Source organism: Tasmannia lanceolata, unplaced genomic scaffold (assembly GCF_043159265.1).
Source record: "Tasmannia lanceolata isolate RefF3 unplaced genomic scaffold, GAP_Taslan_0.1 ptg000007l, whole genome shotgun sequence".
NCBI lineage: Eukaryota > Viridiplantae > Streptophyta > Magnoliopsida > Canellales > Winteraceae > Tasmannia > Tasmannia lanceolata.
This window is the reverse complement of record NW_027518684.1, coordinates 2168294-2240382: the sequence shown is the minus strand read 5'-3', so window position 1 is coordinate 2240382 and position 72089 is coordinate 2168294. Positions and strand designations below refer to the sequence as shown.

Sequence of the window (72089 nt, the reverse complement as noted above, 5' to 3'; positions counted from 1 at the left end):
AAACTCAAGGGATATGTCATTTAAGCTCAAGATTAACTAGATACATGGGAATCAAGCATATTGTATCTAGAAGTATACATTCCATGGGATTTGACAATTTTAGCTCAAACATAAACTAGACATCAAGTGAGATATCTAGGGAACCTTTTCCAATAGATATAATAATTTAGTGCAATGTGTCAAAGTCTAATACAAATCAAGTTTTAAGCATATAGACTTTGGATTTTCAAAAAGATAAGCATTTAAGCACAAAATATGGATACATGGCATTCATGAAAGATAGACATTTCTGTATCCAAACAACCATTTTCCATATGATATAGACATTGAAGCACATCCCTACATCTACTAAGTCATAAATAGATCAAGTAGGGAGTTTTGGAACCCAAACCATCTTGGGTCCATGCAAGTTTGTTCTATGAAATAGATCATCTTTTCTAATCCACACATACTTGCAATATTTCACAAACATAAGTCTACACATAGATTTGTGATGACCTAATCTACCACAATAATCACATGAATCATAAGCATAGGTAGATGAGGATCTAGATGAACAATTACAAGAATGCATAGGCACACAAACATGTTTAGCATTCATTTCTTGTAGAAATTTATTTTTCAACTCAAGATTTTTATTTTTCAATCTCATTTCTTCAATTTCTATTTTCAAGTGATTTATTTCATGAGATGGGGATGTTTTCACTGCATCTTCTTTTTCCATCAAGATTTTGAGTTCCTCCATTAATTCAAAATTTCCAAAGGTCTGTTGTTCTAAATATACACAGGTCATAATCATGACTTAGAACCTTTAGCATTAACCACTATAAAATGAAATTAAATGCAATTACGCTTTTTCCAGAAGAAAAGACGGGGTTTCTTATGGGGAGAAGATATTTTCAACCCCCTGCATTACAGGCACGCCTCCCTCTTGACCTAATGCAGGGGGGATTGAAAATATCATCACCCTTAATAAATGCAGTAACTAATGTTGACCTAACAAAAGGCAAATGTAAAGACAAGGAAACTATACTATGACAGAAAAGACAAGTTGAGGTTGTGCAATTATTAAGGGCTCCTGATACTGGCACTACCTTGTTTTAATAATTGCACTAACTTATTTGTCTTTTATCATTTAAACAGCCGCAGAGGTTATTACAGCACCTAAAAAGATCTCAGATTAAATTAAAACAGAAAATACAAGATGCGTTTGTGCAATTATTAAGTGCTACTGATATTGGCACTACCATGTTTTAATAATTGCACTAACTTATTTTGTATTCTATTATTTAAACAGCCGCAAAGGTTATCACAGCTCCCAAAAAGCATTCAGAGCCAACTAAAACAGAGAAGATAATATAAGGTTGTGCAAATACTCAGGCTGCTGATATTGGCACTACCATGTTTTAATAAATGCAGTAACTAATGTTGTCTTTTAATGTTTAAACAGCTGCAAATGTAATATTACAGCTCTGAAAAATCTCCCACGCCAAATAAAACACAAAAGACAAGATAAGGTTGTGCATTAAAATGGGCACTGATATTGGCACTACCATGTTTTAATAAATGCACTAAATTGACCTGTCTTTTATTGTTTAAAGATCTGCAAATGTAATATTACAGCTCCGAAAAAGCTCTCAAGCCAATTAAAACAGAAAAGACAAGATAAGGCTGTGCATTAAAATGGGCTACTGATATTGGCACTGCCGTGTTTTAATAAATGCACTAACCCATCTTGTCTTTTATTGTTTAAACAGCAGCAAATGGTCTTACATTTCTCAAAAAGCTCTCACGAGTGAGCAAGGTTTCAAATTTCGGATTTTGGTGAGGACCGTAACCGAAACGTTCTAAAACCAATATTATTTTTTTATTCCTTTACAAAATTTCAGCCGAAATTACCAAAATTTCAGGTTCAATTTTTGAAATTTCATCGAAATTCTTGATAAAATATTATCGAAGGCTTCTACCGAAGTTCGACTGAAATTTTGGGATTCCGGCTAAAATTTCAGTTTCGGTGAGGACACAAATTACCTTCGAAACCAAAATTTAAAAAATTGCTCACTAGTCAATTAAAGAAGAAAAGGCATCTCACTTTGTGCAAATATCAAAATAAGATTGCGCTAATAGCATTTGCCTTTTCTTGGTAGCACTCCGCTAATGAAATGTGAACTATCATGTGTGATAAGAGAGTAGATCACCTATTTGGATGATCTAATCCATTCATTTATTTGGTCCCTCATAGATAACTCCCCTCGAACGATCATATGTGATCAATCGTCTGATCACACTATCCAATCAAGATATAAATGAATCCTGACCAACGCTCTAGATCTTATTAAGAAAAAAAATTAATGCTCACAATCGACCCTAACTATGATGTGCACATGAACGATCCTATCAAATCAAGACGTTCACACACCAATCAATCAGCGTCAAGAAGAATCCCAATCAACGGTTGAGATTTAATTGAGAACAAAATTTAGAGAAATGTTATCAGCACTACTGTATTTTGATGAGGGCACTCCTCACTTTATTAAAAGTACGGTATGGCCCGCACCATAGAATGATCCAAACCGTCCATTAGATTGGCCACAGCCTAAATAGGTTGTACCCCAAAAATCATTTCCATAGGTTGATCCTAACCCTCTATAGATCGGAGGATTAGGATCAACCTATGGAAATAATTTTTGGGGCACAACCTATTTAGACTGTGGCCCATCTAATGGATGGTTTGGATCATCCTATGGTACGGGCCATACAGTAATTTGAATAAAGTGAAGAGTCCCCTCATCAAAATGAAGTAGTGCCGATAACACATCCGAAAATTTAACGCTCCAAACCTCTCATCGCGTCTATGCAGTTAGTGTGCCAATATCTATCATTGTCTGTATGTACTAACAGGTAATAAAAATATTTCAGATGGTGAGAAATGCCATTATCAAAGTACAGTTATTGTGGATATCAATGCTTATATATGATGGGCTATTTTCAAGTGAGGTTCATATTTCTTTGGCATTTTTACAATTAGCTATTTTCTCAAACATATGAGAAGATAAGGCACAACATATGGCATTCATAGCTTTTGAGTTCAAGCAATATAATCTTTTATCATGTTCACTAATTCTCTTAGATTTGGAGCTTAAGATAAAATCATTTTCAATCACTTTCAATAATTCACTATCTAGACTCTTGAGATAAGACCTCATATGGATCGACCAAGATCCATAGTTGGTTCAATCAAAACAAGGAAGTCTAGAAGCCATTAGGTTACCAATATAGATCTTTTCTCTTGAAGAAATTTGAAAGTTCAAAAATCTATATAAGAGCCTTTAGCTCTGATACCAAGTGAAATCCCACTAGGCAACCCAAGAGGGGGGTGAATTGGGTGTCTTTAAAAAAATTTATCCTCTTTAAAAACTTTTGTAAGATTAGTTTCAAAATCTTAAATGAATATCCTCTCTTAGACCTTTTGCCAAACACTTGTTAGATGGCTTTTAAAATCCTAGTTGATTATTCCCTTTTTAATCTTTCTATGAAAGTACTTTGTGGTTGATTGAAGATTGTAAATCCCACAACAAGGTAAATGAATTAGATGAATGGTTTCTTTTAGGCCTTTTATCAAATACTTGGTGGAAAGCTCATGCAAACTTAATTAACAAGATTAAATGGGCTAATTAGCAAGGTACTAGATAAGCAAGTTAATTACCATTGCTAACTACTCACTCAATTCTAAGTGTATAAATGCAAGCACAAATAAGAGTAAGGGTGAGAGAGATAAATACCACAAAAGAGACGCGAAGATTTATAGTAGTTCGGTCTTAACCCCAATACCTACTCCACTCTTCTCAAGTTTTGTCTCCTTGAGGAATCTACTATCTTCCAAGGAACTTAAATACGGTGTTCCTTTCGTCTTGTACAATCCGAGCGTCCAAGCTCCAAGGGTCTTAAATACGGCGCCCTTTGTTGCCAAGTTTAGAATGAAGAAGAAGATTGAAGCACACTCTTTAGCCTCTTCAAGACTTGATACAATGTAAAGCTCACAAGAGTCTCTCAGAGATAATTACAAAGATAAGCCTAGGTCTAATCCCTTTAGATATTCCCAAATTGAGGCACAAGGGTGTTTTCCACTCTCTAATATGTTTACAACAAGTTTAGGAATGAGAGAGATTAGTTCGCATGCTTAGGGAACCCATATATATAGGGAAAACCCAAAACTAGCCGTTGCAGGGGCATTTCTGTAATTATGGGCAACTTCCCAACGGATCTATTTCAGGGCATTTTTGGCATTTTCCAGATTTCAGACTCGGTTTTGTAAAATTTATATCTCACTCGTTTCTCGTCGAATTTCGACGTTCATATACTCGATTTGAACGGAAATGATGAGCTCTTTCTGTTAAAAATATTTTCAAAAATATTTAAAAATGTTTACGATCAGTTATGGTAGGATTTATGACCTGATCTCAAAATTCAAGTGCTCAATGTGCCGATTTGAATCTTTTGCAATTCTAAGCTATTTATAGCACTAGGGCTTTGGTCCACGGGTCTTTTTCTCATATTCTAATATTGTTTGAGACCTTATTAGTCACTTGATTATGCCTCAACAAGGGATACCTAAGTGGGATTAAATTATACAATCTAACACAAGACTCATTACTCACATCTTCAACTTTAAAGCTCATCTTCAAGTCTTGGTCTCTTGCATGGATCACTCCTTCAAGTTGGTTCAAGCTCCTTGACAAGTTGTTGATCTCCAAGCTTTGGATCTTTCTTTGTTTGTTCAATGCTTTGTGATGACTAATGTTAAGCTTCTCCTTGGTTGATCCTCTAAGGTATAATTGATCCTTTGTATGTTCTAGCTCCTTTGACACATGTTTGGTTCATCTTCAAGCATAGGCCATCAATGGTGTGTGCTAGCATGGATTAACCTGTGAATTTCCTGTCCATAGCATAACACTCAAGGCAAACAATTATTCCATAAAAGACTAATCAATTTGCGTTTGTTAATCATCAAAATAAGGTGATTGAATGAACCCATGGGGAACCCTTGGGCTAACAATAATCTTTCCTACAATCCAAACAGGGCACGAAGAATATGCATATCCATCGTTTAAGCTCCTCCCAACTTTGTGAGCTTTTATTGGATAATTAGAATATTGCTCTGGCTTTGTACTTCTCTGGCTTTTTACTGCTCTGGCTTAGTATGCGTATCTATAAAATCTTTAGGTCCGCCGCTTCTTGCTCTGATGCATACTGGTCTGGCTTAGTATGCGTATCTATAAAATCTTAAGTTACATCGCCAAAGCTGCATTCTTTTCCGGGTTAGAAACAAAAAAGAAGAAGAAAAGTGATCTATTTACCCCTTTCTCTTCCCAGGGCCACCAACCTCCCGAATGTATATATATGGCTACTCTTTTTAGTTTTTACACTACCAGGGTGGCCCAGGGAAGAAAATTGGGTGAATATATATGATATTTTCACTCCCCCTGTAGTGCGCTTTCGCGCCCCCTTATAACGTGCACAGTGGGCAACTTTATGTCAAATAACGTCAATAGGGGTGCCAATGCGTACTGCAGGGGGAGTGAAAATATCATTCCCCTCTTGCTGGAAACATTGTTTCAGTTTCCCAAAAGGTCAGAAAAGATAAGATATAACAAGCAAATTAACACTTACATTAAATCCACAATAACACATATTAAAACTTTTGCTCCTATCTTTTCAAACAACAGTGCTTAGTAACCAGACAACAAAAACAAACACTACTTAATAACTATAAAAGCAAAGACACACAACATAGACTCACAACAACACTCTCCCCGCACGACTCTACCTTAACCCAAGAAAACCGAGAGATTTGTGATGGCTGGGGGCTAAGCCCCCGACTATCGAAGAAGAAGCAGAAGAGCCCAGCTCCATTCCATCCTTCTTAGTCGCCGAAAGTACACCAGACTTGCTGGGGACTTTCATGAGTGACATCTTCGTCGATGCTCCTCCGTCGGTGCCTCCGTTGTGCTCGTCGTCTTTATTGGGTAACATCACTCCCTTCGGGAGCCATACGTGCGCCGCCTCGCAATCTCCCCTTTTGATGTGATTGTTGAAATCATTTTTGTTATTGTAAGAGTTCCCACAATCTTTACAGATTTTCTTAAAATTTTTGTGGCAACTACGGTTATGCCTTCTAATGTCTTCCTCGTCATAAAATCGTTTATTCTTCGGCAAACATCTTTGGCAGATGAAAGTTTCTACTGGTTCATTGTTTTTTGAAATAAGGGGATTCATTTTTTTAAACTTTTGATGTAGTAAGGAACTAAGGATTTAGGGTGATTTTCAAAATATATAATAAGATAATTTTCTAAAAAAAGTAATAATATCATCAAAAGGATTAGATGATCCAAACCCTTCATTTCAAAGGCCTTGCGTTAAATTTGGACGGTTTGGATCATTAACCTTAAGAAGGTCTGTTTTAGTTTTATAGGGCTTTAAGAGGGTTGCCCTTCAAGGAAAATATCATTTGCTTAAATGGGTTCCTCTGCAGGAATATCATGAAGATCATTACATTTGCAAGAAGATTATTTGCTTTAAAAAGGTTCCTATTATTAAAATTAAAATAAAAACTCTCTATTTGAATATTGACTTCGCATGTCTGATAAGAATATGCAAATAAAAGCAAAGATGTTTCAACAAAAAAATTCATTCCAAAGATATTTCAACAAAAAATTCATTCCAAATCACCCTTTCTGATACTGATTCTAGCATTCTGTCATTCTACCCGTTGATTATTTCAACAAAAAATTCATTCCAAAGATATTTCAACAAAAAATTCATTCCAAAGAAACGGGGTCTGAGGATTGCAAGAATTTTCTGGAAAAGTTTGGAAAATAAATACTTAGAATAGTGTTTACTATGCCATTGTTTGATTACTAGCGAATAATCTTTCCTACAATCCAAACAGGGCACGAAGAATATGCATATCCATCATTTAAGCTCCTCCCAACTTTGTGAGCTTTGATTGGATAATTAGAATATTGCTCTGGCTTTGTACTTCTCTGGCTTTTTACTCTCTGGCTTAGTATGCGTATCTATAAAATCTTTAGGTCCGCCGCTTCTTGCTCTGACGCATACTGGTCTGGCTTAGTATGCGTATCTATAAAATCTTAAGTTACATCGCCAAAGCTGCATTCTTTTCCGGGTTAAGAAACAAAGAAGAAGAAGAAGAAAAGTGATCTATTTACCCCTTTCTCTTCCCAGGGCCACCCACCTCCCGTATGTATATATATGGCTACTCTTTTTAGTTTTTACACTACCAGGGTGGCCCAGGGAAGAAAATTGGGTGATCAGAAAAAAAAACAGAGCTTGAAAAAAGTAATCACTTTTCCTCCGAAAAGCATTACTTATCCAACAAGTTCTCTCCCTCGCTCAATATTGTTATTTTAATAATAATTGGAAACCCAGTTATTTATTAACTTTTAAATTTTAAGGACTTTTTGAAATCCGTTTTTTTGTGGGATTCCAAAGCTTACCCCATCCGTATTTTTGGGGTTCAAGGGTATAAGTTATAGGCCTGAATGGAGTGGTGGGACATACACTGTCAATAAATAATTGGGCCACTTTGAGTGTATTTTTAATGGTGGAGCCCACCATAATAAAAGGCCTTATTTAATATGATTTCTCTACTCGAAAAATTGTCTCAAATATTGATTAATTCTTATTCAATTTTAGGTAATTGAAGACTCTGAGAGCCATTCTAATTTTTATAATTGGATTAGAATTTATTAGCAATGGGCTTTGAGAATTTAGTGGGCCCTACTTCTATTGTGATTATATTGCAATATGTTGCTTTTGTTGCTTCTGATTATATTGAAACTCATCCATGTGTGAATGAATTAACTATTGATTGTTATTATTACAAAGTTGTGAACCCATAAGTTAAGGGCAATGATATTACGAGTTGTGGGTCCATTGGAGTGTGGCCCACTAAGTGTTGTAACTGCTAGTGGGCTCATCCAATTGTAAATATATTGAAATACCCACTTAACTTATACACTTGAGTATAGTGGTAGTTTCCAATGTTTAAGGCTTGCAATTAATTATTACTCATAATCTACATCTATATCAAGTTCTCATGTGGCAAAGACCTTAGACATAATATGTATATGAATAGGCATTTAATTATGTGCATACATATTAGCTGTTAATGTGATTTGTATCATTTCATTTTTGTAATTGATCAGATACACTTCATGAGAATTGCACATATAGAAATACATGTAACTGCAATGAGATGCACATATGATAGTGTAGACCCCGATCTGAGAGGACCGGTGCCGAGGGACGCAAGATCCCTCCTTCAATCTTCTAAGATCTCCACAACGTGAAGGAGAGCTCTACCAAGGAACTCTCGAAACGGTTGCCACTCTTCCTGCATAGCATGAGTGGCGATACAAAATGAAAGAGATACATCTTGATCCAAGGATAGATCCCCGAACCAAGATGTACCTAAAATAAACTCAGAGTCGCCATCCATGGATACGCCATGGAACCAAAAAAAATGCTCTGCTTGCAACAGATAACCAGAGATACAGAAGGTCCGTGCCAGATGACGAATGGAGAAGGTCCGAAGAGCACCCCCAATTCGCCCGAGTGCGAACACTTGGTCTCTTATGCCATTTATTTATTAACTTCGAAGAGTTTTGGGTGAAAATCATGTGAAATGGGAACAAAGTATATCCGAGAAAACGTCTATCTAATCATGCATGTCTCGGAGATGAAAATAAGCACACACAAAAGAACTGGAAGAAATGTTACCTAAGAATAGCTAGGTTATGAGTGTCATGCCTAATAGGTGTCTAAGTTCTGATGGGCAAACACATGCATGCTACAGCTAAAGGTATAAGTCTGTATAGGAAAGGAAATCTAAAATTAACAGTTAATCATGAATAGTAAATGAAATAAGGAATAAACAAATGCCAGGCAAATAACAGAATAATGAAATAAAAACCTACGGGCGAGCTCATAGCGCCTATTTACAATTGGGCGAATACATAGCGCCTAATATAAAATCCTAACACATCTCATCTAGAAAGCAGTAAATGACAGATAGCAATTGCAATAATAAAACCTATGGCGTGCACATAGCGCCTATCTACAATGGGGCGAATACATAGCGCCTAATATAAAATCCTAACACATCTCATCTAGAAAGCAGTAAATGACAGATAGCAATTGCAGTAAAAGCAGTAAAGCGATATAACTAAGAAGATAAACCTGCGCAATGAGCAAACGTCAGTAGATGATAGTAAAGGATAATAATCAGTAACCTAATGAAGATTGAGAGTTACAGCTAAGCATGTGAGAACTAACAGCCAAGCAGGTAAGAGCTGCAACTAAGCAAGTAGGTAAAACACATAAGCAGGTAAATGCTATATCTAAGCACGTAAGTAAGCAAGGAAATGAACACGCTATCATGATCCTATGCGAAAATCATCATCAATATGCAAACATAAACCCTCAAGTGCTAATAACAGACCCTAAGACTCTAACGATTTCGCCCGAGTCCTTGGATGGTCTGATATTCATCCAAAGAAGCCTACGTATCCCCGCCTCCACGAGAATCAAGGCAACGTAGTTCTTCGCACCTATTCTAAGCTATGATGCCTAAGACACCTGGACCTCTATCCTAGACTCGACCTAAAAGACCGGACTAGTTTTTAAAGCTTCTTGTGCGATTATTTAAATTCCAGTGGATTGTGGATTTTAGGACACCCTATATGCCATAACTAAATGCAGGTTAGCCCTAAGCTAAGGCAGATAGTTCCTACAACCTATGTATAACTAGGATGTGTTTCCTAAGGATAACAAAAGGTGAACTAACGCATCATATTCTAGTCATCAGTTGGCGATGTGGATCGCCAACTAACCGGACGGAGGCGCTCCTATAACTCTAAGACAAACCCCTAACTCTAAAACAAGGACACAAAAAACAAACAATATATCAAGGAGAAACCCCTAACTCCAGAACTATCTACTTAGGACAAACTCCTAACTCTAGAGGAAGATCTTTTTAAAAACTAGGTTTTAAAGTTGCTTATTCCAAAAAGATTAAAATGTTATTTATAAAAGTTTGGCTGGACTTGGGATAAAAATCCCGAGCTGCACTACGTACCTCGTGAAAGAGGATCAAGCCAACGTAGTTCGAAACGAACTCTCCTAAACTACTACCAAACTCAACACACAGGATTTTTTTAAGGCTTTTCAAATTTCCAAATGTTTTTTATACTTTTAAAGTTTTCAAATGTTTTTTATGTTTTAAATTTTTAATGTTTTTGGATTTTAAAATATTCCAATGCTTTTGGATCTTTAGATGTTTTCACCCTTCAAGGGAACACGCAAGCATAACCACAAACTAGGGCAAAGCCCTAAATCTAAAGGGGAAACCCCGAACAAACAACAAGTGTCTCAAAGAGACGAACCACGACACGCAAAGAAGTGTCCCAAGAACAGAGAAAACGAATCTAAGATCTCAAACGAGCAAAGCTCTAATAAGACTGAGTTAGTCCCTAATCAAAGTGAAGTAATGACAACTCTAAAGGAGAAACTCCTAACTAATAAAACTAAAGAGGGGTGCAAAGGAGTCAATGACTCTCTAATAACGCTACCAAGAATGGGATAAAAATAGTCAAAGACTCGTTAGAAGAAAGTGTTATTCTAACATGAGGCTGGATAAGCCTCCTAAAATGAAAACTCCCTATATGAGAAAAAGGCTTGTCTCCAAACAGGAACTCTATCAATGAGGCAAGGCATGCCTCCTATGGATATCTTTCTAATGCGGCTGAGGTAAACTCCCTAAGGGGTAGGCTGTAAATCCCTCAACCTGCGAAAGCTCTAATACAGGGAGGGAAGGGGTTGGCTCAAGAAACATTCCGTCATAGCCTCAACCCGAAGGGGTATTCCGAAAACTAACGATAATATCAAATGCTAACGGCCACCCTGAACTCTAATGAAGATCTCGACAACCAGAGGAATCTCTCAGACCCTGAAATAGAACCGGAATCCAAAGGAAAGGACTTTTGTTAACCAAGCTCATGCAATTCCTAAGAGCTAATCCAGTTATTATCATTATGAGACATATGCACTAATAAGAAAATGAGCAAGTTGGGTATAATCACCATAATGGATCCACCTAAACTAAACTCTTCGTATGCTTCCCTTCCATTATACACCCAAAAGAAAATTCTTCCCTATAAGGTGCTGGGTACATTCCATCTACATCAAATGTTATCACTCAAATAATCCAAATAAAACCAAGCTTGGAAATAAGACTTTGCATTGTTAGATTGGTAAAAATAAAGAAGATTTGAGATCCAAGACAAGAATCAAATGAAATCAGGAAAAAGGTAATTAGCAACTCATATGAAGAATGTAGGGGTCTGAAAGTGAAAGCAAAAGATGATTGTATATAAATGGAAATGATAAAAGAAGTTTTGAAAATCTTGACATGAGAGTTAAGACCACTTAAAAATTGGAAGCATCAACATACCATAATGATATCACCACAATTGTACTCCTTCCAATGCAATAACCCACTCTGTATTTCATCCGTTAACACAACCATAAGAGATTATCATCATATCCTTTAAGCAGGCTCTAATAAACCAACTTAGAGAATAAAGACAGGTTACTTTGTGCTAAAATTTGGTAGTGCTAACCTCACAAACCTAAGGGCATTGATATGAGCACTATCATGTTTTGACAATCACACTAAACTTGTCCTGGCCAATACTATTAACAGCCATCAAGAGTCATTATAAATTCTCAAACCACCCACATGGAAAATACAAGCTCTCATAAAATTGGAAAATGACAAAAGAAGAAACCTACTCAGGTGCTAGTATTGAGGTCTAGCTATTCGGATCATAGATACAATCCACTCTTCCAAATTCCAACATTACACAGAACGTGAACATAGCAACCTCAAACTACTAGTCATTAATAAGAAATTGCACAAGCCAAACTTCTCAAATCATCTTGATTACTATGCTAACCATGAATTAAGGGAGAGGATAGGGTTGCCTGAAGCTACCAAGAGATTACTGTTGGATCTCTCTTCTCTGTGATTTTTTCTCAGAATTTTCAAACGAAAATGGAAATTGGGGTTTACAATGGAGAAGCTGGGGTGAAAATGGGTTAGGGTTGACAAGATGATGGCTGAGATGGGTGGAGATAGGGATGGTGGCTGAGAAGGGGAAGAAGAAAATCTGCAGAGGTGGTGGTTTGTGGTGGTGCTGGGGGTGAGAAAATGGGTTTTGGGGGAAATGGCAAAGGAGTAATGGTGGAAATGAAGGGGTTAAAGGGGTACGGTGGCTGAGTTGGTAGTGGTGGTGGTGGTAATCGGATTTACTGGAGGTCGAGCAGGGTGGGAAGAGAAGGGTTTGTGAAGAGGTGGTCTGCCGGAAATGGGGTCGGTGATGGAAATGGGTTAGAGGTGGCTGGCCGGAGGAGGAGCGACCGAACGTGGTGATGATGGTCGGATTGGTGGAGGTAGCTTGGTGGTGGTGGCTATGGAAGATAGTGGCGGTATTGAAGGAGAATGGTGGAGGTGGTGGCCGGTCCTCCTGTTCCTTCCTCTCTCTCCCTTTTCTCCCTTGCGGCTGCAGAAATCTCCTCCTTCTTCAAACCCTAGTCGATGGGTTTTAAAGAAAAAGGGAATGATAAATTCGTACCCCAAATTACTTACTGGACCACCCCTATTGCGATGAAGCACTCCCTTTTCTGGATAAACAAAGAAAATACCATTCAACCATTAGGTTACCTTTTTCTGCCTTAGCTGATTGGTGAGATGATATGAACACTCCTTTGCTTGGATATTTCATTCTCCTGCTGCATTTCTTTATGTTATGCTCAACTTGAACCAAGACATGGGTTGGGGTGCGACTTGGGTCGATTCATAGGTTCGGGTTTCGAAAATTTATTTAATTTTAGGAAATTAGTGTCCGGTCAAAATGGGAAACTACTTTTCTCCAAAAACTCTATTTCTGAGAAACTACTTTTCTCTTCCCAAAATTATCTCTGAGAAACTACTTTTCTCTTTCAAAATCTTAATAGCATTGAGAAACTACTTTTCTCTTCCAAAATCTTTATATCATGAGAAACTACTTTTCTCTAAAAACTATCTCTGAGAAACTACTCTTCTCTCTAACAACTCCATCCCTGATAAACTACTTTTCTCTTTCAAAATCTTCATAACATTGAGAAACTACTTTTCTCCAAAAACTCCTTCCAATCCAAGGGGAAACTACTTTTCGCCCAATCTTCCAATTAATGGGGAAACTACTTTTCGCCCAATCTTACAATCAATGGGGAAACTACTTTTTGCCCAATCTTACAATTAAAGGGGAAACTACTTTTTGCCCAATCTTCCAATCAACAGGGAAACTACTTTTCACCCAATCTTACAATTAAAGGGGAAACTACTTTTCGCCCAATCTCCCAATTCAAATGGAAAACTACTTTTTGCCCAATCTTCCAATCACGAGGAAACTACTTTTCGCCCAATCTTCCAATTCAAAGGGGAAACTACTTCTCGCCCAATCTTTAAATCAACGGGAAAACTACTTTTCTCCCAATCTTACAATTAAAGGGGAAACTACTTTTCGCCCAATCTCCCAATTCAAAGGGGAAACTACTTTTCGCCCAATCTTTCAATCACGGGGAAACTACTTTTCGCCCAATCTTCCAATTCAAAGGGAAAACTACTTCTTGCCCAATCTTTAAATCAAAGGGGAAACTACTTTTCACCCAAACTTTCAATTAAAAGGAAAAACTACTTTTCGCCCAAACTTTAAATCAAAGGGGAAACTACTTTTCGCCCAAACTTCCAATTCAAAGGGGAAACTATTTCTCGCCCAATCCGAAATCACGGTGAAACTACTTTTCACCAGGCGATAGCTATACAGACCATTGCTGAAAATCCATCTGTTTAGCTATCCGGATAACTCTGACTCATCTCTTTCAAGGTAGCGAATCACCTAAGATTTATATGGTCCTACCAAACAGTTCCATATAAATCCACGCAGCTATACCTGACTCCTGACTCGTTAGGTAGCGGAACATTGCGAAGCGATGATTAAGCAAGTCACTACTTGACATTTCACTGCTAATCATCTCGGTATTCAAATATTTGAGGAAACTACTTCTCTCCCAAACATTCAATACCAAGGCAAAACTACTTTTCACCAAGCAACAATTAAACAGGCCACTACTTGGCACCTCATCAACTAGCAATCAAAGGAATTTTTTTTCTTCTTAAAAAAAATGCCCCTTGTTTGGGTTTAACAAAGAAAAAGATTTTTTTTAGGCCCAAAGGGCTTGCAAACATGATTGATGAGTTTATCAATCTTATATCGAGTTCATTGATAGCATAGCTATCTCCTGTCGAGAATAAATGGGAGTGCATGATCATTGCTGAAGACCAAACTCGAAAAACTTGATGGAATTTTTGGGTATTGACTCTTTTAAAGAGAGGAAAAGCATTCTGCTAAGATTTGAAGATTGTAAAAGTGAATTCTAGACTCCGCTGGGGACTAGATTATCTGAAACATTGACTCTTTCAAAGAATGAGTTCAATTTAGAAATTTGGAAGTTTAGCTCATGAGATGTGCTCAAGCTTCTCTCCACTCTATCTGCTGAGAAAATCGATCTCAATTATCAACATGCTTGATATCTTTTATGACGCAAGTCATAAAGGATGCCCCTAGTATGATTACTTCCATGACAGGATTCATAGGAGAGCAAAACCAAGATTATGAAGAAAGTTTAAGCTTGCATGGGTTCTTTCTTTTGTTTATGAGTAAAAGGATATCCACAATAGATGAGTCTGTAAATTCCCTCTTTCCCGCTCACTACTTGAGGCTTGATGTCTCTGGCAAGTTTGAATAAATATGTATTTTGCCCTTCTTTGATTCCTAACCAGGATCCACTTTGAATTCTCTTCACATTTCAAAAGATCTACTCTCGCTCTTCCAGTGCCAAACGCTTTGGACATTGAGAGAAAAAAGGATAAAAATAAGAAAAAGACTTCCAAAGACTCAATCAAAGAAGACTCAAATTACTCAAGGGATTTGACTCACTTTTGATTCACCCTTAGATAAATGTGTTATTTTATTATGGTGCCACTCTTAGAGTACTCTATAAAACCAAGTCAAAAGGCTCTAATTTCCTCCATCGGGATTTTCGTCATGGTTATTACCCCCTTCGAATAGGTCAGTCTTAATGCCCCTAGTTTAAAAGGATATCAAAGTAAGTCTTGTCGACACTACTCGGATTCCAGGATCCTGCCCTGTGTAGAGGTTGCTTCTCTGTCTCCTTGATTTCTCTTTTCAAAAGAAGTCACAACTTTTACTTTCTAAGTTTTCAGTCTAAAAGACTACTTATCTCAACTTTTACTTTCCAAGTTTTCAGTCTAAAAGACCACTTGTCTCAACTTTTGCTTGTTTCACCAGAAGGACTTTCTAGGTGAGCTTGGGTTCAAAAGGGTAGGATGTTCTGGTTCAAACGATTTGGACCGAATCTGGTCTAGCCAGACTACCTACGTACCCCAAAAATGGAGGATCAGATCCACGTAGTTCGCTTAGGGGTTTTTCAAAGACTGATTTAGCATTTAGCTTCAAAATTTTGAACGAAATTTTATCCCAAGGTTTGACCGAACCTGAATAAATCAGGTTGCCTACGTACCCCTGAAGAGGTGGCTATTAGGTCCGACGTAGTTCGGGTGCATAAATGCCCCGGGTTTATAATGTGTTTGAAAAGAAATTGTTTAATTTTGCTTTTGGCCCAAAGTGTTTATAGAATGATTCTTAAACGTTGGGATTTTGGCCATAAAAGTTCAGACGTCCAAGGATGGCCTCCTGATGTATTTGATGAACAAGCTCTTTTGCTTAAGGTTCAAAGACTTAGAATTTTTTTTCTAGGAGTCTGACGGCATGTCAGGCAAAACTTCAACCACTGCGCTCCACTCCCATCTCGAAGATCTTGAATTTATGCTCAAGATTCCACAACTCCTTGTCTCTTTTTTTTCACTCCTCCATTTCTTTTAAATGGTATCTTTCTTTTGGACATTGAGAATGTCCTCATTCATGGAATATTCCATCTCGTAATCATAATGAAATTACACAGCCCAAATCTTCTTCTTTTTTTGACATTTTTTTAGGGCTTAAATTTATGATACAACTTCCTTGCCTGAAAGTTTCTCTCAATATCCCATCAGCTCCACAGGATGTCTGATGCTCATCTCTTTAAAATTTTACTCTTCAACTGGATGTCAAAGCAGATGAAGTCTCGCTTTGCTCAACGACAAGGCCTTCCCCTGGTTTATCCTTACAGGATCAAGCAAGACTACCTCAAACCCCTTTAAACAGGTTTATCAATTCTTTGCGCTCCTCGGGAGATAAAGTTTTGTCACTCCATCTTCCTCGAGTTTCGAATTTCGATACCACTATCAATGGCTTCGATTTCTTCTTCAAGTGGCTATGCTCGACGCTCTTTCTCTCGTTTGACCATCTTTCAGATCTCGAGGTGAATTTCGTCTGCATTCTCATCCGAGAAGGGGGTCTTTAGTTGTTTAAACATTAGATCTAAGAGTGAATCATAAAACATTGAAGATACAAAACCAAATGCTTTATTGAATTGAAAACTTTGAAGTACATAGATGACTCACAGACACTCCTCTATGGGCTCTTTATCAGTTGTGATAGAAAACAAAACAATGACTCTATATAAGAAAGACTGACAGACATAACACTGCTTTTTTTTTTTACAATGGCACTACAAGACTCACCAACTTTCAACCTAGGAATTGGTATAAACTTGACAAAAAACAAATCTAGAAACAAGATACTTGACATATGACTCTTGAAACATAACAGTTGAACAGAGGCGAGGATTTGGCACTGAAGTTCACAAGTAGCATGCCTTCCTCCATGTTAATGCTGGCTAAGAAGTTCGACCCTGGTTCAGAAACCTTGGAAAGGGTGGTTCTCTGAAGTCCTGTTGACTTGGCCCAAATTGTCTTTGAAAACCTGCTGGTGACAGCACTTTCTCTGCCTCAACATTCTCAAGATATTCAAACTCATACATTTTTTCTTTTCCCTTCAACTTATGCCCTGGCTCTGAAGTGACATAAGTGACGGGATCTCTGGGAGGTTGAATGGTTCTTTCAAGCGCCTGGTTCGCAAAAGCATAGATTTCAGTAAGAGCAGAAAAGTCTTTCTCTATCCGGTTCTGGATTGCATGTTTCAAAGCTAAACAATTCTCTGTCAGGTGACCCGGCCCTCTATGATACTCACAGTATTGATCCATCCTCCAATTGATGGGGAATGGTTCAAGCACAGGTTTAATATCTGGAAGTCTCAAACAACCTTCACTGACCCATTTCTTCATGATGACTATAAGAGAACATGGCATTTGGGTGAATTCTCTTTCCCGTTTCATACCCATCTTTTCTTCCTCTACCACTGGCTTCTTTAAAGGTTGGTGAGAAGGTCCAACATTCTTAACCTCCCTAGGAGCCTCCCTCGGAGCAATGAAAGGCTTCTTAAGAGGTTGTCGAGAAGGTCTAACACTTCTAACTTCCTTTGGAGCAATGCAAGGCTTTTTTTCTATTATGCAAATCAACATATCTATCAAGGATTAAACTCTGAACAGAGGCCTCTTCTGTCATAGTGTCTGTGGAACCCGATCCGAGAGAGGCGGGGGGACGTGCCCCCACGCGAGTCTCAAGATCATCCACGTGAAGGAGAGCTCCGCCCAAGGAACTCTCGAAAGAGTGCCCCTCACAGCATGAGCGGCGATGTAAAGTGAGATACCTCTCGATTCGGGGACTGGCCCGGATTCGAGACGCACCTTAGACAAAGAAAGAATCGCCATCCAAGGAAGTAGGCCCTGGATCTCATGTTGTGCTCTGTCGCAACAGATAACCAGAGATACAAAAGGTCAGTGCCTGATGACGAATGGGGAAGGGGTTAGGCGCCCCCAATTCGCCCAAGTGCAAGCACCTGGTCTCTTATGCCATTTATTATTAACTTTGAAGAGTTTTGGGCAAAAATCATGCGAAATGGGAACGAATATCCCCGAGATAACGTCTAGCTAATCATGCATGTCTCGGAGATGAATAAGAAGCATACACAAAAAAAAGAAACGAAAGACATGCCACCTAAGAATAGCTAGGTTATGAGTGTCATGCCTAATTGTTGTCTATGTTCTGGTGGACAAACACATGCATGCTACAGCTAAAGGTATAGGATTGGTACAGGAAAGTAAGAAAACACAGCAAAACATACAATATGACAAACCCTAGACTCTAATGCGATACTTGACTCGGACCAAGATGGCCATCCATCCTAGCTACACTACGTATCCCGGCCTCGGGAAGAATCAGAGCCAACGTAGTTCGGCGACCTATGCTAAACTACAATGCCTAACCTTCTAGGACCGCTATCCTAGACTCGATCAACTAGACCTGACTAGTTTTTAAAGCTTCTTGAGCCATTATTTAAGTTCGAGTGAATGGTAATTTTTAGGACTCCCTATATGCCCTAACTAATGCAAGTGGACCCTACACCCTATGTGTGACTAGGTTGTGTGTCCTAAGGAAAACCATGGGCTCTCTAAGCGCGTCCTAGTCTAGCCATCGGCTCGACTAAGTGTCTAGCCGACCACGACTCGAGGCCTCCTAACTCTGAGGACACTCACACGACAAGACACAGCAAATCCACAAAATCAGGACAGACTCTTAACTCTAAGACACCCCAAACGCCTTGGACAGACTCCTAACTCTATGGGAAGACCTTTTGAAAATGGTTTGCAAGGTTATTTTGAAGAATTTTTGTACTTTGGGAAGATTTGAAAGGTTTTGAAGCTTATGGAAGTTTTTGAAATTGTGGAAGTTGTGAAATTGTGAAAGTTGTGAAATTGTGGAAGTTGTGAAATTGTAAAGGTTGTGAAATTGTGAAAGTTGTGAAATTGTGAAAGTTGTGAAATTGTGACTGAACTCAGGATGCTAGTTGCACGCCTGAGCTGCCTACGTACCCCTCAGCTAGGGATCAAGCCATCCGTAGTTTGGAACTTGACTACTCCTAATGACTCGAGATTTTGAGATTTTTGATTTTTATATGTTTTTGAATTTTTAAGTGTTTTTGAAATGCTTTTTTTTTGGAATTTTTGACACGAGAGGACAGAACCCTATCATCATAAGGGTATGACAGACTCCTGATATCCCGCAAAGATTGGACAGCATCCTATGCTTTGCGGGGGGAATGAACAGAATAACAACTCTGCAAGGGTTGGACAGCATCCTATACCTTGCAAGAGCGGATAAAATCACGTGACTTGATGAGAGGATGGACAGAATCCTAACCCCTATGATGATAGGACAGACTCCTGAAAGACTGAAGGACTGACTCCTATGCTGAAGACTGACTCTGAAAGATGGAAGGACGGAATCCTAAATTTTATGAAGGGATAGGACAGAATCCTAAACTCTACAGGGGTAGGACAGACTCCTAAACCCTAGGATGGTAGGACTGACTCCTAAACTCTCTAGGACTGACTCTAAAGAGGAAGAAATCCCTTAACCTGCGAAAACTCTAAGGCAGGAAGGAAAGGGGTTGGCTCAAGATACGTTCCGTCATAGCCGAAATTTAAGAAGACGGAGCTTTTGAAGAATGATGAAAGGATCATGCACTGATGCTAGTCCTAAAATCTAGCGAAGATTCCAAAAGTAGGAGAAAATCCTAAGAAAAGAAACCAGAGTATCGGCCCGAAACCTAAAGAAGGAAGAAGGGAATAAGATGAGGAAGCGCTCCAAGCGGCTTCATTATAGTCCCCTTTTGTCTTCAAAATGTCGAAGCCACAAACTGAGCCTCCGAAAAAATGAATTTAGGAACCCGAGACCCACTCTTATACTATGCAGACATGCGTAGTAAGAAGTCCTAAAGAAGAGACATAGAAATAACGAGGTTACATGCCAACTAAGCTGAAGATGAAATCTATCATTATTACACACATCATTCAAAGACACCAGATATACACATTGAGAGAATCGATTGAAATCAAAATCAAATCAAATGGACAAATCCTAGTTCAATACCCTCTAAATGAACTCCTCAAGGTGCAAGTGAAATCTATAAGGCATGGTACTATCCCTAAGAAGAGAGGTACTGACATTCATAAAACCAAGCTCTGATAATGAGGCAAGCTGAAGGAGACGAGTTGAGTTTGTATGGCCATTCAGATTCATAAAGCCAACATCACAAGCCTAAAGACATCGGTACAGACACTACCCTTTGTTTTGGTATTCATACTAACCTCATCACCCTCTTCCCTCCATTGTTAACAGGCATCAAGGATCACTAAAAGGAGAGATACAAGACATCAATTCAAATGAGAGAAACAATGCGCTTGTATGCTCTTACACGACATGGATGCACTGACATTTGTTCCAAGAATATGAAGGAGAACTCTCCTAACTATTTGCAAATGAGATCAAATTTATGAGATGGTGTCATATCCATGTCATCAGGGCATACACACTAGAATTCTAGAAGAACAATTCCAAGTAGAACCACAAATAAGAAGTGAAATTCATTGCAAATCCTTTCAACCTAAACCTCATGATATACTTAAAACCTCACATTGACAACTACAAGGTCTTTGGACCTCCTGCGATGTGCTAACCCAAACATAGCAGACTTACATCATTTGATGTCCTGAATATAATGAACTCACACCATCTGTGCTCTCCTTTCAAAGTATGCCCAAAAGAAAATCTTCCCTGCAGAATACTTAGCATCTCCCATTCATGCCAAGTATTAACGCTTAAATGACTCAAAGGAAACTACATTTAGGAGTTTACCCCTTGCCTGCATCCAATGAAGACCTTTGAATATGAACTTGGTCAATATTTTCGAAGCAAGAAGCAATCATGCCAGTTGAACCATGGTTTGGTCCTGGACACACAATTTCTAAAAGAGACAACATGGAATTTGCATTCAATAATCCTAAAATACACAGATCAATTATGCGACTAAAAGGATCAGAGGAATTGCAAATTGATTTGGCCGAAACTGACGAAACGATTTTTCTTTTCTTTTAAACTCATAGAACCAAACAAAGCATGTTATAGGCTACATTAGGCTACATAAAAACATCACTAATAGCGGGCTGAATTATCAAAACGAAAATAGCCTCTATAACTATTACTGCAATTTCTAACACAAGGCATTGTTGAACATCTTTGCGATCATAGAACATCAAAGCATGAACCAAAGCCAAAGATGAGAACAGAAATCAACAACCATACGACTGTTCAGGGATTAAAATCACTCCAACAAAATTAAATTGAAATCCAATCGCTCATCAGACCCCATTCAAACAAAGACAATCGTATGAGCCTTAATTCATCATTAGAAAGAAATGTAGATGCTACCTGAGTGTGTTGCTCAAGATGGGGTCGATTTTCCCTTTTTTTCCACGGGTTTGGAAACCCCAGCCGAACCTTCTCTTCTTCTTTCTATGTATATTCTCTCTCTCTCTCTCTCTCTCTCTCTCTCTCTCTCTCTCTCTCTCTCTCTCTCTGATTTTTGCAAATGGAGGGGGATTTGGGTCTTATAAATGGGTTTTGGGTAAAACCGAAATGGGTTTGGGCAGAGATGATGGTTGAGATGGGAAGAAAACCGAGGAGAAGAAACTGGTGATGATGGTTTGGCCGGAGGTGGTGGTACAGGCGGCAGCTTGGGAGTGGCAGATGATGATGGGTGGTTTTAATGGAGATGGGTTTTAAAAAAAAATGGTAGAGGGTGGTTGGTGGCGGTGGAGAGTGGCTGTGGAGGAGGATTTTCGAAGTGGGTTTTGGGGGAAAATGGTAGAGATGACGGCTGAGGTGGCGGTTGGGGGAAGGGGATAGTGGTGGTTAAAATGGGTTATGGTGGAGGGAAATGAGAAGAAGGTGAGAATGGTTTTTTTCTTTTTTAAAAATGGGTTTGGGTGGTTTTGATGGAAAACGAAAAATGGGTTTTGAGGGGAGGTGGCAGAGATGGAGATGAAGGTGGTGTGGATGGAGGCTTGCCGACGGCGAGGGAGGTGTTTTGGCCGGAGAAAATGGTGGAATGGAGGCGATGGTCAGCGGCGGCTCCTCCCTCTCTCTGTTTTTTTTTTCTTTCGAAAATGAATGAGCTCTCTTTTTTTTTCTTTTTTTTCTTTTTGAAACCCTAGCCCGACGGCTTATTTAAAGAGAAATGGCGAATTTGTCCCCACTCTTCTTTACCTGGACAGCCCCCCCTTAATGCGTTTTTGGTTATTTATTTGGTGAACAAGGGGGCTGATTGGAAAACAAGGGTAGAAATTTTCTTCTCTTCAAACGATCCTGACCCTTTGATTTGATCCAAGGGTCCCTAAGGATTGCTTACACCCTAAGTATTATCAAAATTCCAAAATTGCCCTTCTAGAGATGACAAATCACCATTTTACCAACAAAAATATCTTGTCTTTTTTGAAAAAAGGAGGGTGATATCCACACAACCATGCTTTGATAATCCACCCTATCACAACCCAACTTTAATTACTGCACCCACTTCACCCGTCTTATTCTACATTTCTCGCCCGATTGCCACGAAATTTTGCAGGGGTATCCCCGAGAATACTAACAACCTCCTGGGGAATTTGTACCTAGGAATATGCACAATAAGATGCTCCAAGATTCAAACCTTCTTCTCATTTGGGCCCAGTCCCTCAGGAATTTGCGGAGATTAATTTCGGAACATCTTGGGACTCGAAATTTGGAAATTTTATTGGATATTCAATTTCGGGGACTTTAGGGCCTTGTCAAAATGGGGTGTCTACAGTATCCATATCAACAAGCTGCTTTGGAACAGAGTCACATTTAATGGACAAGTGCTGCATCTGAATTTTCATCTCCCTCACCTCCTCAGTTAGCATAGCCATCTGACCAAAGAGCTTGACCATCCAGTTTTCCATTCTGACAAGTGTAGTCCTCTCAACAAATTCTTCTACAGATCGAGTGTTTGATGGAACAAGTGGCGTCTCAGAAATGTGGTGAATGAGAGATGCAGGATCCAAGATTGGTCCTTCAGTAGAAATGACATTTATTGAAGCTAGTGGCGGGACAGCATGAGCATCGAAAGGCTTTTGAGGAACACCAGGCTCTTCAATAGTGAGCTCGTCTTCATCGATCATATCTTGCACTTTATGCTTCAGAGTATAACATTTATCAGTCGTATGACCCGAACCACGATCATATGCACAAAATAAATCCTTTCTCCAATTCTTAGGCAGAGGATTAGGTAGGACTCTTTGTTCAGACAATTCGATCTTGTTGTCCTTGATCAATCTCCTGAGAATGTAGGATAACGAGCAAGGAAGCGGAGTAAATTTTCTGGTTTTCTTTTCTGCTGATTCTTCCCCTTCCACTACTGGTTTGACTGGAGTCCTAACAGAATTGACATTATGTACCTCCTTTGGCTCGACCATAGGTCTTTTCCCTTCTTTGATTTCGGATAAAGTCTTGGACCTCAGGCCTTTTACCAAAGCATCTTCAGTTTGAGTTCCCGTCTTTATCAGGTGATCAAAACTTGGGTAGTGCTGAGGTGCCATGAAATGAAAATATTCAGAGGATACGCTCTTTACTACCAGTTTGATTTGATCTGCCTCTGAGAGTGCTTGACTCAATTGCGCTAACTTTCTCTTCCATCGCCGGATAAAAGAGGCAAATGTCTCCTGCGGACCTTGTTTCAACTGCTTCAAATCCCTCTTCGTAACCTCTATTCCGTCCTCCATCGAAAATTGTTCGACCTGTTTGTTTGCTATGGCCTCCATAGTCCTGACTTCTTCGGGTTTCAGGCACAAGAACCACTGTTTTGCGATTCCCACAAGGGACACTGGGAATAGTTGTGCCATCTGCTCGGGGTTAAGTCCATGTTGTTGGGAAAGCTTTATGAACCATCCTACATGACTCCGATGACACCCAGTCCCATCATATTTATCATAGTCAGGGGTTTTGAATTTGGGTGGCAGAATAGCCTCAGGAGGTATCATAATCCTGATGTGTGGCAGACACCCAGTCCCATCGTCTTGGGTTTAATCCTGATGTGTATGAATTTGAGAATTTTTTTTGCTATCCTGCATGATAAAAAAAATATAGTCAAAAGCACCACCCTGTGTTACATGCATTCTTATAAATGGGCGAAGTATTCACGTCGGACATGTCTTCGATTTTAACACCATGAAACACCTATACATCTCCTTTATCTATTTTTTTCTCAATACTATTCCCCAAACTTAATCTACAGTTAACGCATGTTTTGAGTTTTACCCATCCTAATAGCCATCAATCGTACTGGATACCCGTGTTGGATTTCGACACTTGTGCCTGTACTAACGCAACATAGGTACCGCCGTATGATCAAATGATTCTTTATTTGTCTTCATACATGTCGCAAATACTTCACTGTGGACTAACAAGTCCCTATAAATCCCCATTTATGTCAAATTATTATCGAACTTCTAGAGTCTCATCGTCTTTACTCTGTTGGCTCTTATCGTCCAACAGTTGCTTCAAATAAGCCTGATGCAAAAGCACATGCCTTGAAGGTTGCCATAGATCCGAGGATTAGGGTTATCCTATAGAGATGATTCACAATGCATAACCTATTTATTTTGCGGCACAACAAATGAACGGTTTGGATCATCCTATGAAGAGGGCCCCACAGTCCCTCTTTTTTTTTAAAAACACTGTATGCCGGCAGCATATCAAATAATTAAAATCTCAATACAAAAGGACTAATCTGATCAATATATATATAATAATCCACACTAATCACCAGTTCAAACTAAAATGTTCTAACAGTAGCCTGAAGAAAACTAATAGATAACAACTTTAAATGAACAAGGAAATGGCCATAATGCCCCCAAGAGCAGCCATAAGCAAAGAGGAACTTCCAACTGTCAATTTAACGGTGGAATTAGGGGAATTAGGACTGTTAGAGCCACCCCCATGCCCCTTCTGCCCGCCTTGCCCATCCCCGGACTCCGGTGCCGGCGAAGATGCAGGCGATTGAGTTTCCTCGGACTGTCCCATGACCCATATGATCAGTTTTTGGCCCGATTGGCAGTGTCCAGGAACTCCGCTTATGAAGTAAAAGAAGCCAAATCGGTCAAATTTGATAACGGTGTTGCCATCTTCGTAGGCCGTGATTGGGTCCGATATGTTGCACCCCGTGTAATCATCCGACTCAACTACTAGGACTGAGTCGTTCTTGTACTTGAAGTCTATAACAGAAAGAAAAATAACAAAATGAGCAGAAAAGAGAAAGGCAGAAAAGTCAAAACTCATAATCAGATCTTTTCATGGTGTAAGCCCGTTTGGTCCTTTATTGACGGTTTGGATCATCCTATGATGTTGGCCTCATGGTGTATTTTGAAAAATAGAAATGGAGATTTTATATGGTATGTGTGCTAGTGAAGTCCAGTATTTTTCGAAAAGTACTGCAGTGAGGCTACAATGTAAATAAATTCTACACCGTAGATCATTAGATCATTTCCATAGGATGATCCTCACCCTCTAGGAATTGACCTAGAGGGTTAGGGTCCTAAGGAATTGACCTACGGCATACAGCCTATTTATTTTGTGGCCCAACAAATGAACGGATTAGGCCCAATGTAGTTTTTGAAAAATAGTGGACTTCATGCGAACAACATTTAAACTCCTAATAATCAAAGGGTTTGAATCAGAATTCTTCTTCCGTCTGAGATAATGAGAAAGGTAATTAGGAGCATTGGTATGGTGTATCGTGGTTTAAATCCACTTTCAACTCAACTCAACTCAACTGGGATGAGTCAATGTGACAAGACCGATTCAGTTGCGAATTGTTAAATAAAAAACTTGTGTGGATTTTATGTATAATTGGCTATTAGAATGCCTAAATAATACATTCTGCACGTACCATGATCCAAACTGTTACCGATCACAACTCAGTTACTGATTCGACTCGTCGAGTTTCAACCTTGCATTTTCTGACAATTTATAAGATGTGTGGGCGTGAACTCCATTACTTATAAAAAGCACAATGGGCTCCACTTCATATGATGATCATCACCTTCCGATCTATTGAGGTTTCTATAATGTACACTCTCTATAGAGATCTATATAGGTATCTTACTCTCTATAGAGATCTATATAGGTATCTTTAATTTACAGTCTCTCTATGTATCGGAGGATTATGATCATCCTACCAAGATTATTCAAGGGTTACAGCATATTTATGTTGTGGCACAACAAATTAAGGGTTTGGATTATGTAATATTAAGTTTTGAAAAAAGATCTACATAAATTTCATTTGAAACATATGATGAGTTTTCAAGTTTTAGGTGCACTTTTTTTAAAAATACACTATTTCAGCATTATCAGAAGAAGAAAATATTATTTAGGAATAAATCATAAATGACTACTGGACTTCAAGCCCACACACCATGTAAATTAAGAGTTTGGATCATCCTATGAAGTGGACCCAGTATACTTTTCATAAATTAGTACTGGATTTCATGTGCACACACCATAAAAAACCTCGTATTTTCTACTCTCTCTCTCTCTCTCTCTCTCTCTCCCTATGAAGATGACGAATTCAATTTCATGAGAATCTGATTTCAAGCAAATTCATGGTTTAACAATTAAAAACATGAAACGAGAAAGAAAATTCAAGGATTAAAATATGCTTACAGAGAGAATCTCCAACGTGGAATCTGATTTTGGTTGCCCATTCATTATAAGTTTCCGTCTCGTTTCCATCGGGTTTCCTCCAACCTCTCGGCCCGCCGACACGGAACAGGAAAGCCGACTGGAAGAGCGGCGCAAAGGAGATCAACAACAGAGAAGATAAGATCATGATGTTGCAAAAGTGTATCCCTGCTGAATAAGAAGCCATTAATGGTGTCTATAGAGCAAAGCAATGAAGATTTTAATATAAGAAGAAATGTGGGGAGAGAAAATTTTGTAACGGTGTTTGTAAAGTGAAGGAGAATTGGAATTTGGAAAGAAAGGGAGGGTTTGATTTTTAAAGAGAGAGGGAAGGTAGTTAATTTTATGTCTACGTTTGGACGAGGGTGAGAGGGAAGTGGGGTAGTTAATGTCGAAACCAGTTACATTTCCAATTGCCACGTGCCATGATTTTGTGCATTGACTGAGCATAAACGGTTTTGTGACACGTGGTGGTTATAAGTGAGACATGTTCGCTCCCACGTAAAGTAAAATGGAAGGAGAGCGAGGGGATTTGTTTACTGGGGGAGGGTATTTTGGTGATTTTAAAAGTGAGGGTAGTTCGGAAATTATGGTATTTACGTGCTGGTGAGCTTCTTGTCTGGAGGATCTCCCATGAGGACACGCCTGTTTCAGAGAGCTCCATGACAGCCATTTATTTTGTACCAAGCATGAATCTGTTCATTGAGTGGAATTGAATTAGATCCCAATTTCAACGCCTCATTATGTACAGTTATTGGTTTTTGGGCCCACATTTAACAATCAAAACTCGATTAATTGGATTGTAGGATTGCTCTGTTTGTGTATTTTTTGCATATTGAAGATCCAATGTAGGAGCTAATAGGTGGACGGCCCTGATTGCATGCCACACTACAGCACGATTAGGTTGTAGGTCCCATGGCACAGTTGCGCTAATAAGGCCATTGACCAAGTAGTGCACCCTATGAGTGGCTTATAGAAATGAAGTCGTGGAAATGTTGTTTTCCTAACTAGATTATAGCATTATTAAATGGGATTTGCTAGGCAATTTCGCTTAAAGACATTTCGTTGCTTACTTCTGCATGAATGAGAGAATAGGTAAAACCAGCTGCAGTGTATGTGCCTATGCGGCAATCAGGTCGGTTGGATCCTTCCTATGTGAAGTACATCAGCCCCTCTGCAGTCATAGATATACTGCAGCTGGGTATCCCAAGTAACGAATAGGGGCGCATTTATCACTTCCCCACAACAAAATACCTTCTTAAATGTATACAAATATTTTACACATGGCAACAAAAGTTACTTTTGTTAACTCTTCTTCGCTTCTGCGTCTTTTTTCATTGTCGAGAATAGTGGCATTCTCTAACCCCATCGCATTCTGCTCGTATCTCTAAATCCCCAGATTCCCAGTTGCTAAATTCACTGATTTTTCAAAACAAAGCGAAGTCGTTCCAAGAGAATGCGGAACGATGATCTAGGCCTCCCATTTGCAGCATTTAAATGGTGGTTATATATATATATATATATATATATATATATAGAGGAAAGTGTCTCTAGTCTCTCCCCTAGATAAGCTTATCTACTCCTCCCTTTAAAAAAACACAGTGGGCCCATGCTGTTTGGATGATCCAAAGCATTCATTTGATAGGTCCTAACATAGATAGGGTGTGCCCAAAAAATCAGCACCAAAGGGTCATCCTAGAACTTCATTTTGTGGGGGCCTTGTGGTACCCAGAATGGACACATATAAACGTCCACGTTTATATGCGTCCATTTTGGACACGGTGTGCCCCACAAAATGAAGTTCTAGGATGACCCTTTGGTGCTGATTTTTTGGGCACACCCTATCTATATTAGGACCTATCAAATGAATGCTTTGGATCATCCAAACAGCGTGGGCCCACTGTGTTTTTTTAAAGGGAGGAGTAGATAAGCTTATCTAGGGGAGAGACTAGAGACACTTTCCTCATATATATATATATGAGAAAACGGTTCCTACACATATGTGTAGAGAGTTCTCTACACACTAGCTTAAAATACAGTGGGGGCCACATTATAAGCTATATGAGCTTCAAGCTCATATAAGCTATATGAGCTTCAAGCTCACAATCATATATATATATATATATATATATATATATATATATATATATATATATATATATATATATATATATATATATATATATATATGAGAGAGAACATTTCCTACACACTTGTGTAGGTAAGTTACCTACACACTACCTTAAAATATTGTGGGGGCCCACATTATTTGGGTGATCCAAACCATTCATTTGAATGGTCCTCACATAGATAGGGTGTCCACAAAAAATCAGATCCATAGGATCATCCTAACCATTCAAACTATGGAGGCAAAAAATGCACTAATTTGTGAAGGTTTATACACGTCCATTTTACGTCCACAAATCGTAGGGTTGGGATGATCCTATGGATTTGATTTTTTGTGGACAACCTATCTATGTGAGGACCATTCAAATGAATTGTTTGGATCACCCAAACAATGTGGGCCCCCACTGTATTTTAAGGTAGTGTGTAGGTAACTTACCTACACAAGTGTGTAGGAAATGTTCTCTCATATATATATATATATATATATATATGTGAGAAAACGGTTCCTACACATATGTGTAGATAAGTTATCTACACACTAGCTTAAAATACATTGGGGCCACATTATTTGGGTGATCCAAACCATTCATATTTAGAGAGAGAGAGAGAAGAGACGGTTCCTACACATATGTGTAGAGAGTTCTCTACACACTAGCTTAAAATACAGTGGGGGCCCACATTGTTTGAGTGATCCAAGCCATCCATTTTAAAGGCCCTCACATAGATAGGGTGTCAACAAAAAATCAGATCCATAGGATCATCCTAACCATTCGAACTGTAGAGGCAAAAAATGAACTAATTTGTGAAGGTTTAAAGACATCCATTTTACCTCCACCAATCGTAGGGTTGGGTTGATCCTATGGATCTGATTTTTTGTAGACACCCTATCTATGTGAGGGCCTTTAAAATGGATGGCTTGGATCACCCCAAACAATGTGGGCCCCCACTGCATTTTAAGCTAGTGTGTAGAGAACTCTCTACACATATGTGTAGGAACCGTCTTCTCTCTCTCTCTCTCTCTCTCTCTCTATATATATATATATATATATATATATATATATATGAGGAAACTATGCGCTTAAGCTCCCCAATCACATGGGTCCCACAGCTCCATAGGTGATCCAAACCATTCATTTGCAAGGCCTAGTCATAGATAGGGTGTGTACCAAAAATCAGCTCCATAGGATCATCCTAACCCCTCCATTTGTGGAGGACAAAAATGGGCAGATTTGTGGACAAACACTGTCTGTCCATTTTGTCCTCCACAAATGGAGGGGTTAGGATAATCCTATGGAGCTGATTTTTGGTACACACCCTATATATGATAAGGCCTTTCAAATGAATGCTTTGAATCATCCTAACAAAGTGGGCCCCCATGTGATTGGGCGCTTTAGTGCACCATAACTTTGGTGAGCTTAAGCGCACCAATAGTTTCCTATATATATATATATATATATATATATATATATATATATATGAGGAAAATGATTGTGAGCTTGAAGCTCATATAGCTTATATGAGCTTGAGGGCCCAAACACATGGGTCCCACATTTTTTGTGGTGATCTAAACCATTCATTTGCAAGGCCCCATCATAGATAGGGTGTGTACCAAAAATCAGCTCCATTGGATCATCCTAACCCCTCCAAAAGCGGAGGGCAAAAATGGACAGATTTGTGGCAAACGGTGTCTGTCCATTTTGCCCTCCACTTTTGGATGGGTTAGGATGATCCTATGGAGCTGATTTTTTGTACACACCTTATCTATGTAAGGGCCTTTCAAATGAATGCTTTAGATCATCCTAACAATGTGGTCCACATGTGTTTGGGCCCTCAAGCTCATATAAGCTATATGAGCTTCAAGCTCACAATCATTTTCCTCTATATATATATAGAGGAAACTGTTGGTGCGCTTAAGCTCACCAAACTTTTGGTGAGCTTAAGCGCCCCAATCACATGGGGGCCCACTTTGTTAGGTGATCCAAAGCATTCATTTTAAAGTCCCTTACATGGATAGGGGGTGTAACAAAAATCAGCTCCATAGGATCATCCTAACCCCTCCATTTGTGGAGGACAAAAATGGACAGACACAAATCTGCCCATTTTTGTCCTCCACAAATGAAGGGGTTAGGATGATCCTATGGAGCTGATTTTTGGTACACCCCCTATCTATCATAAGGCCTTTAAAATGAATGCTTTGGATCACCTAACAAAGTGGGCCCCCATGCGATTGGGGAGCTTAAGCGCACCATAGGTTTGGTGCGCTTAAGCTCACCAACAGTTTTCTCATATATATATATATATATATATATATATATATATATATATATATATATATATATGAGAGAACATTTCCTACACACTTGTGTAGGTAAGTTACCTACGCACTACCTTAAAATACAGTGGGGGCCCACATTGTTTGAGTGATCCAAACAATTCATTTGAATGGTCCTCACATAGATAGGGTGTCCACAAAAAATCAGATCCATAGGATCATCCCAACCCTACGATTTGTGGAGGTAAAATGGACGTGTATAAACCTTCACAAATTAGTCCATTTTTTGCCTCCATAGTTTGAATGGTTAGGATGATCCTATGGATCTGATTTTTTGTGGACACCCTATCTATGTGAGGACCATTCAAATGAATTGTTTGGATCACCCAAACAATGTGGGCCCCCACTGTATTTTAAGGTAGTGCGTAGGTAACTTACCTACACAAGTGTGTAAGAAATGTCCTATATATATATATATATATATATATATATATATATATATATATATATATATATATATATAAGATTGGGCGGTCGACCACACCTAAGCTTAGGTGTGGCCGAGGGCCCAACCACATGGGTCCCACATTTTTTGTGCTGATCAAAACCATTCATTTGCAAGGTCCCATCATAGATAGGGTGTGTACAAAAAATCAGGTCCATTGGATCATCCTAACCCCTCCAAAAGTGGAGGGCAAAAATGGGCAGATTTGTGGCAAACGGTGTCTGTCCATTTTGCCCTCCACTTTTAGATGTGTTAGGATGATCCTATGGAGCTGATTTTTTGTACATACCCCATCTATGTAAGGGCCTTTCAAATGAATGCTTTGGATCATCCTAACCCAATCGAAGTTGGAGGGGAAAATGGACCGACACTCTTTTTGCCCATTTTTTCCCTCCACAAATGGCAAGGTTAGGATGATCCTATAGGGTTGATTTTTGGTACACACCCTATCCATGGAAGGGCCTTCTAAATGAATGCTTTAAATCCCTCCAAAAATGTGGCCCCCCATGGTTTGTGCAGTCATGCACAGATAAGCTATATGTGCAGCCGCACACAAACCATTTCCCCTCTCTCTCTCTCTCTCTCTCTCTCTCTCTCTCTATATATATATATATATATATATATATATATATAGGATCAATTACCAATGGGGGACAAAAATTAGGTGGAATTATCAACAGGATCCATGCTTTTCAAAAATTATCAACGAGGGACAAAAGAGGTCTTGTCATTAAAAGCTGGACGAAAATGCCCTTTTCTTAAGCAACACGTTTTGCTTTTCCACTTTACCCTCTTCTCTCTTCTTTCCCTCTTTTTTTTTTTACTTATTCATTTTCAACATTGTTTTTTTTTTTTTACCTTACCAGTCATCTTCTTCATCATTTAGCCACCATTGGAGGTGGGAAAACTTGAAAATTTGAAACGTGAGTTCATTCCCATCTATCTTTTAATATCTAGGTTTTGTTTTTCATTTGTTTTAGGGTTTTGCATTTCTCCCTCCCTTTCAATGGAGGATGAGGAAGATGAATCGTACGATAGAAAGAAAAAAACGTGAAAATGAACAAGTGAAAAAAAACAAAAAGTAAAAAAAGTGTTCATAAGGGACTTGATAAGCCCATTCGGAATTTGGTAACCCCATTTTGATACTAGATAACCCTAACCCCAGAGCCTTGAAAACCCTCTTCCAAAACTCCAGTACCCTTGGGCAATTTTAAGGGACTTGATAAGCCCATTCGTAAATTGGTAACCCCATTTTGATACTAGATAACCCCAATCCCAAATACTTGAAAACCCCCTTCCAAAACTCTAGTACCCTAGGCCAATTTTCAGGGACTTGATAAGCCCATTCGGAAATTGGTAACCCCATTTTGATACTTGATAACCCAAATCCTAGAGACTTGAAAACCCCCTTCCAAAACTCCAGTACCCTTGGCCAATTTTCAAGGACTTGATAAGCCCATTCAGAAATTGGTAACCCCATTTTTATACTAGATAACCCCAATCCCAGAGACTTGAAAACCCCCTTCCAAAACTCTAGTACCCTTGGCTAATTTTTAGGGACTTGATCACCCTATTCGAAAATTGGTAACCCCATTTTTTTTACTAGATAACCCCAATCCTAGAAACTTGAAAACCCTCTTCCAAAACTCCAGTACCCTCTGCCAATTTTCAAGCACTTGATAAGCCCATTCGAAAATTGGTAACCCTACTTTTGAGAGTTACTAACCCCCTTCCAGAGAGTTGATAAACCCCTTCTGCTACAAAACCCCCTGCCTATAGCAACTCTTCTAATGGCATTATAATTCTGCTCATGATAGAAATAACAAAAGAAATGGATGTTGTTTTCATTAAATGTGCTTAATGTATTACATCCCAATTTGTGTATTACAAAAAAAATATTAAGTAAATCAACAAATGTGTAGCCATCCATTCATGTATTACATCAACTTTTTCTTATACAATCACTTGTCTTCCAAAAAAGTGAGTGAAGCCATCCATGCATTATCTCCAGAACTCACCCTAAAAAACAAATCGCTTAAATCCTAACAAGATAAATCAGAAACAGAGGAATGAAAAATAGTGCAAAACCCTAACAAAAATAAAAAAATAAAAACAAAACCTAATACAAAGAGATAGATGGTAAGAACTCAACATTCAAGTTTTCAAGATTTGCCAGCAACAATGGTGGCTGAACAAGGAGGAAGATGACTAGTAGGGTAAAAAATAAAAAATGTGATAGTAGAGAAGTAAAAGAAGAGGGAAGAAGGAGAAAACAAGGTCAAAACGTGTTGTAAATGCCAGAGGGTATTTTCGTCCAGCTTTTACTGACAATACCTCTTTTGTCCCCTGTTGATAATTTTGCTGTTGATAATTTTGAAAAGGATGGGTCCTGTTGATAATTTTGCCTAATGTTTGTCCCCATTGGTAATTGGTCCATATATATATAAACAATGATCTATATTCATCCAAAAATATCTTCCAAAATCAAAGGCTTGGATTTGTCCAACGAGACAGAATTTTGGCTATAAGTTATAAGAATTTATATGCTGTGTGCACATGAAGTCCAGTTATTTTCAAAAAGTATTGTTGGGCCCACTTCATAGAATGATCAAAATCGTTCACTTGTTTGGCCACAATGCAAATAAGTTGTACGTCGTAGATCATTCCCATAAGATGATCGTAACCCTCCGAAATGTAGAGGAGCTGTTCAGGATCATCCAATGAAGATGATCTATGGTGTAGAATCTATTTACATTGTGGCCCAACCAATGAACGATTTGGATCATCTTATAAAGTGGGCCCCATGCCGTTTTGAAAAAAATTAGACTTCATGCTCACGCACGACACAACTTATAGAATCTCGAGAATTTATATGCTGAAAGGCCTTACAAACAAGTAAAGGTGGCACGGCAGAGGTACCACCCTTGATATTTGATCCAACAGCTGCTGTTGGATCAAATGTCAAGGATGGGATGATGGGTACCTATTTATACAACCATTCATCAGATAAATTCTCTAACATCTCATGATTAGGGATCCAGTTTTATGACCAGCGCGAATGACCCAAATCGTTAATTTGTTGGACCACAAAGTACACAGGCTTTAACATTTCTATCGGATGATCCTTAATATCCGAGCTATAGAGGTCCAACTTCTAAAGATCAGATGGTTAGGATCATTCTATAGAAAAGACAACTGAGTTCGTCTCGTTATCAAAATCTGGTAGTTCCAATATCAGTGGTTCAAAATTTTCAAAGGAAATTTGGTCAAAAGGGTCCAAAAAATAGCGGAAATAGTGAAACGGTACCCGCACATTTCAAATTTGTGAAATGGGTCCATTTTACTTTTTCTGACATGATTTTTACCTAAATACCCCTCAGGCGGTTTTGTTTATTTCAAAAATATTACAGGCTTACAACCCTCTGTTACGTAGAAGGGGTTACCAGGTCAAGGAAAATGGGGGTATCACGTATGAAAATAGGGTGACCAAGAGATGAAATGAGGTTATCACACTTGGAAATTTTCGGTTCATGTATGTTGGGCCTGGAATGGGTTACCAAGTCAAGGAAAATGGGGGTATCACATATGAAAATGGGGTGATCAAGAGATGAAATGGGGTTATCACACCTGAAAATTTTTCGATTCGTGTCTATTAAGCCTGGAAGGGGTTACCAGGTCAAGGGAAATGGGAGTATCACATATGAAAATGGGGTGACCAAGAGATGAAATTGGAGTATCACACCTGGAAAAACTTCGGTTCTTATCTGTTGGGCCTGGAAGGGGTTACCAGGTCAAGGAAAATGGGGGTATCACATATGAAAATGGGATGACCAAGAGATGAAATGGGGTTATCACACCTGGATAATTTTCGGTTCATGTCTGTTGGACCTGGAAAGGGTTACCAGGTCAAGGAAAATGGGGGTATCACATATGAAAATGGGGTGACCAAGAGATAGAATGGAGTTATCACACCTGAAAAATTTTCGGTTCATGTATGTTGGGCCTGGAAGGGATTACCAGGTCAAGGAAAATGGGAGTATCACATATGAAAATGGGGTGACCAAGAGATGAAATGAGAGTATCACACCTGAAAAAATTTCGGTTCTTATCTGTTGGGCCTGGAAGGAGTTACCAGATCAAGGAAAATGGGGGTATCACATATGAAAATGGGGTGACCAAGAGATGAAATGGGATTTCACACCTGACAAATTTTCGGTTCATGTCTGTTGGGCCTGGAAGGGGTTACCAGGTCAAGGAAAATGGGGTGACCAAGTGATGAAATGGGAGTATCACATATGAAAATTTAGAAATTACAAGGGATGGAAGGGACCTCTATTATTACTTGACCATATCAAGCCAAGTTATGCCAAACTGTGGGACCCACTGTAATAACTGAGCAATTGATCCGTTACCGTTTCAAAAATAGGGTGACTTCTACTCCAAAAAAATTATAAGTGTATCTGAATACGGGCATTGTTTACAAACTAACAAAAAAATTCATAAGAGTATATGAGTACATAAAAAAATCATATACAACTTCTCCTCAAAAAAACCCACACCCTTACGTAAAGAAGGGAGCTTGACAAGGTAGGCCTGATCTCGTGAGTATTGGTGCAGAAGGTTCAATAGCAGTTTCATCGAGGTTCGGTCCAACGACGGGAGGTTCTTTGTAACTTCTTCTTTGTGACCAAGTTGTCGGCATCGGGTGCACTTGTAATGTAATCCACCTTTCAACTCGCGATATGTTCTTCTCGTATGTGGCCTTCCAGGCGGTCGCTTCGCAAGCAGTGGTAATATTGTAATCAACGGTTCAGGACTTTCATGCGATTGTGTCTGATCTAGTGTTGCGTGTACAACCTCAGCATATGTATCTCGATACCTCTCTGCATCAAAACATTCATCGCAGTAATCATACATATCGAATTCTGTGATGTTAATGGTTGCGATTGCATGTCCGTACGGAGGTCCATATGTTTGGAAGGCTCGACAACTACACGTTTGAGTTATCAAATCGATGGAATCTGTAGTTTCAAGGGACTTTACTGACGAACATCCTCTGGGGAGCGAATAAACGTAAACATATCTTAGCTACCCAAGCTGCTGTAACAAGAGGGTGATCATTGCCCCTTATTTTAGTTGTACACGTATGGTCCGGAACAAACGACTTCACTACCACGAAAGTCATATGATTTACACCCGTTATACGCCATTTACAACCATCTTCCTTGCATCGAACGGAGTACTTTTTGCATGATGACTTTGCCTTCTTAAAGATGAATCTCTGTCGAATGGCATATTCTCGAACAACCTTCTTGAAGTGTCTCATGTCATAAAACATTGCCCCAACTGTTAACTGGTCAAATTTTAATGTATCAGCTTCTATCTCTTGGGCTCAAACAAACATGCCATATACTTCCATTGGCCCCTTACCGTCACTCATAACCGATTGAGTACCACCTCTGATAGGAGTACCCCCTCTGATAGGAAAGCCTCCGTTGATAGGCTGAGCGGTTGGACTAACAACTATGTTTGCATGATCATCATAATCATCATCATCATCATCATCATCGTCATCATCATTATTTCTTTCTTCTTCATAATCTAAACCCCTTACACATAAATCATTTTTAAAAACATTATTGACGTCCACTTCATGATCTCCAATATTTTGTAACTCATCTATACGTCCGGTAACATGGTTAGTATGCAAACCACTTGCCAATGTTTCATTTAAGTCAAATCGAAACCTGTATAGTTCGAAAATATATAATTAGCCTCATTCCATATGATTAATTCATAATTTGAACTATGGAAGTCTTGAAAGATTACCAAAGAACAAAAATACCTTATGCTGCGTTGATCTCCAACATTTTGTAACTCATCTATACCTCTGGTAACATGGTTAGCATGCAAACCACTTGCCAATATTTCATTTAAGTCAAATCGAGACCTGTATAGTTTGAAAATATATAATCAGCCTCAATCCATATGATTAATTCATAATTTGAACTATAGAAGTCTTGAAAGATTACCAAAGAACAAAAATACCTTTTTGCAAGTCCACTTCAAAACGTGGGCGGAGTTTGACATTTTCTCGTTCGCGTGCACGTTCTTGGAACGGAATCGAAGTAGATGGAATGTTATAATTAATAGAGGTTCTACTAATACAAACATTGTTTGGGGGAAGCATTGACGAATTCAATGAATTAATACCATTCTCACTTATGGTTTTCGTTATGTATATCATCACATAATTGAACATGCCTCTGTCAAACGTCCTCAACATTGTTTGAAGGACATCATCATCATCAACGTCGATTAAAGTGATTATATATGGATCAATAACGTATCGACATTTGATCGATAGTAAAACATTCTTTTTTGTTATACCAATTCTTCTTTTGATTGCGCTTTGAAATTCATCAAAATTAATTCGGCGGGAAACCGATAACAACGTCTTCGTCCTCTCAACATAGTCCCAAGAAACCTCATCCTTCAAATGTCCATCATAGTGTAAAAGAAGAGAAATCATTGATTCGGGCATGTTTTTATAATTTTACACCGGGGTTCTAAACTCTCTAACATAAACTTCAAGACTCTAAAATGGGCTATAAAGTTGTGGCTTAATGAAACTTATCTAGGGTGTCCACAATTGGACAGATTGGAATAAAATAGGGTCATGGACTAAAAGGTGGTTTCCAGTACCTAAATGGGGGTTTTCTATGGGATTATCAAAGCCAACAAATAAGGGATTGATAATCCCTTAGACAACCCTAATCACGACAGTTATGAAATACCTAGTAATGGTTCAACTCAATGGTAGAGCTATCAAACATTAATAACACTTATCAACCCTTACAAACCCTAATCACGGCAGTTATGAAATACATAGCAAGGGTTCAACTCAATGGTAGGGCCATCAAACATTAATAACACTTATGAGCCCTTATAAAACCTTAATACACCCTTAAGACACCCTTATACATCATAAAAAAAGACAGAGTTATCAAACACATTAAATGAGATATTAGGGGTTACAAGCACAAACTCTAATAGGACAAAAATAAAACTCACATTTTTCTCTTTTTTTTTTGTTCCAGACGTTCATAGGAGTTGGGGAAAAAGAAGGGTTGGTAGAAAAAGAAAGGAACACTTTTTTATCCCTTTTTTATGGCTTAATGTGTATTTTGAGGGTGGAAGGGTATTTCGGTCAAAAAACTTGTAAGGAAAAGCCAAATGGAACCCTTTGACGAGTTTGAAATTCAAGGTTCCATCTCACTATTTTAGATATTTTGAGGTACCGTTTGACCAAATTTCTAATTTCAAAACAATGGATGTCTTTTTAAGAATATAACAAACTGAGGTGGTCGTTTACAAAAAAGAAAAGAAAAAAAACCCCAAAAAAATGACCACTTTCCTCCTCTTTCATAACAAACAGGCATAGCATATGTTTTTCTTTGGTTTGGGACTCTTTTCTTTTCCTCTGACAATTTGGAGCAGTATACGAATTCAACCCTACCATCTGTTCTAAGGTTAGGGTTCTTGTTCTTGCTTTCAATCCCTAATTCCATTTTCTCCAAATTCCTCTTAAGAAAATAAAATTTCAGCCTCGGATTATTATTTTTTGTTTTATTTTCCGTAGTCTTTGATTTTTCAGTCTCTTACCTGACATTCCTGAAGGTACCTTCGATTCCATGATCGGATTATTGAACGGAGAATCTCCGATTCCCGATGAGAACCGTCTAGGGTTTTGCGAAACCCTTTTTGTTACTTTATTTTGTTTTTTTTCTCTCGTGGTTGTTTCGTACTTTCAATTTTACTTTTCGTTCTCTGGAAACTGTAACCCTAAGTTTCTGAATCGATTAGTTAATTTGTTAATGGTAATCTTTCAATTGGGAATATCGGTATCCAGTGCCACAGGGAATTAGATGGTCATTTAAGAAGAAGATTTAACTTCTTTTTAGATTGGAATTTGGTTTATGGTGGTTTTATTTTATGATGATGGGTTTATTAACTACAAATTGATTGGCCTAACCAGTTCAATCCAGAGGCGTGGTTTAGATGACTCTATATTTTGTTTTTTCTTAATCTGGATTTTACAGTGGTTACCTTTGTTTGTTTGTGTTCCGTACCTAACCAATAAACCAAACCAAAAGCTCCGGAGCTGACGGAACATGTTAGGCTAGTAGGTCCCACCTAGTCCCATACATAGGCAGGCCCCCACTCAGGACCGTTACATTCCACCACACTTCCGCATCCGCCGTCCTCAGCTGTTGATGCAAATCATTGGCTCTGATACCAATTTATGCAAACTTGTGGTTCAAGGATTTTTTATGGACGACTTTGGAGCTGAAGGTGTCTATAGTTCTATTTAAAATCAGCATTATTAATCCCAGATTTGACATTCGGAAAATAGATAAGATCTCTTAGCTAGGGTTTTCGCATGGATGTTTACGTTAAAGAGAATTCATCAATAGGCTTAATTCAATCCAATTAAACATGCAACAATATGATCACACCAAGAAACCAGATATGCATATGAATAAGGGTAGCAATAAAAAATATGTCTACAATATGAAATAATGTAACGGAATCAAATCTAGGCTCATACACCAATCAATGGGTGAAGGCAGCAACCGGTAATCAATATAGGTGACTGAAAACACTATGACTGATCTCACTGGTAGTCAATATAACTAAAATAAGTTTTTTGTTTAAGAATAGCTAGCTAATCATGTCTAAAGATGGCAGTGTAGAGTGATATTGATGGCTGCAATGTTACTTGTGGCAGGCATTTTTCAATGCACCGTGTGGGAAGTGCAGGAAACACATCTAATTCATCTCGTCCTCGGAAGGAAAAGCGGTTAACATATGTTCTGAATGATTCGGATGATACAAAGGTTTTCGTCTGTTTTTCTTTTCCGTTCCACAGTTCTTGAAATGCTAGATAGTGATAATTTTGTACTATCGGATGTAATTGTTGGATCCACATAGTAGATATGTTACTTTGCTTAAGAATGCTATCTCTGTTTGCAGCATTGTGCGGGCATAAATTGCTTAGCGGTGTTAAATTCATCAGCATCTGATGGCTATGATTGTCTCTTTACTGGAAGCCGAGATGGGACGTTGAAGAGGTGGGCATTGGCTGAAGATGAAGCCACTTGCTCGGCAACATTCGAGTCACATGTTGACTGGGTATTCTTCTTGCCTATATTGTTGATTGCACCAAAGCAGTTAGACTGCCTCTTCTTTTGGAGTTTTTGGGAACATCTAATCTGTATTCGGCCAGTGTGGTATAATTCTATGCGTGTTCAAACTTCAAAGATTCTAATGTTTTGAGCTGATCTCATGAGTATCATTCCACAGTTTTTTAGGCGTCGTTTGGATATGCTGATTTTAGAATCTTGGATTTCCTCAAAATCATGGATGGGAGAGGTCAGAGGAGAGAAGGAGACAGTTCGTCGTTTTCTGATTTCTCGCCCTTCTTTCCGTCGAGCGAGAGAGCAGGAGATCGTCCCGTTTCCAGGTTTTAGAAATCTCAGGATGGGGGAGAGATTTTTAAAACCTGGATTTCTTACTTAAAATCCAGGATAATGGATTGTAAAATCCAGAATTTTACACCACATTCAAGCTAAGACCTGGATTCTTAAATCAACATATCTAAACAGCCCCTAAGTGTTTAGTTATTCTTGATTGCTTTGTTGTGCTTAAGGAAGACATTCTGACTTATTATTATTGCCGTGGGCCAACTCTTCAGCACTGTTGCTGTGGTGTTCATCAATCTTTGTCTTTCAGTTGGGTGTATTCTTCATCTTTATTATTGCAGAATCAGCATTTTCCAAATTCTGACTTATTATCGCTCTCTTGTTTGTACATTTTGGTTTCTTTCAATATCATGCATTAGTTGATAAAAGGGTTGATTGTTTAGCTTGTGCTATTTTTCCTAAAGAAACTTGACTTGTTCAGATGTTACTGGTTATTGGCTTACTTACGTTTATTTATTTTAAAAGTGGTATGATATTACACTGTGGTATGAGAATCTGATCAGCTTTGCAAAGTTTGATTTTGTAGTCAGTTTTCTGTATGCGTAATTCTGACATTCAGTGTTAGGTTTTAAGATCTGTTTCTCCTATTCTTACCAAAGATGTAGACTGATTGAAGTTATGTCCCTCTTGATGTGGTTGTGCACACTCCCTTGCGGACCTGAATGTCTCTTTCCTTGGAATCTTGTTTATCTTTATAACTATGGAAAATCTCCATGTTATAATCTCCATGTTTTTCAGCTCTGTTTTGAGTTGTGGTGGGCTTCTGCATTGATTAATTGTGATTAATTATAATAGAGGTGTCTTTGCTGTGCAGGTTAATGATGCTGTCCTTGCCGGCGATACTCTTGTGTCATGTTCTTCAGACACCACTCTCAAGGTTCTGCAACTTCGGAAAAATGGTTTTTTTTCTGTGTTTTTATTATTATCTTATTCTGCTAACTGATTTTATCTGTTGAGTCAGGCATGGAATTGCCTGTCTGATGGGACTTGTACCAGAACTCTACGCCAACACTCTGACTATGTTACTTGTCTTGCTACAGCAGAAAAAAATGTAATTTGTTTCTCAATCTTTCAGAATTTTTTGAATTAATGGATGAAATGTTTCTTTGATTGCAAAAATGCGATTTATAATTCTTAATTTCATGTTACTTTATTTGATAGTGTAGGTAACATGATAATTAATGCTTCTTTAATTCATTCATATTCTTAGAAGCATTGTTTAGATCCTGAATCTCTGATCCTTTTATAGTGTCATGCATTTTAGAGCAATATTGTTGCATCTGGTGGCCTTGGTGGGGAGGTTTTCATATGGGACCTTGAGGCAGCCCTTCTTCCAGTCTCTAAGTCAACTGACAGTACGGAAGATGATAGTTCAAATGGAATAATTGGTTCAGTGCACTCTGGGTTGCCCACTACAAGTTTGCGTACTATTAGCTCAAGCAGTAGCATTTCTCTGCACACAACTCAGTCACATGGATACAGTCCAATTTCTGCCAAAGGCCATAAAGAGTCGGTTTATGCATTGGCAATGAATGATAGTGGAGCTCTACTTGTTTCTGGTGGAACTGAGAAGGTGTATTGTATAGTTTACATTTAGTTTCCTCTTTCGTACTTTGTTAGCTTTCATATTAATACATCATTTGGCTATTTAGTCACGTACAAATTGATGTCCCTCATACTTCTCTTGGACCATCTTTCATCATTTGTGTAATTCTTCTCTGCAGGTGGTGCGTGTCTGGGATCCAAGAACTGGTTCGAAAAATATGAAACTAAGAGGGCATACTGACAACATTAGGGCTCTGCTTCTAGATTCCACTGGCAGGTTGGTAAGATGGAATGTGTGGTTACATATGGATTTGAACTTTTTTAGCATTTTGGCTGAACTGCATATGTTATTTGGGCACCATTTCCGTCCTTCCTCCATGACAAGAAACCTTTTTTTTGCGTCAATATCAACAATATTATTTATTTAGGGACCATTAATTACAAAACTTGTTAATTTATATAGGGAGATGATGGGGGGATCATCGCACTTTATATATTTGTACTTTTGTGGTTGATGTATGGTTGCGCTTTCTTCGGTTAGATTAAATTTAACATGGTGATGGTACCTTGCCTAATGCCATTTCTATGATGTATCGATTTTCAATTGCAGTAAAGCTTTTCCAGTTCTGTCTACATATGAAATAAATAGTCATAAAAGCAAAGCAGGTTACTTTGGCACAAGAATTTAGCTTTGAGGCGCCCAGTCAAGAAACATTCGTGTTAAGTTAGTAGGTCTCCGATGTTAATAAAACTAATATGCAAGTCACATCTTCACTGTTTGGATCTCATCTTTTCTTTGCATCCGCTTGGGGTAAAAAAAGTCATTTACCAAGTTCTCATGAAGCTTGATGCTCCCATTGTGCGTCAAAAAAGGTATTTATTGGTTGTTTGCATGATGATGATGAATAAAAAGGCATCAGCATTGCTGTTGTTCATTCAAAACAAGAAAAGAATAATAAGAAGAATTGAAGTACTTTTATGGGTCCTACATGTTTCCATCATTTCCTTTAGGAATGTTCTCTTTTTGTTGCTTTTAATAGGTATTTTGAGGGGGTTAAGAAGTCAAATGGACAAGAATAGGAGTAAGAATTTGGGGTTTTGAGTTTTTCTAAAACTAGCGTACTTCAAGGTTGGATAAGTCATACAGATTCAAAGTCTATACCGGAGAGAGGATTCAATTATGGCATGGCAAGTGTTGTGTAGAGTCTCCAGTCTCCACTAAAGGACATGTTCCCTGATCTGTTTGCAGTGGCCTCGGATAAGGGGACATTTGTGAAGGATTGTTTCCCATGGAGAGCTGGATCGAGTGGCCAGATTATTGGAGATTCTGGAGGCCTACTACATTAAGAGGTCTGGTAAAGAAATAAAGATAATCGGGTTTGGATCCGGTGCTCTTCCGGGGATTTCAGTGTCGAATCTTTCTACCATCAAATCGTGCCTTGCCAAATGATGAAGTGTCTAAAGGTCCAACTTGAGTCCAATTCTGGTTTGCATGCGTACAAAATTAATTTTACATGGACTACTGCCCTGTTTGATGAAGAGTCTAAAGGTCCAACTTGAATTGAATTTGGGAATGAAATTCCCAAAAAGTATAAAATTTTAAAAGCTATTTCTAAAAAGTTTGTTAATACTTTACCAATATTTTATTATGGCATGTTTATGCTCATTTAAGCAATTCTAAGATCATGATCTTTTATCTAAAATTTCTAGTTTTAGTTGTTCTCATGTCAAAAGAATTGAAATTTCCATAAGAGTTCAAAACAAAAGTTTTTGCACAAACACATTGTGATGTTAAACTTAAAGGGCATTTTTGTAAAAAAAAATGAAAGAGAGAGAAGAAGAAACCTTTAGTCTAATATATGTTATAAACATAAGTAGTCTTCAGAGAATTATTGGAAATATTTTTTCAAAAAGTTTAAATTTTTTGGCTAAATCATGAATCTGTCAAGCTATTTTATTTTTTATAAATTAAGGATTTATAGGTAAAAGTCCCTAAAAGTTATGCTATACCTGTATTATAAATTGGAATAGACATAGCATAATTTCCATTAGGATATTCTTATGCTTAGTTAATTTTGGCTTATAAATAATTCGATCTAAAACATAGTTTCTCAATTTGGCTTGCAGGTTTTGCTTGTCAGGATCTTCTGATTCTATGATACGGTAATATTTCCATCATATTTTTTCCTTTAATCAGAGTAAATACTCTAGTTCTTGTCAGATTTGTGACTCTTATGTTTCATATATTGTAATAGTGTATCTATTTGGTTTTGATTGGGAATTTGCTCTTGGTGACATGTTTTCTAATAGAAGATTCTTTTTGTAACTTTCTAGCCATTACATGAGTAGAAAAGCATATGTTTTCAATTGTATTTATTTTCTAGGTTAAAAATATAGCAGTTTGAGTGATTGGGGAGAATGTTAGATATTTGATCTGATTCTCAAACACTTAGTGTATTTCTTACGTAACTTTATTAAATGTTTCCTACAGAATGCTTCTTTTGTGCTTGGAAATTATTTATTCATGACTGGTTTATTGCTTGACCCAGCCAACCTTGTGATTTGCTTAATCCGTGTCTATGGTTGGGATATTCAGAATATAGCTATGTTGTTTGGGTCATCTTTCATAAAAGTATTTGTGGCTTCATGGAAAGCATGATAGCCTTGATATCCGTAATGGAACATGTGGTTTGAGGGGCCTCTCCTTGGAAAGCTTTTCTTGTCGAGGCCTCGTCTTGTGCCCTTTCTTGAGTACATTATTTTCTTTGAATGATAGCAAGGTTCCACACAGGTTGCATCAGGGCACGCCTAAAGTAGATCACCATGCATTGGAGAAAAAGGCAAGAGTGTCTATCAGAAAAAAAGGATTAAAATTTTGCCTAAAAGTTGATGTCATGATTACATCATCAGTGGACCCCTCTTGATTGGCACACATCCAATTTTTTTCTTGTATTTATTGATGAAAGTTCATATGTTAATTTATATACATACACAGTCACACACAAAAGACACAGCATTTCCACCCCTTGTCTTTGCTTTTTTATTATTTTTCTAAACTTACAAAACCACTGTTCACTATTTCCACAAATTTTCTTCTCTCTCTCTCTCTCTCTCTCAGTAAACTCTGTCCGACCTCCACAATGGCCAATTCTATTCATACAGAGCATATATAATTCCAATATCTCTCTGCAACATCTCCCAGCAATCTTTCTTTGCTTTTTTAAACCAGAAAACCTAGAACGCTAGAACGGTGAATGCCATAAAACCAATCTAGAATAAACTTGATTTCCATGATCCCCGACTCAAATCCACATTTGATCCGAACACTTCACTCCAAATGCACAGCTTAATCTAGTTGGAATTCGGTCGTAAGAGCAATTGGACTCGTCGATCGGAGATCTCTATCTATTATGGCTCTTGATCAAGACGCTTAAAAATCAGATATGGAGATCTCTCCACCTTCTCTCGTCTCTGCATTTTCTCATTCACTCATGCTTATCAATTGAGAAACAGTTATTTAGGCCTTTGTTGATCCCCAAGAAAAGCCCAACCCCTTCCCCATCTCCCCTTCTAGACATGAATTCTAGCAATAAGAAAAATCTAAAGAAGCTGAAACTGATGAGTTTGGGCTTGATCTCAATCTCATCCCTTCCTCTAGAGAGTTTGTGTGTGAAACAATCATTTTGCATTGACAACCAAAGCTAAGCAATTGATTTCTCAATCTGGGTGTCACAATCAGTCAAACGATGTGGTAGGGAATGGGAGCCAATACTGGTAGCAATGAGACCAGACATGGTGGAGACGATCTATTGCAGCTTGGGACATTTTGAGAAGTTAACCTTGGTGCTGGAATTGGGGTGGGGATACCCTATGCCATCCAAAAAAAAAAACCTTGGTGCTGGAAGAGGCGGTTAGGGTTCCAGAGGTAGAACGAAGGGCTGAGCACGCACTCTCAGCCTTCTCCTGGTACATGCAATTGGATGACATGCGCTCAACAGAAGTGTATTTACTTGTGCAACTTTCTTGTAATCATGGCTTTAATAACAAATCCTGGGCATAGAACTAAAAACAAATGTTTGCTGTCTGACTCGTCTGGGCAGAAAGCAGGTAGTTGTCACTAGCTTGAAGAAACTGAAGCTCCAAATACCAGCATTAATTTGAAATGCTGGATTGAGTACATCACAGTGGTTAACCGTTGAGCCTTGGCAAGTACTTGGTTCTAAAATAAACCTAATTGACACCAAGGTTTGAAATTTCGGTCCCTGCTACAATAAAATCATGTGGAAGGACTTAGATTCCTATCATCATATTTCATGGTCAATTCTAAGATAAACCTTTTTTATCGGTAAGCTGGGATCGAACCTGAGACCTCAAGGTTGAGAAACAATCAACCGTTGAGCTACAGGCCTGACCCAATTCTAAGATAAACCTAATTGCTCCAACTAATGAGCAAACCTCTGCAGAAAGATCTTCTTGTCCCTTAGCCACCGGATGCCATTAAGGGAATCACCCTCTATAATAATGCAGTCCAACTGCTAATGAGCTCAGGTCCTTTCTGTTCATTCATTTGCTCTTATTTTTTTTTTTTGGAATCGTTCTGTTCATTCATTTGCTATGAGCAGGTTTTCCAACCACCAGACCAATTTTTCTTAAGGATGGAACTAAACTTATTACGGTTGAAATATGATAAAAAAAAATCAGAGGGTGTTGACGTGGAAGCTCACTTAGTAGCATGGTTTTAAATTTTGGTTGAAATACTGAAATTTCAGATTTTGGCTGGGACCGAAATTGAAAACCAAAACCAAAATTATAAGATTTTCACCGAAACTTCCACCGAAACCGAAATTGCCACAGAAATTTCAATCCTTTCTTATTAGGCATCAACCATCTGTACATAGAAATTATATTAGAATTCTTTGGTCGTGCTTCATATGATGTTGTTGATATAATCATGATTTCTCGCTCATTGTTTTGAAATGTATCCTGTCTTTTCTTTTTTCTTGTAGTTTATGGGATCTTGGTCAGCAGCGATGCGTGCATTCTTATGCTGTGCATACAGATTCTGTCTGGGCACTTGCCAGCACTCCTACATTCAGCCATGTTTATAGTGGCGGAAGGGATCTTTCTGTAAGTAATATATTCTAGTAACTTTTAGTGCAATGTTTCCTTAAGTTTTATATTTTATCACGACGTCTGCTTGTTTTACATCCTGTCATAATTGGTTTTTTGGTTCATGTGTCTTTATGTTTTCCCAGTTATACTTAACAGACTTGGCAACAAGAGAAAGCCTTTTACTTTGCACAAAAGAACACCCCATCTTACAAATGGCCTTGCAAGATGATAACATATGGGTTGCTACAACAGATTCTTCTTTACATAGGTGGCCAGCTGAAGGGCGTAATCCACAGAAGGTTTTTCAAAGAGGGGGTTCGTTCTTGGCCGGCAATTTGTCCTTTACAAGAGCTAGGGCTTGCTTGGAAGGATCTACTCCTGTAAGCGATCCTTCTTCCTATTTAACCCTTACATTATGTATATGTGTTGTATATATGTATATATACATATTCTGATCTGTGTTGTTGTTCTTTGTATGATACCTTATACCTACTGTTTTTTTTTTCAAATTAATATTGACTTACGATTTATTTTTCGTCAGCCAATAACTGTCAGGCCTCTTATTAAAATTTTCTCTCTTTGGCCAATTGCATGATTTCCACCAGTGAGCACGATATTCTAGTTGTTTCCTTTGTTTTTTAAGGAGAATGCTTGGTGCTTGATGGCTGCTTTTGTTCAGGGACTATAGATGATTTGAAGTTTGAACACATGAGTTACATGTGTGGTGAGGCACGATATTCTGGTTATTTACTTTATTTTAGGGGAAATATTACTTGATGGCTTTCTTTGTTCGGGGTCTAATTTTTTCACTAGTTCATCTGCAGTGAAATTCATTTATTTATTTTCCTTTGGCTATCTTCTTCTGTGAACTCAAAAACGTTAATTTTGTACACTTTTTTTCCAATGATATTTCAGTTAAGGCAGTTCACATATATTGTAGCCATATAAAATGATGTTTCACTTTAGCATTTTTTTGGTTAATCTACTATTAATCTTCTTATACAATTATTGCTTGATTTGAGGGAACTAAAGTAGAGAATTGTAATGAATAAGTTGCAAGAACATGTTAAAGGTTTTCTTCTTTACTAGAAACAAGGTAACTACAGTGCTGACTGTCTAAGTCTATATACCTTGAGCCTGGTTTTCTAAAATTTTGGATATCTTTATTGAGTTTCGTTAAGGTGTTAGCAAAAGGATGGTAGGTTTTTCTTTCCTAGGTAGAGTTTGTTGTGCTTCTTACTCGAGCAATGTTGTCTATAGCCATGCATATCACCATCATAGTCAATATACCTAGGTGACCTTAGGCCCTTGAGTGTTGATTTCCTACGAAACGAGAGTTGAGAAAAATGTTTTTTTCTGTCTTCCATTGCTGTAAAGATTGTTGCTTTCATGCAAAAAGTGGTGAGAGGGCAATAAATTTTATTTGTAGGAGAAGATGACTTATGTAATGTAAATTCCTCTTTACACCAAAATGTAGGTGTTAGAGAGAAACAAACTAAATTGAAGCAAAAGTGATTTTTTTTTTGAATGGCAAGCAAAAGTGAATTCTTTCATTCTTCTTGACAAAATGTTTTAAAAGTCATGGGGCATATGCATCAAAAGTCCCTTCTGTGTTCACTTATGCTTCTTATTTCTACTAGGGATATCACCGGAATTGCATTGAGCTTATTGAATGGCAGCTAACCCTCCGATTTTATCTTTTGCCTCAGCCCATAGTGTGCCCTCACTTAGATATTTTGGCTAGTATGCTGCGACAAGAGGCTTTCTAGGGCAATAACTACCATAACAAAAGATTTGTGAAAATTACCGGATTGGTGGCTTAGTTGAGTTGAGTTGAGTTGAGTACTGGATTGGTGGCTCGCAGTAGTCTTAAATTTGAAAGGTTCTTTTAAACATTCATATTGTTTGAGATTGAGTTTTTTTCAAAAAGAAGTTTGAGAGTGCCAAAATTACGCTTTGCTCTCTTAGGAGGGTGACATGGTCCAGTCCTCCCAAAGGCCGTGGAAGAATCAACAAGCCAACAAACATAGAGGGATCCATCGACAATTCTCTGAGTGCACAGAGTATAATGCTTGGGAAGGATGAAACAAGATAAATTTGATTGTCCAGGTCATAATGGAGCAAAGGCTCAAAATCTATCATATAAAAAAATGTTTGAGAAGATGAGTTGATACATGTTATTTGCTTCCTTCTGAAGTTGAGGTTACCCCCAGATCAAATACATCATTAATCTCATGAAGGTAAACAAACTACATCAAGGCATCAATCTCCTTGATCAGGCCTCTCTATCTAATGTGGTGGTGGAAGGGGATGCGTTGAATGTAATCAGATGGCTTAAAGGGTCCAACTCTTTTCCTTGGAGATTTGCCCTGTTCTTCGATGAGATTCATGATCTTACCCGGGGAGCTAATATTCTCTTTCAGCATATCAACACTGGACTTCTCATAACTCTGTGAATAAACATGTGGTTGGACAGCAAGACCCTTCTCTTGGCGCAAGGCTTGGATTGATGACCATGACTTCTACAGAGTACTAAGTTACTAACTACATGAACCTAGATTTGATCTTGGGCTTGAGTTTAAATGTAGCGTATTGGACTTTTGACAGTAGAATTGCAGACAACTAACACTTTGGAACCCACAAAGTATGCATTTTCTAACAATAAAATGCTTCCTAAAGTCAAATCAACTATATAATTAATGCATCCTAGAAATAAAAACCCATAAAATACTAGAATAAAAATCTTCTTTCAAGAGACCAAGCTGAGCTGACATGATGATGTCAGGATGCCATCATCAAAAGAACAACTTTTACCCATTCTTTTTTCTTCCTTCCACTTCTTGAGTTTCATCAAAGTATTGGGCCCCCTGTCTACATCAGAAGGTAAGGAAGAAGGGAGAAGGTGCATGGAGAAGTTGTGTAGGTCTTCTTTGAGATTGTTTCCTTGTCAAACCAATCAATATCTTTCTCCATCAAAGATTACAAGGTGTTCAGTATCCTTAGTAGAATATTTTTTTGCTGAATGAGTTAAATTCTGTTCTACAGTTTTATGGAATCATGATTTTAAATTTCTACCAAAACCGACACGAAATGACCAAAATGTTTCCATTTTCATACCGACAGAATCATTTTCCGAAACCGATATGCATATTGAAATTAAAATCGTAAGTGTATTAGTGGTATACTAGATCAGTATGTGTTACATGATTAAATTTAGATGATTACATGTAAAATGTGGGGCATGTACGGCTACTTTGTATACATATTTATATGGATTACATGTGAAATGTGGTATGTACTGAATTATCAGATATGCAGATATGCGTGCGACTACGGATTTCACTAGGTGTTGTTATTAAACTATTATGGATGGCTGTCTTTTTTATGTGATGGCTTTGAAGTGTGTATTTGTGTTTATTCTAGCATTTTCTGAAGTTTCATCTTAAAATTCTATCATTTGCATGTCTTCGTATGTTTTCATAATTTGACAGGATTTCCACCAAAATATCCAACCGAAAACGAAACATTTCCATTTCCGTGGTGATCAATACCGGAATTTAAAACCTTGTGTGGAATCTTTACCTTTTTTTGTTTTAGATTTGCACTCGGACGTTATTCTAGAAAATTTATGAATTCTTCATTTCTGTGTATATGGTACGACTGGTTTATTAGTCGAGTTGTACTTCAGAAAATCTTCCTTTAGTTCTTTGAACCTTCATATTACCATTTTTTTTAATAGCTTCATATTACCATATTCCACAATGCTAATGACTGTTTTTAACTTTTGTACAGGTTCCTGTCTATAAAGAACCCTCATTTACAATTCCTGGAACTCCTGGGATTGTTCAACATGAAATCTTGAATAATAGAAGGCAGGTCTTGACCAAGGTGATTGTGACGGTTGGCCTTTCCTCTCCTTTACCTAATTATTATTTTTCTCACTCCAATCAATATTTCTGACTATTTTGGTTACTTATCACAGTGAATGTAGTTCTAACATATGACCTTTGTATAGGATGCTGCAGGCTCGGTAAAGCTATGGGAGATCACTAGGGGTATTTTGATCGAGGACTATGGAAAGGTGTTCTGTATGCTTCATTTGCTAAGTATTCTAAACTGAAGGGCACCCTTGCAGAAATGAGGTGAAAGGGCACCCTCATTGGCTGCAAGGGGCGGTTATGCATCTAATGCACTATGACTTTTAGCCATTATAAATGCACAACTGCCCCTTGCAGCCAATGGGGGCAAGGGCGCCCTTCAGTTTAGAATACCTCTCTTGTTAGCTCATACACTTATGATAGCCAGAGAAAGTACTGAAATGATAATGCTATGATAGCCAGAGAAAGTACTGAAATGATAATGCTGACATGATGACTTTTGGGGCTATTGTTGTAAATATATGTATTGCAATGACTCTCTTGCAGGTTTCCTTCGGAGAAAAGAAGGAAGAACTATTTGAAATGGTATGATATTATGATTTTTAACCAAATTTTTATAATAAAGTCCATTTTACAACTAAGAGGAACTTTGCTATTTCATTGGTCCAGGTAAGTATCCCAGCGTGGTTCACTATGGATACTCGGCTTGGGAGCTTATCTGTACATTTAGACACACCACAATGCTTTTCAGCTGAGATGTATGCAGCTGACTTGAACATTATAGAGGCTTCTGAAGACCTCAAGGTAAATATCCTTGGTATTTTTTTAATACCTTAACCATCTGTTTCCTGAAGCCCCAAACTAAATGGTATGGTGATAGGCAATTTCTTAATTAGTTAAAGTCTTAAGTTCTTAACTATAAGAGTATGCATTTTCTGGAATGCCAACAAATTTATTGGAAAAAGGGCCAACATCCAGCGATCGAGAGACCTTTTTCCCTCTTTTGGTAGGTGCATTGGAGACTAGGAACATTTATTTACCTTTTTTTTTTTTTATGAAAATTGACAAATTCATTGATACTATGGAGATTACATTGGGGACCAGGGGTCGCTACTTGCATTACCATTTATTTACCTTTCTTAATATGTTCTGACAAATGAGCCCTACATATCCTCTGACGTATCAGCAATTGGTAGCTGAGTGCAGTACGAATTTCTTAAATTGATTGTCTGGCTACTATGTTTATGATTGTCCTGTGTTTCTTGTTGATGTAGTGATACGACTGATATCTTTCGATATGTTCTTCGAGTGTCATTGTCCATGATCTTGGTTTTTCTTTACCAAGTGCTTAGAGATTTCCTTGTCCCTGTCGTTTTCTGGAAGGATATTTTGGAAAACATAAGCTTGAAATCAGGTTTCAATGTTGCCAATTTTCCCTAGCTGTTAAGAACTGGACAATGCTGGCAAAATTTTCCTAATTTTCACATTACTCTTAATGCTATTCTATAATACAGTGACAGGATAATGACGTCTATTGTTTCTTCACTTGATGAACGAATCCAACAAGGGATTCTAAGGTTTAATGGAAAAAAAATTCCATTGACACAGATGTTGATTGAAGAATTTGATGGTACTGAAAGTTTGAACAATAGGTTCTTGGCCATTGTGTCAATCACGTTCTCAAGGTCATTCAAGGTGTCGTTTCTGTACTTGTAAGTAGAATCAAAGCTTCCATATTTAGCAGGAATGCTTTTTTACCTTCTAGAGTCAGTCTCTTGATATGTTGCATTAAAAGAGTACCCTTTTTCTAAACAACAAAAAAAAAAATTAACCCTTTTCTTATTGAAGTTTTGGAAGACAAAACTTCTGTGTTCTATACTTACAACCATCATTCTATGTTATCCTATATTTGTGGACACGGACACAAGTGTCGCGTGTCGACATGGACACGGAGTGTCGGACACGGCAAACCTCCAAACTTTGGAAACGGGGACACGGCTAAAATAGATATGGATTCGTATGTCCAGTCTCTACATTGATACGAGTTGTCTAAAAGGGGTAAACACAATATTCTATAGAAAACAGAATGCCACACTTGACACGGTACAAAAACATGTCCATAGACCCACATTAAGTCTAACACTTCCAGCAATGCAAGTAAAAGTGTCCAAAGGAGTGTCGACACGTGTGGACACACGTGTCGTGTCGGACACAGCAGGACACATGAGTCTGCAATAAATTCTAAGTGTCGGCCAAATCATAGATCTTATCACATTTTGATCTATGTAATTGGATATTTCTGCAGGTCCAACATGCCATATCCAATACCACATGATACCTATACTTATACTCAGATACTCAAGCTCTTCATGTAGATCTTTTGTTGATAAAAATAATTATAATGTTTCAAGCATATGTCACGCTCTTTGAATTAATTATAGTGCTTTTTGCATGTTAGTTTCACATATTTGCAGTTATAATTTTGAACATGCATATACTATTTTAAATTTGCTATTAGTTCCATCTTGTAAATTAAATCTAGTTAATTTTATGATATTTTGTTTATACATGAGTCTTCCGTCTTATCTCATGGATTCATGGTATTGCACACCTATATCCGTATTAATGTCCTGTAATTTGAAAAATGCTGATCCATATCTCTGTTCTCCTGTCCATGTCTGTATCCGTATCCTTATATTGGTATCATAGATTATGATATCTGTAAAAGTGGGAAGTGAAGGGCATACTTTGGCTGCTCGAGTTAATTTTATTGATTCATTGCAGAAAAGCATTTACCTTCTCTCACTACAGAATGTTCTGAAGTACAATGCCTCAGGTGTTTCTTTACATACAACCATCGTTCTTTTTTCCTTTTTTTTTTGAATGGTATGCAGCCATTGTTCTTAGGTGTTTAATTTATTCAATCTACCGGAGTCATGAAACCATTGTTCCCCAAGTTGACTCTTTCGGCCATACCGGGTCAATCAAATCCTCCTTTGTCTCTCCCAAGTCAATAAAAAAAATCATCAAGTCAATAATTGACATGCCTGTATCGACTCAGTTTTACCTTGGGTGATTTGTCCTAGTAGGGTGTCTAAACACTGCTTGAAAGAATATGAAAATTTCATTAAAAAAAAGGAATATGATGAATTTCGTTGATAAAAAAAAGAAATGATGAATTATAACGTATTTGCAATTTTACATGTTTATTAGCACTGGTTTCATTTCTTCTACAATTAATTTACTTGTAACTTTGCAGGTCAACCTAGCCCAGGAGACTCTCCGTGGTCTATTGGCTCATTGGTTTGCCAAAAGAAAGAAAAGGTCTGGATCGCAAGCTTCTGCTAACAGTGATGTTCCGTCAGGGAAGGATATTTCCATAAGAAATCATCCCCATTCAAGAGTTGAGGTTGATGATGGTGCTGATAACCACGGTGCCTCAGTTCTTCCTTCATTTGAATTTTCAACACTTTCCCCTCCTTCCATTATTACAGAGGGTTCTCATGGAGGCCCTTGGAGGAAGAAAATAACAGACTTGGATGGCACTGAAGATGAAAAGGATTTTCCTTGGTGGTGTCTAGATTGTGTATTGAACAGTCGAATCCCTCCCAGAGAAAATTCTAAGTGAGTTTCTGACCATGATGCATTTTCTAGCTAGTAGTCTTTGATGTCTTTGTAGAATAGTTGAAAAGTTACTTTCCATGTATAGACAAACATCTAAAAACACATATTCCTTTTTTCTCTCTATTTGATGGGATTAGTGCTAGATCTAGTCAGTATTCCACTCATCTTTTTCTGTTTATAATTTGCTTGATATCTTGATATTCAATGAAGGCACATATGCTGACAACGGAACTCTGATGCTTAACATCAACTTTGTGAAAACAATTATGTGAGATGCCCTGTTCTTATGAGAGGTCTCTCTGTCTCTCCACAGAAAGGATGGGTTTTATGCAGATGCCCTGTTTTATGTGAGAGATCTTAAATATACATCTACACACATACCTTGCTTTCCTATCACCGTGCATTCCTTGATAATAAAGCCTGTTTGGTGTTAGCGTTAGTGATTGATGGATGATGGTAGGCGTCGAAAACCTCTTGCAGCCCATGTGGAGACTCAAAAAGTGTTTACTTGAAGAACATTGTGCAGTGGTATGAGTCAAAAATATATAGTGTGAACACTGCCAATTCATTTTTTGTTGTTGTGACTAGCTTGTTATCCCAGTTTGGCTCGCTCTTGAATTTGATTCTTATCCACTTGAAGGCATTATGGTTTCTTTTTAGCTGTGAAGAGAGGAACAATGGTCTTCTTTTTCTGAGCAGGAGCTCGTCGTTGCCAAAAGATCTTGAGATAGGCTTATTCTTCTTTCATATTTTGAATCTGGGTTTTGTGGCTAGATTAATTGTGTATGACATGGCTATTGAATCTGTAAAAAGCTCTCCTTGGCTTTCTACAATTTGTTTTGCAACCAGTGTTTTTATTTCGACAATATGTAATGTTTGATATTGTGACCCTCTTAATGCTGAGGTTGGAGTTTTGTTATCCTCTCTACTGTGTCAGTTGCTTAATTAAAAAAGTATCATATTGAATTTCATTCTGTTTTCTACAGGTGCAGCTTTTATTTGCATCCTTGTGAGGGTTCAACTGTCCAAGTCCTTATGCAAGGGAAGCTTAGCGCACCAAGGATATTACGGATACACAAAGTAATCATTTTGCGTGGTTTGGTTTGGTACTTTTTTTTTTTATAAAATATTTTGGTACTTAATTTTTTGTACTAATAATCAATGCCTATTAGAGTGAAGTGGTCGAGGTGCTTCCCAGTAGAATTTCCTTGATCTGGTTTTGCTAAAAATAAAAGCCAGTGAACTGTGCCAGGACATACATACAAGTTGTCTGATACATTCCAAAGTAAAATTTGCCTGCCTACATGAGCGGTACAAGCTGCTTAATGTTCAAGTAGTTAAATATAAGATAATTTTTAAGAAAAATGAATAGAACAAGCTTCTCTGCGACAGCATACAAATTGCCAATATAAATGATTTGATATGTTTATTAAATATTGCGAAGTCTATAGAAATAGGTAAATTGTTTAGCATTTTGTGTAGTGTAATATATTGTGCATATAAAGCATAGTTGATTAAATAATGCAAAACGTGTTTTTTATAGTATAATGTAGTATGTGATAGAATCATAAATGATATTGGTTATTTGGAATTTTGTTTAAATTTAAGGTGTCTGACTGGGTTCCTAGATACATTCCGGGTTAAAAATATGGAATTTTGTTTGCATAATATACTATAAGGTATGGCATACTGGTGACATGTCCACAATGTTTTTGAGCGTCAGACATTTATCAGAGTTATTTTTATCAAAACTTGTAAGTACTTGTTTTGGGATATCGAGGTAAATTAGCCGGTCGATATTTTAATCCAGTTTTGGATATTATCTTTTAACTCTCTTCCCTTTATGATTTTGGATAATATCTGATCGAAGGATGAAGATCTGCCATACAACTATTGGACCTTTTATTGTTTTATGTGGTTACAAGTATGGTTCTTTTACATGGTCATGTATGATGAGATTTAGTATTTTTAACGGTTTGAATAACAAATAAGATTTGTCCTTTTTCTTTTGGTTCGGCAGGTTGTTAGCTACGTCATAGAAAAGATGGTTCTTGATAAACCATTGGATGGTGGGAACTCTGATGGAACATTTGCTTCAGGACTGACAGGAGGACAATCACAACTTTCGACAATTGGTGGAGATGGCTCTTTCAGGTCTGGGTTGAAGTCATGGCAAAAACTAAAGCCATCTATAGAGATCTTATGTAACAATCAGGCAAGTGGATATTTGAAGTAGTAAATGACCTAATCTTCGGTAATCCATCCATGCTTGTGTGTAACCTCCCTAATGGTTGAGCAATGGCTTGGTACCACTGGTGGTTTCCTTCCATCATGTTTCATGACTTCATGCCATCTCATCAAAACTAGCTTTTTCTCATGTGAGCTTCTATTTGTTCTATTCATTCCTCTGATTCTACAATTTCACGTGATTTGGCTTTTCAGATTTGTTTAGTAAGTCGTGATCTATCAGAAGAAAGAAACCTGGGTGTCATGATTTTTCTGCACTTAATAAAACATATAGAAATTATGGTTTAGAGGCCAGGAACAGCTAAAACCTGTTCAATGCACTTTTTGGTCTAGGACATTTGGAAATAGAATGTTATAAGCTTCTTGATGACATTGTTCTTGCCTGATATTGTAACATCATTATACTTCATTTCTTACTTATCTTCAGAATACTGAGCTTTCTAGAAGCTCTTGCATTTAACAATTTCAGTTTTCAACAATTCTCTCCAGAATGTCATCCCTTAACTCGTAAGAATTTCCAAGTGCAAATTCTATTTTTAATGCTTGGATGCTAATGTCTTATTCTCCTAAGCGAATTAGAGGGTATATGAGTTCTGGGGCTATACTTATCCCGGAAGAAAACATCACCAGCGTGGATAAAAGTGAAAGCATGCTAGATGTCAATTGGTTACTTTCTCTAGTAGATAAACTAGACTAGACCATCGAAGAAACAATTTCAAAGAAAAAAAGAGAAAGAAAAGAAACAATTTCAATTTTGTAAAATTTTTAGGATGTTCAGACCATAAATCGGGGCATGACACATAGCCGAACTAAAATCTCTCCATTTCATGTTATATTTCTTCTTGAATTTGAATAGATGTCGTCACTGGGGTTGATTTTGCAGGTCCTGTCCCCTGAAAATAGTTTAGCCACTGTTCGGGCATATATATGGAAGAAGCCGGAGGATTTGGTCCTCAATTACAGACTTGGTACAAGGCAGATGATTCCTTAGCACGAACCAAAAAGGTGATTTCACCATGACACTACTCAATATTGTTATCTACTTTGGTTGCTTGCGGTCATGGTGTTAAATTTCCACCGAAACCGAGACAAAACAATTGAAATGTTTCCATTTTCATAATTTTCAAAAAAGAAAAAAAAAATGTTTCCATTTTCATGACCGAAATGCATAAATCAAAATCCTGAGTGTAATAGTTGTATACTATATTAATATGTATTACATACTTATATTTATATGAATTGCATCCAATATTTGGTGCATGTATCATATATAAATAGAGTAATTGCTAAGGAGACCGAGAGTACTACCGAGCAGGGGACCAGACAAATGGGTACTCGCCAAAAATCTTAACTGACGTCCTTAGGTTTAGGAAAATCAACAAAAAAGTAAAATTTTGTTGCACACATGGCGCATTCTCATTGTTGGTCTCTCCTTCGGTGGTACTCTCGGTCTCCATATCATTTTCTATATAAATATTTATTGATTATCAGACATGCATGAGACAACAGTGCATTTCACTAAAGTGTTGTTTGTATGCAAGGATTTTACATGCTAAAACTTGGATTTTTGAAATGCCTAAAAATCTGGATCGTACATTTTCATGATTGCAAAATCTAGGTTTTAGCTTATAAAATCCATGTATCCAAACGGCCAGTAGGTGTTCAATGTTTTTAAACCATTATGGATGGTTTTCTTGCTTAGGTGATGATTTCTAGGGTGTTTTTGTACTTATTCTTGCATTTCCTGATAAATTATATTGTTTGCATATGTTTTCGTGATTTTACAGGATTTCCATCGAAATTTCCAACCAAAATCGAAACGCTTATATTTCCGTAGCGACCAAAACCGAAACTGTAACCGAAATTTAAAACCTTGGACTGCGGTTGTTATTTTCTCTTCATTATAACAATGGTGTTATAAGTTATAACTTAATAACTAATTGTTGCAAGGCAGTTTGCTCATGTTTTGTTGCTTCTGCATCATAAAGTACTTTTATTCAACATTCTGAGTTAAACTCCTCTTTCTTGTTCACATAGATGCTTGTGGGTCTTGGTCGTCACTGACAGGCGATAGGGCCAATGGAGGAGCCATTTTCTGATAGCGTATAATGTTCATAATCAAACTACTTATCATTCCTTGTAAAGCTGGAGGTTTTGATCCATCAATGACGCTAGTTATTCTTCGGAGATTGGTGTCAAAATCGGCAGGGAAGTAGGTTCCTGATGGCATTCCCAAGTTTGCGCCCGTTTTGTAATGTTTATGTTTACGGGTAGCATGCGGAATCATCGGAAAGAAGCACTGTTTTGACAAGTTTGATGGTAGAAAATGAAGATTCAGAGCATCTGAAGAACTCCAGAGGCAGGTATGTAACCTGTTGGGGTAGCCCTCAGTCAACAATAAGGAGAAGCTCAGGGAATCTAAACATGGTGAGAGATTGGTGATGATATTGAAAGCATTGTAGATGTACCTTATCTTAGGAAGTAATTGCTTTGAAATAAACAGTTTCACCAGTTTTTTATTTTCACCCTTAGCAGCATTGCTAGATTTTTGCCTTGAAACCCATTGTTGCATGCCATTGTCCAAAACTGATTTTTGGAATCAAAATTAAAGCAATTTTTGAATCTAATAATAAGTTGTGGACTAAGAATTGATTCCTAAAATCCAAACCGATCAGGGACTTTGGATTTACCGAACTGGTACATTGGATTTTGAGTACAAAATTGATTATTGGAATCAAAATTAAACTCAGTTTTAAATCCAATGATCAGTTTTGCACTCGCAATCGGTTCTCCAAATCCAAAACAAACAGTGCTATAGGGATTTGAAAAGGCTCTGAATCGTTTTTCTCTAATAACCACCTTGCTTCCCAAAAACTAGCAAATAAAAGTGAAACTAAGAAATCCAATGGAGTTTGAAAAAGGGGGCTGCTATCTGCACTACCGTTTTTTTTTTTTTTTTTTTGAATGATTGGGTCTCACTTTGGATGGCCCTATAGCTACTAGGCCATTTTTGTGCCTCCACCAAGAGAATCTGAACCATTGATTTTTCTAGTCTTTAATCTAACGGAAGGTATGTCTGTCATGGGTCACGATGGGCCACTAGGTCAAAGGTCTCGATTGCATATACACGTATCTGTGTGGGACCCAATTTTGAACATTAGGATGGGTCTTGATGGTGATTCTCTTCGAGTTGAATGGCTAGGATTATTCAATGATTGGGAATTCTCAATTTAGGTCGAAACATCTTGGGAGAGAGTGACAGTAACATTTCTTTGTGAAGAAAATCAAAGCTATGACCTCAGCGCGGACGTTACAAAGACAGAAGACAAAACAGAACGAGTCACATCCTCGCTTTTCTCCGGTCCCACTTTCTACTTTCTCGAAGGAGACTACATGGACAAATTATATTCACAATCAATTTCTTATAATCGCACTTCAAATTTTATGAACGACTTCTTTAATTGGGTATTGAGAGTAATCAGCTTTCAAAAATAAATTAAAAAAGGTTATTGATATCTGCACTAATATGTTTTGATAAATGCACTAATTCCGCTTGTCCTTAATATTTTAACCCGTTGTCAAAAGATTATTACAAGAGTTTTTATATGAGTTTGTGGCTGTGTAGTCCATTGTACGGCCGACTCTGAAGGATGACCTGCAATGTAAATAGGTTTTGCCCCAAAAATCATTTCCATAGGATGATCCTAGACTTGGATCTCGAGGTTTCCATAGCATGTGGTGTTAGATCGAGGGTTGTCATCATCCGATTCATCCCAAAATGGAAATACATAAGCGCGACCAAGTTTTAATAATTGAACAAACTTAGCTTATCTTTTCTTTTCTATTTGGCATGTGAGTTTTTTAGAACCGTAATAATCTTCGAGAGCTTTTTAAATAGTAAAAGACAACATGGGTTAGAGCAATTATTAAAACATTGTTGTGCTGATATCATTTAACTTTCCAAAAAAGCCCTCCGACGTCAGTTAGTGCAATCATTAAAAACTCTGTTTTAACACTTGTTTTAACTTTTAACCAGTTGTCGAAAGCTCATTAAGAGGTGTAAAACAAGGTGAGTCGTCCCATTGTCAAAACATGTTCGTGCAGATATCAATCCCTTATCTTCTTTCTTCGTAACTTGTGAACCTGAAGATAGAATGAACTGAACTTAAAAGGTGAGAATCCCATGATCCCAATGCTTGTCACAGATTCCCCACCTCTGTGGCTCTGTCAAATATATTAATTAATTAATTCCTGTATTCGAGTTCCCTCTCTTCATTCCTGAATCTCTTATCTGATATCACGTCTATCCTATCAAAATGGGACAAACTTTTTGCCATTTTCTATCAACACCATGTATTTATTGAGCCCCATTTCTTCCTCCTTTAGACCAATTCCACATCTGAACCAAACCCACAATCAATTGAAATACGTCGCCAATCTTCCATAAACTTTGAAGAGAGAGAGAGAGAGAGAGAGAGAGACCTAAACCCTAAATCAACAGCATGTATTTATTGAGCCCCATTTCTTCATCCTTTAGCTCAAATCCAATAATCTGAACCAAACCCATGAATTGAAACAGTCCGCAATCTTCCATAGACAGTAGAGAGAGCACCCTAAACCCTCAAAACCCTCCAAAGAGAAGAAAGAGTAAGAAAATGGCAAATCAGAAACAAAACCCATGCCCATTTCTTCCTCTAGCTCAAATCCAATAATCTGAACCAAACCCATGAATTGAAAACAGTTTGCAATCTTCCATAGACAGTAGAGAGAGTGCACCCTAAACCCTAAACCCTCAAAACCCTCCAAAGAAAATAAAGAGTAAGAAAATGGAAAATCAGACACAAAACCCATGTGACTACTGCTCGGAAACAAGAGCCCTTCTATACTGCAGAGCCGATTCAGCCAAGCTCTGTTTATCCTGTGATCGAAAAGTTCATTCTGCAAACCCCCTCTTTCTTAAGCACTCTCGTTCTCATCTCTGTGACTTGTGTTCTTCCAACCCAGCTTCAATCCTTTGCTCCACAGATAATGTCCTCCTTTGTCAGAATTGCGATTGGGATTCTCATTCCCATTCCTCTTCTCCCCACGATCGACGCCCGCTTGACGGATTTTCCGGCCGCCCCTCTGCTCTCGAGCTCTCTTCCCTTCTAGGGTTTGAAGATAAGTCTCTGTTTTTATCCTGTAACAGTACTGAAGATGGTGATTGGTTTAAGCCGATGGCGGCGATGGATGAAGGATTCTTAGATCAATGGGTGTGGGAGACTCCGAATATAGTCAGTCTTGATGATCTCATCGTCCCCATGGCTGATTCTTGCCATAATTTTCAGGCTGTGGTTTTTCCTCCTCCACCCAAGGTATGGAGTTGAAAATTTGTGTATTTTTTTCCTTGTACTTTCTAATTTCTGGATCAATATTTTTTTTTTGCTGGGTCTTGTTTGATTTTCTTCATGAAACTTTTCTAAAGGATTCATTTAGCCGTTCCCAATTAATTTGGGACAAAGGCTTTGTTGAGTTGAGTTGAGTTTACAAAACTCGTCTTTAAGTGGAAGAAAAACGGTAAAACCCCTTTCTTAGTGGAAGAGAAACGGCTTCTTTATTCTCTCTCTCTCTCTCTCTCTCTCTCTCTCTCTCTCTCTCTCTCTCTCTCTCTCATACTTACGGAGAATATTATTTGGATTTGTCTAAATTTCAATTTTGCTTGGTGACTCTTGTTTGATTTTCTCATAATGATTCCTTGCTTACTGTTTGATTTTCTAAAACCCCTTCTTTTAGAGAGGAATGTAAGCTTGTTTTTGGGTTGATTTGTTTTTTTTTTTTTTTCCTGATAATTGCATCAGCATAGGAATGTCTTATGTGGGAAATACAAGGAAGAGATACTCCGGCAGCTTCATGATCTGTTTAAGTCCGAAAGCCATGTGAATAATGATCATGATGATTTTGATTCGGCTCCTCGTTTACTGTCTGTGGCACCAGGACATAATCTTCAGCTTCAGGGTATGGGGATAGACGTCGAATGTGATACTCCATCAATTACTGTACCTGATTCTGAGGTTTAATCCTTTTCTCTGTTCATTTTTTTCGAAGTTCCATTTTTCTCGCATTTCTGCCTTTTTTCTGTTTCTTTCATATGTGGGCATTCTTTTGCTGCAATAGTAGTTTTAGATTTCAGTTTTTCTGATTGGAAGCTTCGTTGTTATCTATTCTGATTTCTCAATGAGTCTTTCGTTTGGTTGTCTGTAAATGATTGATATTGGAGTAGTATTTTAGATTGTACCCAGTACATTCCTCTAGGATAGCGGAAATAGTTTGAGATATGGGAAGCACTGCACATTTTATAAACTTACGAATCGCCTCTATATGGAATAGATTGTGAAGAATAATTGAATGATTTCATGTGAAGTTTATCATAAATTAATTTTTAAAAAGAAATAAAGAAGAAGGGAGATGTCTCAAATCTAATGCAAAGCTAAAGATTGCAAGAGATCATTGCTTCTGTAGCTGGCACATACCAATAGTTTCATTTTTTTAGCTAGTGGTCCGTTAATTGCACAAATCAGAAGTGGTGAAGCAATGATTCCATAGAAATGTAGGAAGTGCGACCACCCCTAAGGGTCAATAGAAGATAATGTTAAACAGTCTAAGTATCTCTTTGTATTTAACACAGTAAAAGAATCAAGTTATTTTGGGGTTGCATTCATAAAATTGATTATCTATATCAGAAATGGTACAAGTTCAATCGAGTTAAAGGTGGTCCTGATGGAATCGTGATTGGTCTTGGGATCAAGAAGATATGCCAAAATGTGTGTAAGACCGAGATTCGAGAACAGTACTAGCACTTTGGATAGAAGACTATTTCCATGAAGAGTAAATCATTGGTTAATTTTATGGTGGCGAGTGTGGGAAACCTAGAAGCTTGGAGCGGAATGGGAGCAATGGCAGGAGTGGGAGCCCGAGAGTCAAAATGCTGGAGGCTTGAAGTGCACAGGATGTGGGTAACTATATTTAATATCGATGTATCCATAAACAATGGCCTAAGCTAAAATTATTTTATCACTTTAATCACATCCATATCCTAATAAGACTTGGTAAATGTATCTCAAATTTATCGATGTTCAAAGCATTATTAGATCTAGTATATTTTGCTTGTAGGGGATTTTAGTTGACTTTTGTTGATGTGTCGATTTTACTCTCTTTGTGAACATGAATGGTGCTTCTAAAATAAGAGGGGAAGTTCATGTTGAACTGTTCTATTGAGGGGACTGATCCTAGGGTCACTTATGTTGCTTGACTACGCATGAGACTTGTGCAATCTCAATCTTTTTCAAGTTCATGCTTGTAATCGGCTAGTATTTTAGGGACTCTACAAGGTTAGTGTTGCAGGAGCAATTGTGTGTGTGTGCAATAGATTGGGCAAGGTCGTAGCTTGACCATGTTAGGTCCTTTTATGTGCTATAAAAGATGCTAGATGTCGTGTATGGCAGAAAGAATGGTATCTTTGGGTCAGGAGATGGAGGTAGGAGTTGCATGATTCGATCTGGCTAAGGCATTTTAGCAGCTTTGTACCTTCGATGTCAAGGCTTTTGGGGCTGTGTATAGAAAATAGTGCATAAGCTATCGGTGCATAATTACAAGGTTTGTGTCTACAAAGTGGGAGATTACTGTTGAACTATATAGCTTGATTTTTTCTGTGCATCCTGCCTTCTAATTTAGCTCATGGAAGTGCCTGACCACCATTTTTTTATTTTGTTTTGGTGTCTATATGACGTAATTATTGTCTGCCTTTGGCCGTAAGGGCATCTTGAGTTATACAAGGAAATTTGAAACTTTTATGCGTGACATGATCATTTTGTTTCCTGGCACGTTATGTGATTAATTGGCCTATTTCCTTTGCTGAAGTATGTTTGTTAGAATATTGTGCAAGTATCTGCATTCCTTTTTCATTAGGGCAGGGAGTTCGATTTTTAGACAGAGAGCTTATTTACCAATTGAACTGGCACTAGTGATTTGCTTGATACCCAAGTTATTTTTTTCTTTTGAATAATTTGATACCAAAGTTATTGAGAGCATAGAAAACAGTGTCATCATGTACTCCCCTGAGTCTACTCCATTTTCCCTTGGCCCTGTTCCACTTTTTGCCGAACAGAGTTGATAGAGACTCCTTTGACTCTCTCAGGTTATGACCACGTCAACTGAGTGCTCGGCCGCATCAACTTGAGTATTCAACTGCATCGTGCCGAGTCGACTATGATTTTCTTCGACTGCATTTTGACCAGTGACTAGCCTCTTTATTGGGGGCAGAGTGTGGATAATTGAAGATGTGGGTTTCCTCCGCCATATCTCTGTTTCTGAAGGGGAAACATTGAATCTTGTTGGTGAAAGGTACCGGTTGGTTATTAATGCAATATCCTGTTGATAGTACTGGGGCACTGTTGAGATGGTGGTGTAGCTAATCAGTTCACTAGGGTTCAGAGCCCTAGATTTTTTAGCATTTCACTGAGGTAACTTTCCATATCAAAGAGATGACAAAAAAATTTCAAGGTAATTAGTGTATGGTGCTGTTTTCATACCAATTCTCTTCTTCGCCACGATGGCTTGGAACATTTCCTAAACCTTATAGGTTGAGGTTTCGAGGATTGGTGCGGCAATTCAGAAAAAAATGTTGTTTTCATAGGTTTGACTGGAGGGAGACTTCTTTGTAGGATAGATTTCAGCCTGTCTTTTCTCTACACTCATGTTGAGCATGCTTAACTTCCATCAATTTGCAGTGGGCTTATGTTTAAGAAAGTCAAAAGTGCATGTGTGTTATGCTACACATCTAGCTCGTTCATGTCATCCAAGATGCAGTGTTAATCATCTGTGCTCCCTTTTACTGATGATCCATCTAATGATAATTTCATTTGACTTTGCTAGTATGCTTTTGAAATTGAGGCATTTCTATAGGGATTTTATTTGAAGCAGCTCTCCAGCCATATTTTCTGGTTCTCATTTTACTAGATCTAGGATTGTAAGATTTCCCGGTCTTACAGATGCGTAATTGTTTGGATATGAGACCTGAATAGAGTTCGTCTTTACTACCATTCCAAAAAAAAAAGAGTTTGTCTTTACTGTTCGGATCTTTTTAGAAAAATGACAGTTCGTCATACTTACTCAGGTAGTTTTCCTGTCATTCGGTCCCTTATCTATGTTGTCAAGGTACTGGTATGGGTTTTTTTTCAAGGTACCATCATACAAGCAATATGAATCACAGAATTCCAAGTTCATCTACTTATGTGGGTAATAATATGTATGAGGGTTGTTTCTTCTCTGCAAGTTTTAATGAATATCTAAATATTGGGGCTTCATTTAGCAAAATTTTTAAGCATGTACATATTTTAAGCCGCCGGGTAACAGCCACCGGGTATGCTTTATTTGTGTCCATATCAAAGTTATCATGCCCATACTGAACATAATTTATGTCCAGTTGAAGCATCTGAATGACATAGTCCCACACACAACTGATCTTAACAGCTAAACTCTTCTTCATTGTAATTTCGTAATTTCTTTTCTGAGATTCACTAATTGCCCTACTTCCCCAAAAAAGAGAAAAGTTGGTTTTTTTAATCTTGATTTTCAGCACTAATTTGCACATTCCCATGACTTTTTTACCAGTATCTGTATGCAGATTTACAAACGCAACATCATTTAAAAGTGGGAAAAAGAAAAAGGAAATGCCTTCATGTTGCTTATATACTGTGCTAGGAATTTTCTTTAATTTTCTGCACTTCATAATCGTTGGAACCCCATTTTCTTGATTTCGAAGAGATAATATTGCGATGTCATGACTCTTGCAGGCTAGTGCACTCCAATGGCATGGAAACTCTCACGAACAAACTGATCAAGTACCTTTTTCTTATAAAGACATGTTAGGAATCTCCATGGAGGAAAGTAGTTCAGTTTCCGAGAGACCCTCCTGCGTTAATGACAGCAAGATTCGTGGCAATGACGTCCACAAAGGGCAACAACAGCCCAATATTAGAGAGATTCCATCATTAATCGGCCCCGACAGAGACTTCGTGATCTCACGGTACAAGGAGAAGAAGAAGACAAGGAGGTAAGCTGTATTACTATTCTTGTCTCTAGATTGTTAATCCTCTTTGTGAAATTCATTATCATTACAACTGTCATCTAGGGATGCAATTTGGGTCAGGCCTGGTTGAGCTTTTGCTAAAACATGTATTGGAATCAAACCCAAACCTCACCCAAATTTATGGTAAAAGCTTAACCCGAATTCCCCAAAATAGATGATCTTCGTATCCTGAACACTTTAAAAAATGGTTTCATGGATTTAGTGTTCTGAAATTTCGACTGGAAAATGGATACAGATATGATAAGCACATCCGTTATGAATCGAGGAAAGCTCGAGCAGATACAAGGTCCCGCATCAGGGGGCGTTTTGCGAAGGTGAAGCAAGATCAAAATGTGGGCAGAGACTTGCACTGAATTTGAGTTTGTGAGTTATTCAAAGTGTTTTATCATACACTAAATGAAAATTTACAGAGGAAGCAATCTACAGTAGCTCTATGAATTAGGATATGAAAGATATAGAAAATGAAGCTTTGCTTTTTTTAAGTTCTAAGCATCGAAATTGCGTGGGACAGTATTTTTTATTTGTTTTCAAATTGCTTCAACTGTATGAATTAGCTGTTGGGTTTACTAGTTACTATTGGGGTGCAATTTATGTCTTCAGTTACATCATTGATGTGATAATTTCGAGATTGTTGAAATGAAGCTTTGGAAATAACAAGCAATTGGATTCTCGGTGTTCTAGAAATAACAGGTAATCTGATTCAATCAAAGACCGGGTCCCAACAATGAAAACAAGTTGAAATTTAAGGTGATGTTTGGCAACCATGAATTTTTTTTTCATGATAAATTAGTTGGTTACGATGGTGGGACTATGGGAGAGGGCGCCAAAGGAGTAGAAGGTGAACAGGGGCTAAAAAACAAGGAAAAATCAGTCATATTTTTGGGTGGGGTTTTTTGTTTCCTTATCCTCTCCTCACTCGGTACCCCACCATTTGCTAAGTGGTGTAACCGGGTGGAGGTGAGAGTGAAGTTAAAAATCAGGAAACGAGTGCCTGGATGAGAAGTAAACAAAAAACTCTACTCAAAATAGGATCAGCTTTTTCCTGATTTTTAGCCAATTCTCATCTTCATCTCAATCGTGCCCTCTCAAATATCTCTCCTCTCACTCTCTAAAAAAATTTGAGCTGCAAGGCACGGGCCTTAATGTTAGTTTCTAGCTTAGCGTTTCTTTTTTATAATTTTTATATTAAAGGTAATGTTGTTTTGAATAATTTCTCCATATACATTGATACACGGCTGGCATATATCTACACATATACCATTTTTTAATCCATTTATTTAAAACCAGAAAGTGCTAAACACGTTCTATTCATTGGATGGACTTTTTGCATCTCTGTTTATTTAATCGTCTTTTTGCTAACAATTTTTCGAGCTAATAATACTGTGTTAAACTTGAATTTTCGCCTTCTATTTCTTTAACATACCACACTTGCCAACTATGGTGCGCACAGATCTCATCAACTTGATTAATTTTAAAAACTATTTTCTTAAGGGCGACGATATTTTCACCCGATGCGTTCTGTATCCGCCCTCTTTTAATATGATTTGACGTCAAAAAGCGTTAAAGTTGCCCACTGTTCACGTTATAGGGGGGCGATTGCATATTGCAGAGGCAGTGATAATTTGTGTTATGATAAGTCGGAACAAAATGAGGTCTAGGTTATGTTAGAACAAAATGAGAAGTATACACCCATGTTGCCCTTCGCCCTTTCAGACCTCAGACTATAAATACTTTTTTCTTTTCTTTTCTTTTTGTAGAAAAATACATATGGACATGTTTGATTAGTAGGAATATTTTTAAAAAGTTTGGAAAAGAAAATAGTTATCCAAAATTTTCCCAAAAGAATTTTCTTTGCCTATCTCTCAAGAATCACCTATGAATAGATAAGTTTTTAAGGATAACTTTGACGCAAATATTCTTTTTTTTTAATACTTTGGGCCCAACCCAATTCAGTTGTTGGGCCCGATATTTCTAGAAAATCGTTTCAAAGAATTTTTTTATATATAAAATGGGAGTTCTTTCTCATTTGGAAACGTTATCAGCAACTGAACAGGAAGATCTTTGATCAATTAAGATGTTAGGTCCGCTTACGCTTATCTAAGGGTAAGATTACTTAGCATTGGACCTCCCAACAACAACCCCCATTTTTCTTCCCCATAGCCTACGTCCTGACGGCTATTCGAAAAGAACCGTCCAAAGGGAAGTTGGACAAGAAGGCTGTCAAATGTATGTTCGTTGTATACACCACCAAGAGGAAAGGGTGGAGGTGTATTGAGCCATCGACAAGAAGGGTGTACGAGTCCCGTGACGTCGTGTTCGACGAAGGAACCAGTTGGGATGGGTTCGTGACGAGAGAGAGAGAGAGAGAGAGAGAGAGAGAGAGAGAGAGAGATGTCCACATTCTCTATTTTTCAACACTGAGGTCACAGGTTCAATCCTAGCTTAGCTACCAAAAATAGAAAAAGAAAAAGAGTAATACACTAATACCTTTAGAATGTGGGGAAAAGATGATTTCCCATTAGAAAAATTAAAAGTGTGAATTAAATATTGGAGTGTCATTATTGAAAGAAGGAGTTGGATATCAATCCCACAAACAATTTTACCATTTATTTAATGGGATTTGCTAAGCTCCATCGCAAAAGGCTTTTCCCATTAAATAATTCATGTTGAGATATGGATGTGATACAAGTGGTTTGATTGTCTTAGAGTGTCGGGTCATACAACCTGCTCAGAATAGGTTAGAAGGATCGCGATCCGGAGAAAATTGGCAGTGGGCCCAGCAGTTGTATAATTCAGCAAGCCCAGTGCAATTTTAAATTCTCTTTGCCTGAAAAATGACAATAGATGTGACCCTCTTGAATTTGATTTTAGGATTAAAACATTCTGACTAATGCCTTTTCCCTTCCTTCTTTCTTTCTATGATTGACCCTCACCTTCTTCTCTAGTACTCCCCATCAATATTCTCATCCTGACCATTAAATTGACAGAGGACTTTTAGGCTCAATGGCAAAAGGTAATTTTTAGGTCTTACAGAGGGCATGAGAGCTATATGGTCAGATAAAAGGACTGCAAAAATCATCGGTTTAGATTCTATTGGTAGAACCCAAAATGAAGATTGATAGATCAAGGGCATATATCACCTAGGGGTGTAAACGAGCCGAGCTTGGCTCGGCTCGGCTCGGTCAGGCTCGGCCAGGCTCGTGAGCCACTCGCGAGCTTTATCGAGCTTAGGTTTATCGAGCTTGGGTTATAAAGTTTAGCAAAAGCAAATAAGGAAAAAAAGTCATCATTACAAATAAAAAAGTAAATTAGCTGAATTTATAAAGTTTAAAATGAAAAATTACCAAGAAAATGCAGTAAGTTATGACAATTAAAAAAAAAATACCAAAAAGGTTAAAAGTTATGACAATTACAAGAAAAAAATTAATCCGATTTTTTCACGTTTTTGCAACGATGTTGACATGACATATGCACCCTCGTTACGTTTTTGCAGGTGATGTTGACATGACGAGCCTTAACGAGCCGAGCCTGGCCTAACTCGGGCTCGGCTTGTTAAACTTAACGAGCCGGCTCGGCTCGGCTCGTTAAGGATTCGAGCCGAGCTCGAGCGAGCTTCCGAGCCCGAGCCAAAATTAACACCCTTAAATTATCACCCCATCTGGGTGTTCTCAACTCGCAATTAGCTAGTTTTGATTAACATCAAGTTTCACCGCGTAATTGAGGTAAATATTGGGTCCCATAAGTGTCTTTTATGAAGGAGCTTAAAAGTGACTTGCTTTTTAGCTTTTTCTAATCAAAAATAAAATATGACTAATGGTAAGGAAATGATATCAGCACAACCATGTTTTAATAATTGCAGAGACACAGCTTGTCTTTTCTTTTTTAGTTGGCTTGTGAGAACTCTTAGGGAGCTGTAATAACATTTGACAGCTCTTTGAATAGTAAAAGACAAGATTTGTTAGTGCAAATATTAAAAAATGGTTGTGCTGATATCATTTCCCTAATGAAATAGTAACCAAGAGTTGAACTGGGATCATTGTCTATTATAGTTCGGAGATGATATATCCGCCCCCTTGTCTTCGTGGGCCATCCTATAGTAGTGTGGAAATATCAGTTATAATCATGACTTTAAATTTCGACCGAAATATGAAATTTTGGGTTTATCGAAACCGAAAACCAAACACCCGAAATGGTACTTTATTTCTATCAAAATTTCCGGTCGAAATTTCATCCGAAATTTTGGGAAATTCGACCAAAATTCTCATTTTTTTAATTTTCTATTATTTTTCCAAAATTTTCAACTGAAGTTAC

At 37.9% G+C, this 72089-nt stretch overlaps 3 protein-coding genes across 4 annotated transcripts; 2 read left to right on the top strand and 1 right to left on the bottom strand.

Annotated features, from left to right (window-relative positions):
- Positions 1-24833: 24833 nt before the first annotated feature.
- LOC143880785 (mavicyanin-like) lies at positions 24834-27139 on the bottom strand. Its single transcript, XM_077383761.1, has 2 exons — positions 26780-27139; positions 24834-25332 (listed from the first exon to the last, which is right to left on the bottom strand). Exons 1-2 carry the CDS (start codon positions 26982-26984, stop codon positions 24941-24943), a joined length of 597 nt encoding a protein of 198 aa, XP_077239876.1. The 5' UTR covers positions 26985-27139; the 3' UTR covers positions 24834-24940.
- Positions 27140-39082: 11943 nt separating this feature from the next.
- Positions 39083-60205, top strand: LOC143881392 (uncharacterized). The gene is made up of 19 exons (XM_077384435.1): positions 39083-39233; positions 40493-40601; positions 40738-40896; positions 42061-42123; positions 42208-42297; positions 42511-42819; positions 42971-43068; positions 44919-44954; positions 47798-47918; positions 48047-48283; positions 51696-51791; positions 51919-51984; positions 52328-52366; positions 52451-52585; positions 55041-55405; positions 56392-56485; positions 57426-57620; positions 58536-58657; positions 59690-60205. The coding sequence occupies exons 2-18, from the start codon at positions 40503-40505 to the stop codon at positions 58641-58643; spliced, it is 2310 nt and encodes a 769-aa protein (XP_077240550.1). The 5' UTR covers positions 39083-39233; positions 40493-40502; the 3' UTR covers positions 58644-58657; positions 59690-60205.
- A 1593-nt stretch (positions 60206-61798) lies between these two features.
- LOC143881391 (zinc finger protein CONSTANS-LIKE 13-like) lies at positions 61799-68365 on the top strand. 2 transcript variants are annotated; one of them, XR_013251931.1, is made up of 5 exons: positions 61799-63006; positions 63490-63702; positions 67483-67742; positions 67821-67901; positions 68014-68365. XR_013251931.1 is itself a non-coding variant. In XM_077384434.1 (4 exons), exons 1-4 carry the CDS (start codon positions 62479-62481, stop codon positions 68129-68131), a joined length of 1119 nt encoding a protein of 372 aa, XP_077240549.1. In that variant the 5' UTR covers positions 61801-62478; the 3' UTR covers positions 68132-68365. The 2 variants fall into 2 exon arrangements, 1 of the variants encoding a protein (XP_077240549.1); XM_077384434.1 differs by lacking the exon at positions 67821-67901 and having other exon boundaries at positions 61801-63006.
- Positions 68366-72089: the final 3724 nt, after the last annotated feature.

Bases quoted from the DNA above. Each gene is read 5' to 3' on its own strand.
- LOC143881391 (XM_077384434.1), top strand. From the start codon at position 62,479: ATGGAAAATCAGACACAAAACCCATGTGACTACTGCTCGGAAACAAGA. The intron at 63,007-63,489 runs GTATGGAGTTGA...TAATTGCATCAG, and splicing joins TTTTTCCTCCTCCACCCAAG to CATAGGAATGTCTTATGTGG. The intron at 63,703-67,482 runs GTTTAATCCTTT...TGACTCTTGCAG, and splicing joins TTACTGTACCTGATTCTGAG to GCTAGTGCACTCCAATGGCA.
- LOC143881392 (XM_077384435.1), top strand. From the start codon at position 40,503: ATGCACCGTGTGGGAAGTGCAGGAAACACATCTAATTCATCTCGTCCT. The intron at 56,486-57,425 runs GTAATCATTTTG...TTGGTTCGGCAG, and splicing joins GGATATTACGGATACACAAA to GTTGTTAGCTACGTCATAGA. The intron at 57,621-58,535 runs GCAAGTGGATAT...TTGATTTTGCAG, and splicing joins AGATCTTATGTAACAATCAG to GTCCTGTCCCCTGAAAATAG.
- LOC143880785 (XM_077383761.1), bottom strand. From the start codon at position 26,984: ATGGCTTCTTATTCAGCAGGGATACACTTTTGCAACATCATGATCTTA. The intron at 25,333-26,779 runs GTAAGCATATTT...TTTCTGTTATAG, and splicing joins CCACGTTGGAGATTCTCTCT to ACTTCAAGTACAAGAACGAC.